We start from the raw sequence: 72,089 nt of genomic DNA on the forward strand, positions 1-72,089 counted from the left end.
ATCTATTATAAAAGAATATTATTTTTAAGCAACACTTTATACATTGTATAACACATTCTGGTTTAATACACTCTTGTTCTATATGTTTTCTTCCTTCTCCACATCAATGTTAGCCTCTTTAAAACCTGCATCCACAAAGATAAAAGATAATCAAGTTTCAAAAATTAAACAATTCAATGCATTCAAATAGAATACAACAATAAAAATTCTTATAGAATAAACTATTCTTGCATAATGGTTTTGAATATTCTATACTTTCTTCATTCTGAAAGAATAATAGTCTTCTTCAAACTAAAGCGCTCTTTATTCTAAAAGAATATTGCCCTCATTCTGAAAGAATTTTTAGGTGAACATTCATTTGGTAAAGCAAACAACTTATATTACTATAGGTGAAAATCAAAAATTATAAAGTTTGAAAACATTTAAAGCTAAAGTTTGCAAACCTTTAAGTATTATTCAATTAACTAAAATATTAAAAAGAGAGAGAGAGAGAGAGAGAGAGAGAGAGAATGTGAATGGGATGGAATGGAAATATGGAATGGAGTCAGTCATCACCTTAAGAAGGTGCAGTAACACATCATTTTGATGCCAACTCAGTTGCTCCTGGAGCTGTAGCTTTCTGGGGACGAAAGGGTAATTATGTGTCAAGATAAACTGAAGGCCACAGGAACTGTGTGTATAAATCCGTAATCTTCACCATCTACAAAGTAGACACTGATTGTAAAACAACAGGAACAAACACAGAGAACACCCATTGACATTGAAACCATAAAAACCTAAACAGCCATTAGGAATATACATAATTAAAACAATACCTTACAACTCCTTACCAAATCCATCTTTATCTAATAAATAGATTGCACCTAATAAATCAGCAGCAATCAAACCGATAAAAACAACTCATCTCCTTCCCCAAAATCTACGACGGATCTAATGGAAAATGTTCAAACAGAAGATGCAATTAAACACCTTTAAAACATATTAGAAACCAAACAATTCCAGAATAACAAAATCAAAAGTGTTCCATTCCACCTAAAATCGGACAGAAATTAGGGCGGCTTACATGAAGAATAAAGTTAGGGAGCGAATTGAAATGATGACTGCATGTTTCTGTCTCGAATCCACTACATCTTCCTTGCTCGACTCCTCTATATTGGTGCAATCAATTGGAATAACAACTCATCAAACATCGATTTGAAGTAATGGAAGCGGTACAAGGTCCACCGATATGGATGGACACTAAGTAATTCTTCTAGAAGGCCAGGAATATAAAGGTTGACTGCAATGGTTGGGATCGATGGATGCAGAAAAAAAAATTGGAACAACATCGATCTTCTGCTTATACACAGAAGAAAGGGAAGAGGCTTCCCTCCTTTGATCGAAACCATATCCGACGGATTTTTGCGGCCTATCGGTTTAATATAAACAGGGAAGAACACGTAGATTTTAGAAAGTTAATGAATTACCATAATTAAATATACAAGATTACTATAATACCCTTATATATTTTATTTACTGATTTATTATATCCTCAATTCTCATTGGTGCATACATGCACACAATACTTGCTAAAAACATTTGAACCTAGCTCTCTCTCTCTCTCTCTCTCTCTCTCTATATATATATATATATATATATATATATATATATATATATATATATAATTATTGTTCTAACTATCTATTGTGTGCATTTAAGATTGATTATGGACCAACCATTTTAATTATTTTAAGAAAGTAATTAATGCATATTAGATGTTAAATATATAATGAGCATTAATTATAAGTTCAGCATTTAATATGCATTAATTACTTTCTTAAAATAACTAAAATGATTGGTCCAGAATCAATCCTCGAAGCACACAATATATAGTAAAAAATTTGAACCTATATATATATATATATATATATATATATATATATATATATATATATATATATATATATATATATATATAGACTAATAAAAGAGTAGTTTTTTTGCTAAGTGTCATAATATTAGAACTCCTAATTAATATGATGTCACTTGTCATTCTATTAATTCTCTATTTTAAATTCATTAAACCTTCTAATTAATGTGATGTTATTTGTCAATCTATTTATTCTTTATTTTAAGTTTTAAATTTTATATTATTGTTTTCATTAGTCCACAAATAAAAAGAGTCTAATATATATGATAAATTAATTCCATATATTTATTTGAATCAATAATTATAATTTTACATAACTAATAAAAAAATCTCTTAATTAATAATGTATTTAAAATTTTATATAAAATAATTGATTAATAATTTTGAATTTTTTACTATGAATATTTAATTAATTTTGTAACCGTGGTTTCCACGGGTTATAAACTAGTATATATATATATATATATATATATATATATATATATATATATATATATATATATATATATAGGGTTAGGTTATATTGTTCTAACTATCTATTGTGTGCATGTAGGATTGATTTTGGACCAATCATTTTAGTTATTTTAAGAAAGTAATTAATGCATATTAGATGTTAAAGATATAATGAGCATTAATTAGAACTTCAGCATTTAATATGCATTAATTACTTTCTTAAAATAACTAAAATGATTGGTCCAGAATTAATTCTAGAAGCACACGATAGATAGTAAAAACATTTGAACCTAACTATATATATATATATATATATATATATATATATATATATATATATATATATATATATATGTCACTCTATAGCTAAAATCGGTTACTACACATATGTTACACCCCTAAACCGAAACGGCGGAAACGTTCGAGGGTGGAGGACGTCATGCATAGTATCACAATAATTGAATCATAGTAATCAAAGTAAACACAACCATTACAATATAATATGAATATTTACATCTATTTGATTCATTGTTTGTGTACATCAAAATTAAAGTATAGCAGAATATAAAAGACGTGTCAATGTATGCTCCGTCTTCTTAAAATGCTGCTGAAGTACCTGTCTACTAATCCCCTGAGAATACAAGCGGTTTTGAAAGAGTATCAGCATAAAGCTGGTGAGTTCATAAGAATGTTTTGTTGTGAAAACCATGTCATCGAGTTCTGAAAATGTATGCCTGCTTCCCAAGAAAATCTAATATTTTCTAACATGTTTGTTCGTTAATGTACGTATAGTATGTTCTTTTTGAAAACCTTGGCTACCGCCAATACGTATAGTAGTTTTATTATTTAAAATAAAACCATGTATTGTATCCCTGGAAACCCTCCAGTGTAATGTGTAGTAGTTCTATTATTTAAAATAAAACTAGAGAAAAATGAAATTTCGTAAACAAAGATTTGTTTATACTATTGTGACTTCGCATAACCATGCTTGATATGACTGATGACCTCATCGACGTTTCTTCAGGCGTCGTATGGTAAGATATTTGTCACCCCACGCATGCCTGCCTAACTGAAGCTATCAGTTTAGGTGTGGGATTGTCAGTCCCGAATAGATCTATTCACAAATCTTATGATCTACCTCCAGGAGACTCTAGTTATACTAAATGTTGAGGATTTTACCAGTACCTCGAAGGGTTGCAAATGAAGAGGTGTCTCACAATCATGTATTAACTAGTTTACGTGTTGTTCTGCATCGTATTCTCATAATTGAAATTGTTTGTATACTTGGTAGAGTATAAATAATTATACGTAAAATAATTACTTAGTGTTGTACTCTTTATATCTGAACGTAGTAATGGATATCATAAATTAAAGTTGTCATGGTTTATATGATTGATCATGTAAGTAGTTTGTATCGGTAAAACTGGTAATGAATTCCCTAAACTATACCTATTATAGTTTAACTGAAAAGTTATGTTCTTGATTCATGATTTGTTCAGAATACTATGCAATTATGATTTGAAAGTGTCCCTTATGCTCCGCATAATACAAAAGGGATAAAATATCTATATATTTTATGAAAATCGATGGACTGTATCAATTGCATAAGTTTTAATCTTGTTGAAATCCTTTTTTTTTGTTTTAGTTCAACAAATCATTTGTGTTTGGCTTGTATTCCCCCCTAAAAACGTTGAAAAACCATGAAAGCGTAGGAGTATGAGCTCACTGATTTGTCGTGTGAAAGCGTTGAACTGAAAGATCCTCAAGTTGTTGTACGTGACACTTAACATAACCTATTATAAAATAAATACATATATGTATCTAAATTAGCGATTTCGTTAGATAAAGTGTTAGAAAAACAATTGCTTTTGGCTAAGGAATGTTACCGGGACTTGATTGAATCGAGGAAACGAGTTTTTCACCGCTTAGGAGGTATGTTCAGCCGTAAAGGGAGTGTACGGCCGTGAACCGTATATGGTCGTAGACTGCCTCTTGAAGGGTGTACAGCCTTTCAAGGTGTACAGTCGTAAACGAGTGTACGGTCAATGCAGATTTGCAGTTTTGAAGGGTATACGGTTGTACACTCAAGAACAAGGATGCTAGATTTTGGTGAAAAACGTGTTCTAGATGCTCCAAATGTAACAGCCAAAAATTTAAGCCAAATTTAAACTTTTCCAAAACACTAAAAACCATTTAACATTACATAGTTTGTTTTCAAAATACTAATTATCAGAGTATCCCAGTATCTAATCATAAAATCATAACAGCAGGAGGAGCGGTACGATCATGCCTTCGCCTTCCTGCGATCACCAGAGGTACCTGAAACAACAACTGCAACTGTAAGCTCGAAAGCTTAGTGAGCTACCTCCAAAATACCAACCTCATAAACATATCATATAATCATATAAGCAAACATCATGCATAATGAGCCTTCATCCTAACCGGACCGCCTCGCAGGCCTTTAGTCAATCTCGACCGCTCTCCGAGCCTTCGGCATGTCTGGACCGCCTCGCACGGCTTACAGCCTATCCGAATCGCTCGTCGGGCCTTCGGTCTGACTAGCATACCCTTCTAGGTTTGTAGTATATCCGGACTGCCCTGGGTATGTTGCCTTTCAGCACAAAGCAGGACCGCCTCAACCCAACCCCCAATCAAACAAACATGTGCACATACATACCATATGCTATCATAATAACAGTCAAACCGATCTAGCAAATCAAATAGCATAGAAACATCCAATAACCAGGACACCGACCTATCCAGGTTACTAACATAGCATAATCCTATAACCAGGATACCGACCAAACCAGGTCACTAAACATAAGTGTAACACTGAAAATTTTAAAATTTATTTTTCACAATTTATAAAAGCATTTCTCTTTTAATTTCATAAAACATCAAATTTCAAATTCCAATATGTATCATACAAATCCCAAGATCACATAATTATATCAAATTCCTCCACGTGTGTACAGATCAAGCCGGCGCCTTCCCACGGTCATCGCTAGTACCTGAAACAACAACACTAACACTGTAAGCACAAAGCTTAGTGAGTTCCCCAAAATACCACACATAAAACACATATCAGCCACTCGAGGCCATAACTCTATGGGTCCGTGCACCCAACTCTGTGAACCCTCAGGTTCTAACTCTGTGAACCTTCCGGTTCCAACTCTATAAACATGCACAGCATAAATCACATAGAAATAATGCAGTACAACACATAACATGCACATAACATACATACACTAACACATAACTCTGATTACCGACTCAAGGTAAGGTATAGTGAGAAGACTCACCTTGCGTGTCTCGATATCTCACGATCCCTGGAAATCCCTCGTGCTCGATCCTCCGAGCTCTAATCCTCCTATAACATCACAAGGCTCTAATTAACACTTTTATCTCTAAGGTTGACTATCCCTAAAAGTCAACACAAGTCAACGGTCAACGGTCAACGGTCAACTTTGACCGGACTCGGCGAGTGCACACGGCAACTCGGCGAGTCTAGACGTTCTCACCAACTCTCTAGGATTCCCTTTCTACACGTCGAGTACTCCCCCCTGACTCGACGAGTTCCACCTGGAAGAATCGCGGGACCACCCCGACTCAACTCGCCGAGTCTCAAGAACGACTCGGCGAGTCCCAGCTCGACTCAGACCACATGACAATCTTCTCTAACTCGCCCTGACTCACTGGGTCAACTCCTGACTCGTCTGGACCACTCACTGGCCGGTCCAAGGCAATCTTCAAGCTACTCGCCGAGTCTGCTCATGGACTCGGCAAGTCCATTCCATGCAATCACTCAAACTTGCTTCTAAGGTCAGATCTACTCCAACAATTCATAGATCTGGCCCTCCTAGACTGATTCATCACGTAAAGTCCCAGTCTTGATGCATGAACAACCTCTATATGACTAATTATGAAGAATCTTCAACAAATCTCACTACACAAGGTCATGACCTCCATTGCTCTTTATAAAGCTTGAAGAATGAGACTCTCTGGACCTCTATGGATCCAGATCCGAAGTCTCATCACTAGCATGGGACTATTTGGCCATCAAATCAACTCAATCAAAGCCACAAGAACCCTAAAATCGATTATACTTCACAAAACAGGAGATGGGTCGAAATTATACCTTTAGATTGAAGGGTCAAGCTTCCAATCCACCAAATAGCAGTCCCCTTTGCCTCCTCTTAGCTAGAGCCTCCTTCTTCTTTGCTAAACAACACACAAATGTCAAGAAATGCCTCCTTTCACTCTCAAATCGCTAAAGCACTTTTAGGGTTCCTCTCTATGGGCTGATGGATGCAAATGACGGCGATAAGGCCATTTAAATAGGTCCCAAACCCGAGAAATTAGGGTTTCATTAAACAGCGTGGACTCGCCGAGTCCATATCCTGGACTCGCCGAGTCCGAACGAATCCCGCGTCCAGAATCGCGACCCTACTCGGCGAGTCTGAGCTCCAACTCGCCGAGTCCCTTCTCAAAACTCAAAATATTAAAAACAAAAAAATACCTGGAGATCCGGGCTGTTACAATTCTCCCCCACTAGGATTAGACTTCGCCCTCGAAGTCTCGCTCTAAAATAGCTCCGGATGCTGGGCCCGCATCTCGCGCTCCGGCTCCCAGGTCATCTCTGATCCCTTCCGGTGTTGCCACTGAACCAACACCAAAGGTACCTCCTTGTTCCTCAGAACCTTGATCTTCCGATCTCTGATGGCTACTGGTCTCTCGGCATAATTCAGGCTCGCATCCACCTGAATATCCTCTAATGGAACTACTGCCGACTCATCGGCAATACATTTCCTCAATTGCGACACATGAAAAGTGTCGTGGATTTGCCCCAACTCTGCTGGCAAGTCCAACCGATAGGCTACCCGGCCTACCCTTGCAATCACACGAAATGGCCCAATATACCGGGGCCCCAACTTGCCCCTCTTCCTGAATCGAATCACTCCTTTCCAAGGAGAGACCTTCAGGAGAACGAAGTCGCCGACCTGAAACTCAAGCTCGGACCGGCGTCTGTCTGCATAACTCTTCTGTCGACTCTGGGCGGTCAATAACCTCTGTCTGACCTGCTGAATCTGCTCTGTCGTCTGAAGCACGATCTCGGTACTGCCCATCACTCTTTGCCCGACCTCTCCCCAGCAAATGGGGGTCCGACACCTCCTACCATACAACAGCTCAAAGGGTGGCATACCAATGCTCGAATGATGGCTGTTGTTGTAGGAAAACTCTGCCAAGGGTAGATACGCATCCCAGCTACCCCCAAAATCCAACACACATGCTCGAAGCATGTCCTCAAGCGTCTGAATCGTCCGCTCACTCTGACCGTCTGTCTGGGGATGATATGCTGTACTAAAATGCAATCTAGTACCCAACTCCTCATGAAATTTCTTCCAGAATCTGGAAGTAAAACGCACATCTCGGTCTGAAACAATCGAGATCGGCACCCCATGCCGAGATACCACTTCTCTCACATATAACTCTGCCAACTTCTCTGCTGAAGAACTCTCACTGATGGCAAGGAAGTGAGCGCTCTTCGTCAACCTATCCACAATCACCCAAATTGCATCAACTCCCCTGGCAGTTCTCGGCAATTTGGTGATGAAATCCATAGTGATCTGTTCCCATTTCCATTCGGGAACCTCCAATGGCTGCAACTTGCCATGCGGTCTCTGGTGCTCGGCCTTAACCCTACGGCAGGTCAAGCACCTCTCCACGAACCATGCGACGTCCCTCTTCATACAGGGTGTCACAACTGTAAATTTTAAGCTATGTAATCTATACATTCAAGTTAATGAGAATCAAAAACTTTAATCAAATGCAAGATACAAGTACTATAAATAGTCATCAAACAATTGGAGATCCTAGAAGTTTTGGTTAAGTCCATTTTGGACTAAGACTTCCATATTGGATCCAAATGGACCAATAAGCTTCCAATTAGACTATCATGGGCTTAGGACCCTAATTGGGCTCTAATTGGACCCACATTCGTTTATTTTAATATTTTGGGCTAGGTAGAACCTAGAAGGAAATAAAACACAAGTTTTGATCCATAATCAAACCTAACCTAGCTTAATAAAGCACAAAAATCACAATTTTATTCTATAAGTTCAATAAATACCCTAATTAACACTAATAGGGCTTAGGAGCAAAAAGCCCAAACACTTTTTTTTTCCTTCCCATTTTCGGCCCAAAAGAAAAGCCCAAGAGGGGGAGTTGACTATTACCATGCCACCTCATTTTTATCTCTTGGATTTCCATGCAACATATCTCATATCTCTATGCATATATCACTTCATGTCTATTCCTCTTTCTTTTCCTTCTTGCTCTCGGCCAAAACCCAACACACACACACACACAAATATCTCACAAACACTCTCTAGATTACTCAAGAAACTATCCTCCCTCTCCACTCAAAATCTCGAAACTTTACTTGTGCATCAAGAGGATTTCAAGGAAATATCATCACTTCTTGGTAAGTCACACATATCTAAGAAATTTATAACTCTTTTCTCATTATTAGATCCTCTCTCTTAAACAATTTTGGTAACCATGTTCCTAGAAAGCTCCTTAAACTCGAGATCTACATCAAGGAAAGCTAGGGCCGAAAATCACATCATTTTCCTTCCATTTTCTTTACAAAACCGAGCCCCCACACCCAAGGTGAGATTCATACCCCTATTTTCTGTTTTTATGAAGTTTTGTGGGGGGGGGGAATACAAGTGAAAGTGTAGATCTATATGTGTTTGTATGCCTTGTATGATTTCCATGCTTATATGTATGCTTTTATGTGTTTTTATGTTAGATCTAGCCTTAAAACCCATCAAAACCGAGATATATCTTGTGTTAAATGATCTTAGCTTCAAATATATTTCTAAACACAAAGTGCTTCAAGAAAAATGGCTAAGTGGTTTAGTAATAATTTTCTTTGGGTCAAAAACACAAATTTTGGGCTTAAAATGTGAAAAATACAAAATAAAGGGCCCAAAATGACATTTTACAGATTCTGATGGTTGAAATGTGCCAAAACAGTTTCAATAAAGCTATTTCTGGAATTTTATTCATTTAGAGGATTAAAAACATAAATTTCAAGCTTATTGGGCTAAAAATGAAAATTTCGGCCCAATAAGGCCCATTATGCGAATTTTTCTGTTTTGGAGGGCCAAAACTGTAACTTTCTGTAAAACAGTGGACTATAAGTGTTCCAAATCCTTTTCAAAGGTTTAAAATGCTTTTTAAATTTAAAAAGGACCAAAGTTGCAAAAATTTTCTATTTTGGGCCAAAATTGTCAAAATTGCGAAAAGATGGGCTAAAACCGAGAAAAACTGCATTTTCAGGGACTTAAACTGTTTCTTTGAAAAATATGCTGGAAAATATTAATTTCAATAATTTTTGGTGTTAAAATGTCAAGAAAAATAGTTTAAGGACCAAACCGGGAAATATTTAAATAAAAGGGTTGAAAATGTAAATTTTACAAATAACGAGGGGCTGAAAACAAAAATATTGCAAGGCTGATTTATTATGTACAATTTGATCAAATAACGATACCTCGACTACCAACGAAATACAACTCATTACAATACCAAAAGTCGTTGCTAAACGAATTGGCTCGGTCTCGAGCCAATGGAAATCTACAACTACTAACTCTTTGATACATACAAATAACGATTGGTAATACACATATATACGAGTGTGCACAGACGTCTACGCACCATCTTCGGGCCCCAAAAGTGTAAAATCTTGTTTGTTGGGCCTAGCTAGCCCAATGACCTGATCTTAAGGCCCGAAGACATTTTTTTTCTACGAAGTGTTGAGTTTTACCGACTTGGCACAACGTAGGGTGACTTTCAATGGCTTGTATCATTGGACCCCAAGGGCCATGGTATTGCTAGAAAAGTCTACACATTTTACGAGGCGGGTCGGGGACCCCTCGCACACATATTTTCCCCAAACCGATTAATGGAGTTACCGGGGTCTTCGTGACCTCCTTCTCTTCGGATGTGGGACTACACCTTGTCCGGGCGGTTGGATAACGTGATTAGTACCGACGACGCCTTCGGGAATCGTTGGTATATCTATAAACCGGGCATTTGTGTAATGCGGGTTTGTAGTAAATAATCAATGCTCGAGAACCTTCCAACGTCGCTTGGGACCGATACTACTATTTTTGTAATGGTTTCAACGCAACTCAATGGATTTCAAAGGAACTAGGGGAACATCGGGTTTCCCTAGGGTTTTTATCACATACAGATTTTAAACGCATACATCTTAAATGAACAATTTTTGCATGTATAGAAACAAACAAGCATACCTATGGATCTTCACAAACGTTTTTGAAAGCTTTTCTTTTCAGAAAATATCGGATTTTCTGGTGGTTTTTCAAACGATATAAACATTCGATTTCAAACACTACTTATGAACTCACCAACATTTCATATGTTGACGTTTTTCAAAATACTTGTATTCTCAGGAAACCAGTGAGTCAAGGGAAATCATGCTCAGTGATGGTTGCAGCTTATTTTTGAATGAACCAAACAATATTAATTTTTGGAAATGTAATATCTCAAACAATGTATGACATGTAAACACTACTGGTTGTATTATGTTGATGAATGGTGACGAATGTTGTTTTGTTTCATATATATTCAATGTTATGGTATTCAATTGAGTCACGACAGCCCCCGGACGTTTCCGCCGTCTGGTTCGGGGGTGTGACAGGTTGGTATCAGAGCTTTGTTTATAGTGAACTAGCATGTCGAGCCATACATTGATATGCAACTATAAACCAAAAAGAGGGACTAACATAACTCTGAACAAAACAAATGAATAAAATACACTTGCTTGTATTAGGAGTGAGGACCTAACGTTGAATCAAACACCATAATGCTGGTATCTCGGTTAATTCGGGACTGTTCTTAGTGATACCAAGGGGCGAATGTAGCCTGATCAACTACATTCTCTCCAAGGTAAAACTAACACACGTCTTGATGAGATCGAAATAGCCAGGGAACCTAAAAATTTTACCCTATATACCTCAAAAAGAGAATATCTGCTTAGTCTGTGTAATAGTCATAGTATCCTAGGAATAATGTAGCATAATTACGTACTCGCGCAGACAGCATGGCTGGTTTTCATCACCCTGGAGACCCCTACTTCCCTAATCAGGGAAACAACGGGTGGCTAGAGGAGGAGGAGGAGCCTGAGGAGGAGCAGCCGGGTATCCAGTTTCATCAGGCCTTAGTAGCTCACGGGATGCTGGTGGATGAACCGGGAGAGCATCCAGGAGAAGCACACGACGTCGCACCCGACGAATATATAGACACCGACTACGAATTCGGAGAGGTCGACGATGACGACGAGGAGGGTCAGGTCGGGGGCCAGGACCCCATTCCACCATGCGAGGACGAGGCACAACCAGATCACCCCGCTCCACCAGTGAACCCCCCGAGGGAGAACCGTTCCCTCGAAGCTGAGATCGCCGCACTGCGACAACAGCTGTATGCTATGGAAGCTCGGGCAGTGAGAGCAGAGCACGAGAGGGATGAAGTTATAGGAGACATGGCAGAGATGGCGCAGCTACTAGCGCAACATTTCGGCATATGACTTCGGCACCACCTCCTGACGCAGCTCATCGCGGTTAGGGATAGACCTATCGTAGTAGGAGATTAGTAACTATGTTATGTACTCCGGCTCTATGTTTAAGTGACTACACTACTCATGGAGCCGTTATGCTGTCGGATTAGTGTTACTTATGTATGCTCCTACGAGCAAATTTTCTTGTACTAAACACGGATAATATTAATGAACTTTTGTGTGTTTTGCTATGATGTTCACAGTTGTTATGTGTTGAGTTGTTATGATTATATGCTTGATGATAGTAATGCTTAGGTTCGTACCCTACACCTAGTTAGTAGGATCATAACCTCACCGAAACCACGTACACTCAACATCTTTCCGTTTCATGACAGAAAAATGCCTCGCCCAGCTACTCGCGGAAATCCCGAACCAACCCCGCCGGAAGTTGACTCCACTGCTTTCCAGGCAGCCGTGTCTGCTGCGGTCACGGCAGCTATGGCACAACTTCACCGAGGAAACAATGGAGGAGGCAATGGTCAGGGCTCCGGAAGTTCGAACAACGGGACGAACCAAGGGCTCACTAAAACATGCACCTACAAGGATTTTGCGAACGCGAAACCCCGAACTTTCAACGGCACTGGGGGAGTGATCGCCCTAAAGCGATGGATCGAGAAGGTAGAGTCGGTATTCGAGATATGCGAGTGCCCCGAGCAGATGAAAGTGAAGTTCGCGGCCTGCACTTTCGTGGACCAAGCACTCACCTGGTGGAATGGTCACATAGAAGCTATGACACTCCCTGTCGCCAACTCTATTCCCTGGGCAGAGATGAAAGAGATGTTGACGGCTGAGTACTGCCCCCGAGGCGAAATACAGAAGATGGAGCAGGAACTATGGAATCTCACGGTGCAGAATGGGAACATCGATGCTTACATATCGAGATTCAGCGAACTATCTCTGTTGTGCCCGGGTATGATCACATCAGAGGGGAAGAAGATTGAACGATTCATTTGGGGACTGACATCCCCCATTCAAGGGAATGTGATAGCTGCGAACCCTGAAACTTTTGACAGTGCGAAGAGATTGGCAAAGAGGCTGTATGATCATAACCACAAAAAGGGCGAGAAACCGGTAGAGACTGAGAAGAAGAAGGAGAGCGATGGTAAGAAAGGATGGAACAACAAGAGGAAGGGGCGTCAAGGTCCCGAGACCTCTAAAAAGCAGCAAACGGTGGCAGTTCACGCTGTCACTGCGCCAGTACTAGTCACATCACATGCTCCAGCCTCAGCTACTTCAAATACTTCAAGACCCTATTCCGGCACTCATCCCAAATGCAATAAGTGCAGTTTCCATCATCATGGAGAATGTAAGGAGTTCCATTGCACCAGTTGCAACCGAAGAGGACACACTGCAAAGTTCTGCAGGACTTATCCTTCTCAGTACCAGAGTCAGGGAAACAACCAGAACAACAACAACAACAACCACCGCAACATCAACAACACCAATGCCGGCGGCAACAACGCAGGGCCTAGCCACACCTGTTTCGGGTGTGGAAGGACGGGACATTTCCGTCGAGATTGCCCTAACAACAACAACAACTCCGGAAACAGAGGAACAGGAAGAATGCTGACTATGGGTCAGAGTGATGCAGTTCAAGATCCCGCAGTTGTGACCGGTACGTTTCTCCTAAACCACACTTATGCATGCATCTTATTTGATACCGGAGCGGAGCGAAGTTTCGTAAGCGAGAAGTTTAAACATTTACTAAAACAACAACCCCAGAAGCTAAATGAAACCTATACGGTGGAAATGGCCAATGGGAAAACCGAATCCACTAGGGAAATCTACACTGGATGTACCCTAACCCTTAACCAACACGTCTTACGAATAGATCTGATGCCAGTGTCAATTAGAAGTTTCGATGTGATTATCGGCATGGATTGGTTAAGCCCCCACCATGCTGAGATTATGTGCCACGAGAAGGCCGTTCGCCTTCGTCTCCCAAATCACGAAACCCTAGTAATTTACGGAGACAAACCCAGTACGAATCTCCGCCTCATCTCGTGCATCAAAGCGCAAAAACACTTGCGAAAGAACAATTTGGCATTCTTGGCCCACATAGTGGACAAGACCAAAGAAGAAACTAACGTCCAAGACATTCCGGTAGCGTGTGAATTTCCGGACGTGTTTCCCGAAGATCTTCCAGGAGTACCCCCAGAGAGACAGGTTGAATTCCGAATCGACCTCGTTCCAGGAGCAACTCCCCTCGCTAAATCACCATATCGACTGGCTCCTGCTGAAATGCAGGAATTGTCCAGCCAACTCAGTGAGCTTCTGGACAAGGGATTTATCCGACCTAGCTACTCGCCATGGGGAGCTCCGGTGCTCTTTGTCAAAAAGAAGGACGGATCTTTCAGAATGTGCATCGATTACAGAGAGTTGAATAAACTCACTGTCAAAAACCGCTACCCACTCCCGCGAATCGATGATTTATTCGATCAGCTCCAAGGAGCTAGCTATTTTTCTAAAATAGATCTACGGTCCGGATACCATCAACTCAAGGTCCGAGAAGAAGATATTCCTAAAACCGCTTTTCGAACCCGCTATGGACATTATGAATTCGTCGTAATGCCCTTCGGTCTAACAAATGCACCTGCCGCATTTATGGACCTAATGAATCGAATCTGTCGACCGTTCCTGGACAACTTCGTCATTGTGTTTATCGATGACATCCTCGTCTATTCTCGAAGCAAAGAGGAGCATGGCCGTCATCTCCGACAAATTTTAGAGACGCTGCGATCGGAGAAGCTTTACGCCAAACTCTCCAAGTGCGAGTTCTGGCTTCGGAGTGTGAATTTCTTAGGCCACGTAGTTAGCCAAGATGGAATTCATGTGGATCCCTCTAAGGTCAAAGCTGTGGAAGGATGGGCAACTCCGACTACTCCCACGGAAATTCGTCAGTTCTTAGGCCTAGCAGGCTACTATAGGAGATTCATCCAAAACTTCTCAAAAATCGCAAAGCCACTTACCTTGCTTACGCAAAAGAGTGTGCCATTCAAGTGGACAGACCGACAAGAGATTGCGTTTCGGACCTTGAAGCAAGCTCTTTGTAGCGCTCCTGTACTATCTCTACCTGAAGGAACGGAAGATTTTGTAGTTTACTGTGACGCGTCAAATCAAGGCTTAGGTTGCGTTCTCATGCAACGTGGAAAAGTGATAGCATATGCGTCCCGTCAACTAAAGGCGCATGAAGTAAATTACACAACCCATGACCTAGAACTGGGAGCTGTGGTCTTCGCTCTAAAAATTTGGAGGCACTACCTGTACGGTACAAAGTGCACCATCTTTACGGACCACAAGAGCCTCCAGCACATCTTGAATCAGAAGGAGCTGAACATGAGACAACGAAGATGGGTGGAATTGTTAAACGACTACGAATGCGAGATCAAGTACCATCCAGGCAAGGCCAACGTGGTAGCTGACGCATTAAGTCGGAAGGAATACACAAATCGACGTACGAAAACGCACTCGATAACCATTCAGTCTCATTTGACCACTCAAATTGCATCAGCCCAGGCAGAGGCTATGAAAACGGAAAACAAAACTAGCGAGGCATTACGCGGAATGGAGAAGAACCTGGAAGGCAAAGAGAATGGGGTATACTACTTCATGAACCGTATTTGGGTTCCAAAAATCGGAGGATTCAGGGATACCGTCATGAAGGAAGCCCACAAGACACGATACTCCATTCATCCTGGTTCGGACAAGATGTATTTGGACATTAAGCAGCACTATTGGTGGCCTAACATGAAGGCGGAAATCGCAACTTATGTTAGTAAGTGCCTTACGTGTGCCAAAGTAAAAGTGGAATACCAGAAACCTTCCGGATTGTTACAGCAACCGGCAATCCCTGAGTGGAAATGGGAAGGGATTTCTATGGACTTCGTGACCAAGCTGCCCAAGACATCGGACGGATTGGACACCATATGGGTAATAATCGACCGACTGACGAAATCTGCCCATTTCCTGCCCATCAAAGAGTCCTACAAGATGGAGAGGCTGACGCGTTTATACCTACGAGAGATTGTAAGACTTCATGGAGTGCCAAAATCCATCATTTCGGATAGGGACAGTAGATTCACGTCACGCTTTTGGCAGTCGCTCCACAAGGCAATGGGAACTCATCTTGATATGAGCACCGCGTATCACCCACAAACGGATGGTCAAAGCGAACGAACCATTCAGACGCTTGAAGACATGCTTCGTGCATGTGTGATAGACTTCGGAAAGTCTTGGGATACCCACCTACCGTTGATCGAGTTTTCATATAACAATAGTTATCATTCGAGCATTAAGGTGGCCCCTTTCGAAGCACTGTACGGGCGTAAATGTAGATCACCGTTATGTTGGGCTGAAGTAGGTGACACCCAGCTAGCAGGAACACATACGTCGGATAGGGCAATGACAGGACCGGAAATCATTCGCGAGACCACAGAAAAGATTGTCCAGATCAAAGCTCGATTACAGGCATCGCGCGACCGGCAGAAGAGCTACGCTGATAAACGGCGAAAGCCCTTAGAGTTCCAGGTCGGTGATCGAGTATTGTTGAAAGTTTCACCCTGGAAAGGAGTTATACGTTTCGGAAAACGAGGAAAGCTAAACCCACGGTACATTGGACCTTTCGAAATCGTCGCCCGAATAGGTCCGGTAGCCTACAGACTACAACTACCCGCAGAGCTAAACGGTGTGCACCCCGTGTTTCATGTTTCTAACCTGAAAAAGTGCCTATCAGATGAAACTCTTATCATTCCTCTTGACGAAATCGAAATCAATGAGAATCTCCTGTTCGTCGAAGAACCAATCGAAATTATGGACAGGGAGGTGAAGCGTACTAAGCAGAGTCGCATCCCGATCGTGAAGGTACGGTGGAACGCAAAGCGCGGGCCAGAATTCACGTGGGAACGCGAAGATCAAATGAAGCAGAAGTACCCTCACCTATTCTAGTTTCCTCAAATCTAGCTTTCAAACAGAATTTCGGGACGAAATTCCCTCTAACGGGGGGATGATGTCACAACTGTAAATTTTAAGCTATGTAATCTATACATTCAAGTTAATGAGAATCAAAAACTTTAATCAAATGCAAGATACAAGTACTATAAATAGTCATCAAACAATTGGAGATCCTAGAAGTTTTGGTTAAGTCCATTTTGGACTAAGACTTCCATATTGGATCCAAATGGACCAATAAGCTTCCAATTAGACTATCATGGGCTTAGGACCCTAATTGGGCTCTAATTGGACCCACATTCGTTTATTTCAATATTTTGGGCTAGGTAGAACCTAGAAGGAAATAAAACACAAGTTTTGATCCATAATCAAACCTAACCTAGCTTAATAAAGCACAAAAATCACAATTTTATTCTATAAGTTCAATAAATACCCTAATTAACACTAATAGGGCTTAGGAGCAAAAAGCCCAAACACTTTTTTTTTCCTTCCCATTTTCGGCCCAAAATAAAAGCCCAAGAGGGGGAGTTGACTATTACCATGCCACCTCATTTTTATCTCTTGGATTTCCATGCAACATATCTCATATCTCTATGCATATATCACTTCATGTCTATTCCTCTTTCTTTTCCTTCTTGCTCTCGGCCAAAACCCAACACACACACACACACAAATATCTCACAAACACTCTCTAGATTACTCAAGAAACTATCCTCCCTCTCCACTCAAAATCTCGAAACTTTACTTGTGCATCAAGAGGATTTCAAGGAAATATCATCACTTCTTGGTAAGTCACACATATCTAAGAAATTTATAACTCTTTTCTCATTATTAGATCCTCTCTCTTAAACAATTTTGGTAACCATGTTCCTAGAAAGCTCCTTAAACTCGAGATCTACATCAAGGAAAGCTAGGGCCGAAAATCACATCATTTTCCTTCCATTTTCTTTACAAAACCGAGCCCCCACACCCAAGGTGAGATTCATACCCCTATTTTCTGTTTTTATGAAGTTTTGTGGGGGGGAATACAAGTGAAAGTGTAGATCTATATGTGTTTGTATGCCTTGTATGATTTCCATGCTTATATGTATGCTTTTATGTGTTTTTATGTTAGATCTAGCCTTAAAACCCATCAAAACCGAGATATATCTTGTGTTAAATGATCTTAGCTTCAAATATATTTCTAAACACAAAGTGCTTCAAGAAAAATGGCTAAGTGGTTTAGTAATAATTTTCTTTGGGTCAAAAACACAAATTTTGGGCTTAAAATGTGAAAAATACAAAATAAAGGGCCCAAAATGACATTTTACAGATTCTGATGGTTGAAATGTGCCAAAACAGTTTCAATAAAGCTATTTCTGGAATTTTATTCATTTAGAGGATTAAAAACATAAATTTCAAGCTTATTGGGCTAAAAATGAAAATTTCGGCCCAATAAGGCCCATTATGCGAATTTTTCTGTTTTGGAGGGCCAAAACTGTAACTTTCTGTAAAACAGTGGACTATAAGTGTTCCAAGTCCTTTTCAAAGGTTTAAAATGCTTTTTAAATTTAAAAAGGACCAAAGTTGCAAAAATTTTCTATTTTGGGCCAAAATTGTCAAAATTGCGAAAAGATGGGCTAAAACCGAGAAAAACTGCATTTTCAGGGACTTAAACTGTTTCTTTGAAAAATATGCTGGAAAATATTAATTTCAATAATTTTTGGTGTTAAAATGTCAAGAAAAATAGTTTAAGGACCAAACCGGGAAATATTTAAATAAAAGGGTTGAAAATGTAAATTTTACAAATAACGAGGGGCTGAAAACAAAAATATTGCAAGGCTGATTTATTATGTACAATTTGATCAAATAACGATACCTCGACTACCAACGAAATACAACTCATTACAATACCAAAAGTCGTTGCTAAACGAATTGGCTCGGTCTCGAGCCAATGGAAATCTACAACTACTAACTCTTTGATACATACAAATAACGATTGGTAATACACATATATACGAGTGTGCACAGACGTCTACGCACCATCTTCGGGCCCCAAAAGTGTAAAATCTTGTTTGTTGGGCCTAGCTAGCCCAATGACCTGATCTTAAGGCCCGAAGACATTTTTTTTCTACGAAGTGTTGAGTTTTACCGACTTGGCACAACGTAGGGTGACTTTCAATGGCTTGTATCATTGGACCCCAAGGGCCATGGTATTGCTAGAAAAGTCTACACATTTTACGAGGCGGGTCGGGGACCCCTCGCACACATATTTTCCCCAAACCGATTAATGGAGTTACCGGGGTCTTCGTGACCTCCTTCTCTTCGGATGTGGGACTACACCTTGTCCGGGCGGTTGGATAACGTGATTAGTACCGACGACGCCTTCGGGAATCGTTGGTATATCTATAAACCGGGCATTTGTGTAATGCGGGTTTGTAGTAAATAATCAATGCTCGAGAACCTTCCAACGTCGCTTGGGACCGATACTACTATTTTTGTAATGGTTTCAACGCAACTCAATGGATTTCAAAGGAACTAGGGGAACATCGGGTTTCCCTAGGGTTTTTATCACATACAGATTTTAAACGCATACATCTTAAATGAACAATTTTTGCATGTATAGAAACAAACAAGCATACCTATGGATCTTCACAAACGTTTTTGAAAGCTTTTCTTTTCAGAAAATATCGGATTTTCTGGTGGTTTTTCAAACGATATAAACATTCGATTTCAAACACTACTTATGAACTCACCAACATTTCATATGTTGACGTTTTTCAAAATACTTGTATTCTCAGGAAACCAGTGAGTCAAGGGAAATCATGCTCAGTGATGGTTGCAGCTTATTTTTGAATGAACCAAACAATATTAATTTTTGGAAATGTAATATCTCAAACAATGTATGACATGTAAACACTACTGGTTGTATTATGTTGATGAATGGTGACGAATGTTGTTTTGTTTCATATATATTCAATGTTATGGTATTCAATTGAGTCACGACAGCCCCCGGACGTTTCCGCCGTCTGGTTCGGGGGTGTGACACAGGGCCACCAATACTCTCTCCTCAAATCCAAATACATCTTCGTAGCCCCCGGATGGATCGAAAATTTCGACCGATGAGCCTCCTCCATCAAGGAAGTGCGCGTACCACCCACGAACGGTACCCAAATCCGACCCTGAAAAGTCATAAGCCCTCGCCTATCCGTAACGAATTCTGAAACCAAACCAACGACCCGTTCCCTCTTCTGCATCTCCGGCTGCACAGCCTCGGCCTGTGCCCCACGAATGGCATCCAATACCGGAGCTATCATGGTCAATCTCAAACATACATCTCGCAATGGAGTGCTCTCCGCCCTGCGGCTCAACGCATCGGCCACCACGTTGGCCTTGCCCGGGTGGTACAGGATCTCACAATCATAATCCTTGACCACATCTAACCACCTCCTCTGACGCATGTTTAGATTGGGTTGATCCATCAAGTACTTCAAACTCTTATGGTCCGTGTATATCGTACATCGAACCCCATATAAGTAGTGGCGCCAGATCTTGAGGGCGAACACTACTGCCCCCAACTCTAAATCATGCGTGGGATATCTCGTCTCATGAGGCTTCAGCTGCCTCGATGCATATGCTATCACATGACCCCTCTGCATCAACACCGCACCCAACCCCAAAATCGATGCATCACAATATACTACAAAATCCTCCATCCCTTCCGGGAGAGCTAATACCGGGGCTTCGCACAACTTCTGGCGAAGTGTCTCAAAGGAGGTCTGCTGCTCGGGACCCCACGAGAATGCAACACCCTTCCGGGTCAACCTGGTGAGCGGCACTGCGATCTTGGAGAAATCCTTGATAAATCTCCGATAATACCCTGCTAATCCAAGGAAGCTCCTGATCTCAGAGGGTGACTTTGGCACCTCCCAACCCATCACCGCCTCAACCTTGGCCGGATCGACCAGAATCCCTTCCTGGTTAACGAGATGTCCTAGGAACTGGACCTCCCGTAACCAGAAATCACACTTGGAGAACTTTGCATAAAGCTTCTCCGATCTCAGTACCCCAAGGACCTCCCTCAAATGTTCCTCATGCTGCTCCCTAGATCTCGAATACACCAAAATATCATCGATAAATACAATCACCGACCGATCCAACATCGGCCTACATACCCTGTTCATGAGATCCATGAACACCGCCGGGGCATTGGTGAGCCCAAAAGGCATCACCACAAACTCATAATGCCCATAACGCGTCCTGAAAGCTGTCTTCTGGACATCCTCATCTCGCACCCTCACTTGATGATATCCCGACCTCAAATCGATCTTGGAAAACCAAGATGCTCCCTGCAACTGATCAAATAAATCGTCGATCCTCGGCAACGGGTAACGATTCTTGACCGTCAGCTTGTTCAACTCCCGGTAATCAATACACATCCGGTGTGAACCATCCTTCTTCTTGACAAACAGAATAGGTGCTCCCCACGGCGAGCTGCTCGGCCGAATAAATCCCTTCCCCAGCAACTCCTGAAGCTGCGAGGATAACTCTTGCATCTCTGGAGGTGCAAGACGATAAGGCACCTTAGCTATAGGCGCAGCCCCCGGAACCAAATCAATACCAAACTCTACTTGCCTCACAGGAGGTACTCCCGGCAGCTCCTCGGGAAAGACATCTGGAAACTCACATACCACCGGTACCTCCCCAACTGAACTCGGTCTCTCAGAAGTCGCTCGCGTATCCATCACATACGCCACAAAACCCTTACAGCCCTGCTGTAGACACTGCCTCGCCCTGGCGGCCGAACAAAAGGCTGATCCCGAACGTGTACCCTCACCGTACACCGAAAGAACTCCCCCACTAGGGTCTCGTATAGTCACCAGCTGACGCTCACAATTGATAATCGCGCCGAAACGGCTCAACCAGTCCATGCCCACAATGACACAAACATCACCCATCGCAATAGGAATCAGATCGATCGGGAACTCAATCCCGAAAATCTCTAACACACATCCCCGGAAAACCTCTGTGGCACAAATCACTCTATCATCAGCTATGGAGACTCTCAGAGGCCGACTCAGTGCCTCACGACTAGCACTGATATGCTGGCTAAAGGCCAAAGATACAAAAGACCGACTCGCACCCGAGTCAAATAACACTAAAGCAGGTACGGAATTCACAAGAAAAGTACCTACACATAACATAATATAAGCATAACATCATATATCAAAATAAATACACGAAAGGAAACATACCAGCCACAACATCGGGCGCGGCGCGGACCTCCTCCGCAGTCAACTGGAAAGCTCTCCCTCGAGCTCTCGGCGTCTCGGCCTTCACATGCCGACTCTCTGTAACTCTGGTGGCGGCAGGAGCAGACCCCTGAGATGCTCCGCGCAACTGCGGACACTCGGCCTTCCGGTGTCCAGTCTGGTTGCAGTGAAAGCACACTGCAAACCCCTTGGGGCAGTCCTTGGCCATGTGCCCCTCCTTGCCACATTTGTAGCAAGACCCTGCTCGGCAGACTCCGTCATGACCCTTGCCGCACTTTCCGCAAGTGCGGCCCTTCTGGCTCCCTGGTCGGGGATCAGCAGGCTTGGCCCGCTTGGCGGCCGGCTGCGACAATGCCGGTCGCCGATCCCTCCCCTGAGACTCCGCCTCCTCCCTGGCCTGAGTCTCAAGCTCAATCTCCCTCTTCCGGGCATTTGCCTGAAGCTCGGCAAATGTCCGGTACGAGGAGTTCGCAGCGAACTCCCGAATATCCCTCCTCAAGATGCTCAAGTAGCAGCTCATACGTGCCTGCTCAGTGGACACGTGCTCAGGGCAGAACATCGCCCTCTCGTGGAACATCCTCGTGATCGCTGTAACAGACTCAGTACCCTGCTTGAGGGTCAGAAACTCCTGTGCTAAACGCTCCCTCTCCACCTGGGGAACGTACTCATCTCGAAACATAGTGGTGAACCTCTCCCAGGTCACCGCAGAAAGCTCAGCAGGCGAATAATGCGCTGTCACAAACTTCCACCAGTCCTTCGCTCCCAAGCGAAGCTGGTTCAGCGCGAACCGTACCTTCAAATGCTCAGGAGACGAGCAAGTGAAGAAACACCCCTCTATATCAGATATCCACCTCATAGCTGCCACCGGATCCTGAGTACCATCAAACTCTGGTGGTTTTGTGTTGCTGAACTCACGGAACAGCAACGCATCCCCACCCTGCGGCCTCGCAGCAGCAATCGCTGCGGTAGCCGCTGCAGCAGCAGCCTCAGAAAGAGCGGCATAGCGCTCATCAAACGTCTCAATCAAGGTGGTCTTTATAGACCCAAACATCTCCGGTATCTCTGCCCTGATGGCCGCAGCCACCTCCTCCTGAATGATCCGGCGGATCTCCTCCTCACTGGTACCACTGCTCTCGGGCATCAAACGTGTCCTCACCATGATCTACCTCTGAAATACAACATACGATAAATTAGAATCCACACGAGTATGCTCACACTCGACAACTCTTTCCTCCTTGATTCTTGGCATTCCAAAGGTTCTGACTTGGGCTGCACACCGCTCCGGTGCTTTCAGTAGTACGGGCCCAATACTACTGTCCGCACCGCACCAGAATACACTCCAAGTCCTTCTCTTTGGATCCCAGGTCTCAAGTACTTTATCATGCATAGACTACTCTCTAATAGATTTCTCATAAATCTCTTGCTGCTACCTACTCACTCTCAAGCATCTCATAGCAGCTCACCTCTCTCTAGGCTAAGGCATCACACATCAGGCCACTCTAGTCCTAATAGCAATACCTAGCCTACTCTAGCATGCAGATACATCATATCAATATCAATATCACATAATATATATAAGGTATTTTGGGAAATCACCGTTCGGGCGCTGACTGATCGTACACACATCTCTTGCTCTGCGTTTTTTGAAAATCTTTTACTTTTTTTTGAAAATACATCTCAAATCCTCAGTTTGAGTTCAAATACGCCCGAAGTTGTACTCGAATCCCTCAAACCAAGGCTCTGATACCAACTTGTAACACTGAAAATTTTAAAATTTATTTTTCACAATTTATAAAAGCATTTCTCTTTTAATTTCATAAAACATCAAATTTCAAATTCCAATATGTATCATACAAATCCCAAGATCACATAATTATATCAAATTCCTCCACGTGTGTACAGATCAAGTCGGCGCCTTCCCACGGTCATCGCTAGTACCTGAAACAACAACACTAACACTGTAAGCACAAAGCTTAGTGAGTTCCCCAAAATACCACACATAAAACACATATCAGCCACTCGAGGCCATAACTCTATGGGTCCGTGCACCCAACTCTGTGAACCCTCAGGTTCTAACTCTGTGAACCTTCCGGTTCCAACTCTATAAACATGCACAGCATAAATCACATAGAAATAATGCAGTACAACACATAACATGCACATAACATACATACACTAACACATAACTCTGATTACCGACTCAAGGTAAGGTATAGTGAGAAGACTCACCTTGCGTGTCTCGATATCTCACGATCCCTGGAAATCCCTCGTGCTCGATCCTCCGAGCTCTAATCCTCCTATAACATCACAAGGCTCTAATTAACACTTTTATCTCTAAGGTTGACTATCCCTAAAAGTCAACACAAGTCAACGGTCAACGGTCAACGGTCAACTTTGACCGGACTCGGCGAGTGCACACGGCAACTCGGCGAGTCTAGACGTTCTCACCAACTCTCTAGGATTCCCTTTCTACACGTCGAGTACTCCCCCCTGACTCGACGAGTTCCACCTGGAAGAATCGCGGGACCACCCCGACTCAACTCGCCGAGTCTCAAGAACGACTCGGCGAGTCCCAGCTCGACTCAGACCACATGACAATCTTCTCTAACTCGCCCTGACTCACTGGGTCAACTCCTGACTCGTCTGGACCACTCACTGGCCGGTCCAAGGAAATCTTCAAGCTACTCGCCGAGTCTGCTCATGGACTCGGCGAGTCCATTCCATGCAATCACTCAAACTTGCTTCTAAGGTCAGATCTACTCCAACAATTCATAGATCTGGCCCTCCTAGACTGATTCATCACGTAAAGTCCCAGTCTTGATGCATGAACAACCTCTATATGACTAATTATGAAGAATCTTCAACAAATCTCACTACACAAGGTCATGACCTCCATTGCTCTTTATAAAGCTTGAAGAATGAGACTCTCTGGACCTCTATGGATCCAGATCCGAAGTCTCATCACTAGCATGGGACTATTTGGCCATCAAATCAACTCAATCAAAGCCACAAGAACCCTAAAATCGATTATACTTCACAAAACAGGAGATGGGTCGAAATTATACCTTTAGATTGAAGGGTCAAGCTTCCAATCCACCAAATAGCAGTCCCCTTTGCCTCCTCTTAGCTAGAGCCTCCTTCTTCTTTGCTAAACAACACACAAATGTCAAGAAATGCCTCCTTTCACTCTCAAATCGCTAAAGCACTTTTAGGGTTCCTCTCTATGGGCTGATGGATGCAAATGACGGCCATAAGGCCATTTAAATAGGTCCCAAACCCGAGAAATTAGGGTTTCATTAAACAGCGTGGACTCGCCGAGTCCATATCCTGGACTCGCCGAGTCCGAACGAATCCCGCGTCCAGAATCGCGACCCTACTCGGCGAGTCTGAGCTCCAACTCGCCGAGTCCCTTCTCAAAACTCAAAATATTAAAAACAAAAAAAATACCTGGAGATCCGGGCTGTTACAATAAGCATATCACCATCCTAACTACCCGGATGCAAAACAATAAACATATCATGTAATAATCCGGATACAAATCCATAAAGGGTCGGCCTTGGTACCTTAGACCTTGTTGATTTAGTGAGGATAACTCACCTGGCACTGTTGAAGTCCCGCGGATAAAACTCCAACTGTTGGTTGACAGGTTCCCGAACTGTCAACATCAAACAACACCCAATTAATAATTAGGTTCCAAGCCCAAGGTCCAACTCACACACCAAAAGCCCAAAAGTCAAGTAATAAGAGAAAGCCCAACATATGGCCTAATTTTCAAAATTGGGCCCAGACCTCTACATGGTCTTTCCTTAAGGCCCATCAAATTATTCCAATCCAACTCCTATGGTTCAATATCACATAATCATAAAGGTTCAATTATGGCCTAATTTTTCAAATTGGGCCCAAGTCCTTCACATGGGCCTTATCCTAAGGCACATTCAATTATTTTAGTTTATTTACTTATTTTTAGAAAGCCCATTAATAGTCTAATCACCAAAGCCCAATAGAAAAGGCCTAACTCAAGGCCCAAGTGAAATTAGGGTTTTCACATGAAATTAAGGACCGTTTTGGGTGTATCGGGTCCGGCTTCAATCATATCCTGTTCCGGGTACTAAATTGGGTTTTGGGTTTTGAACCGAATTAGACTTTGGCGGTGTCTTTTACGATTTCGGTCCACTCCTGTTTCGAGTACCAAAGTGGGTTTCGTATCTTTATTTATTACGGTTTCAGGTTTTGTTTGTCATTTATTCTCTAGTCTTGAACGTACTATTTCAAATTATAATCAACACGACCGTATTAGAGAGCATAGTTTTTTTTGTTTTTTTTTTGTAATTATCGTTATAGGCTATAGGGATGACTGATGAGTCAATTCCTAAAAAAAGCTATTTCACAAATGATGTCACAGTAAATAAATTACAAATGTTTAGGTTTTTTTTTATTTTCATATTTTATCCAATCATGATTGAGATTTTATGTTAATTTCAGCGAGATTATCACATTATCTAATATATTAATTAACTAGTTTATAACTTGGGGGAACCACCGTTATAAAATTAATTAAACCTTCATACTAAAAATTCAAAATTATTAATCAGTTATTTTAAATATGTTATAAATTAAGAGATATTTTTTAGTTAAATAAAACTAGTTTATAACCCGTGAGAACCACGGTTATAAAATTAATTAAACTTTCGTATTAAAAAATCAAAATTATTAATCAATTACTTTAAATAAATTATTATTTAAGAGATATTTTTTTAGTTATATAAAATTATAATCATTGATTTAAATAAATACGTGAAGTTGTATCACCTTATAATTTGTATTAATTTAATTTTATTTATTAATCTAATATTATTAATTTAATACAATTAAAGTGGAAAAAAAAATTTGAAATTTAAATTTAATGTAATTAGGGTAGAAATTTTAAATTTTGAAATTTGAAATAAATAATTAATATGTTGACAACTGGTATTATATGGGACATATAATATTAATGTAGATTTCTAATATAATGACACTAGTCAATAAGAGAATAAACATATTCATTTATTAGAATATAGGGATAATTCAATAAACTTTTATTTTTAGATTTTTTATTTTTTATTTTTTCTTGTAACATTAATATATAATTCAATAAAAGCTCCATAACATTAATTAAAATAATTTAATATCATTATCTATATATTTTATATTTTTAAACTTATGTTGATATCTACAAAAGATTTTAAGGTCGAAATGTTTTCCGGATCAGTCCAAGTTAAATCTCGTATTTTAGGTACAGTCCGGTCCAAATCCAAACCCGATTAGTGGTAAAAATAAAACTCGAAAACCGATCCATTAATATGATTATCCGATCCAGTCCGGGTTGTGTCCCAATTTGATTCGGTCCAATAGGTCATATGTTCATCCTAGACCTAACAAGAGGCTTTTTTCCCCAAATTTTCAAATAATTTTACTCGTGATAAACAAAATCATCAAATAATAAATAAATTCTCGAAAAACAATTCAATCATTTATCTTATTCCGCAATATTGAACAAATAAAAATAAAAAAAATTCAATCCTTTTAATTCAAATTGATTGTATTAACAACTTATGATCAAATCAAATATTAACCCACAATCCTTAATTGATGGCCGTACAAACCCTACGAATTTGTCCTTGTCTCCCAGTTTTCAGCTCAATATTACCCATCTTCACCATTGCTCTTCCAAACTCAGCGTTGAATCGCGATCCAGGTTGGCCTCTAACACCCAAGAACCCTTGTACATACCTCTGAGTCCTCCTGTCACTCCATAGCTTTGCATCGGATTCAATAACTCCACGTCCATTCCTCAAGTTTTCATAGAAGGAATTGCCAAAGCTATTAACACTGCCGGTATCCATTGCCACACGCCTAAACGCATTACCACCATTGGGGCATAGTGCCCGGAGCTGTGGTAGGAAGGCTTGGTTTATATCCGGGTCGGGTCCATTGGTATTGTTGAAGTTGTATAGTCTATAGCTGAATAGCAGACAAGCTGCTGTTCCAATTGTGTGTCCTCCTGATCGATCATAAAGAAAAAAAAACATCTTTAATTGATTTATGAGTTAATGCATGCATGGTGATGCATTATTCCGTGCATGCTCTGTGGTAGATATTAATATTTTGGTGCACTTACCAACAAGAGTTACAAGATCTTGAGTGTTAAGACCTTTATCAGCAAACTTTCTAATTTGAACAGTAATAGGATCGGTAGCCCCAGGCAAGTTGGCAGTATCCGATGCTTGCGAAACCAATCCATCTCTGCGCCCTAATGGCACCTGCCACCTACGTCCACCCGTCTGCAAGATATTGAAAAAAGGTTAATAAAGAACACGTACAGTTTGACATTTAACTATAAGTTCTTAACAAACACCTTGATGGATATCAATGTAAAATTTAATTACCAGTACAACAGAATCACGGGCAGCTAGGGCAACAATATCAGCACAAGAGACCACACCAGGGCATGCAGATTCGAGCTGGGCCTTTGCAGCATCAATAACTTCAAAGCCTGTCAATAGGGAGTTGGGTCCGGAAGCCTTTTCAGTCGACGGGCCTTCAATTAGTATAGATGCATCACAGCCGTTGACGAAGCAGTCATGGAAGAACATCCGAAGTAAACCAGGTGCAATAGTGGCGTTGGATTGGACAGCAGACCGAACCGCTGATTGGACTATTGATTCGACCCTTGGACAGGTGGCCCTGTAGAAGCCCACCCGGGTGCCCTGGCCTCTACCCCGATTGCCTTGACCTCGCGCCAAGGTGGCTAACAGGAGAATCAGCAGGATAAGTGTTTTGTTCAGAGAAGAAACCTCCATTACTATGGAAGAGTACTGGATGTTATTTATGTGTCAAAGAATTGTGTATGAGCGATGTTGAATACTGTTTTTAGTGTATGAGGTGATGAAGACATAGCAGGGAGGGAAGGTATTTATAACCGTTAGGGGTGATCTTAAAAGGTCAACTATACGTGGTTTTAAAAAGTCAGCGAACTCGTTATGGAGGTTAATTCAAGGAAGCAAGGTGAAGGAGAAACCTTCAGAGTACTGGGAACATGTGGGATACTGGGATCCAGCTCATTGTCACAAACAGGAGAGGGTAGATGATCATAGGTCATTTGATTTGACGATTTCCAAATTAATAACAATAAAAATTTTATGAGGTTTTAAAATATGTGTTGGTAATAACAAGCCAAGTCAAAAGCAACCAAATGAAAGTACTCTCGATCGAATTAGTTTAATTATGCATGCTGGGTTAAGTTTTCAGACTTTATCAAAGAAACAATTAATTAACAAGTAATTATATTCATGGATATAATATAATTTTGTATTATATATAAACAAATACTCCGTAATAGAAAGCATATGGTTATTTCTTGTAAGCTGGAAGCAGAAACTATTCAAACAAGGTTTCCGAATAGACACTATACGTCCCAGAAAAAAAAATCCATTTAAAATTAACCGAAGAAATTATAGCAGTCAATAATGATGGTGCTTAATAACTTATCTAATTCACAGAATTTGATAAAGAAAATAAGAATTATACTTATGATAACTGCGTAGATCTATTGTATTTTTAGTCTAAAGTTAATGAAAGTGAAAATACGTACAAAATGAATTATGTGTGATCGATAAGAATATAAATTAAAAAACAATACATTATTTGAAGAGTTCGATGACTGTGTTTATCGTATATAAATGAAAAACAATACATTATTTGAAGAGTTCGATGACTGTGCTTATTGTATATAAATGAAAAACAATAAATTATTTGAAGAGTTCTGAACCTAAAACAATTCACGGGAATAGTATCTCAAAAAGACAACAACTCAAATGTGACGTGAATATGTTATTGGTGATTTTTAAATAATTTAACTGACAAATCAATATTTTATTTTGCTGTTGTTAAAGACCATCTTATTCGTAGGAAGCCTAATGAGAGCTTCATTTTGGGATTTCATTTAAAAATAATTATTGATTTATTTGTTTTTTGAAAAAGTTAATAAATCAGAAAAGAAAAAATTAACAATATGAAGAAAAAAAACTTTTAAAATAACTTCTTACCAATCTTTCAAAAAAAAGATTTCAATAAGTTATGATTTGAATTTTATTAAAAAAATTTATAATTTTTTAAGTTGTAAAAGACAAATACTTTTTAAAATATATATAAGCAAAATAAACATTTTTTTAGAAAAAATTAGTTTATTGATTTTTCCAACCACAAAATTTAATCCAAATATTTTTTAAAAAACTAATTTTCTCATCACCATAAATCGATAAATCTTTTTGAAAAAAATCTTTTGAAATTCAAAATAAAATCTTTTGCAAAAATCTTGTAGCTATGAGTATGTTAATTACTCCATTATCATGAAAACTAAATCATTGATAATAACTAAAACACCAAGAAAATTTGCATTATCAAAAAAAAAACTTTTTAAATAATTTTTCATCAACCTTTCAAAAATAAGATTTCAATAAGTTAGAATTTAAATTTGTTCAAAACTACTTATAATTTTTTGGATTGTAAAAAACAAATACTCCTTAAAACAAATATAAGTAAGACAAACACTTTTAAATGAAAAACAATTTATTGACTTATTGATTTTCTCTTATCACAAAAAACTAATTTAAACATTTTTTTTAAAACTCATTTTTTCACCATATAAATCAATAAATATTTTTATGTAAAAGTTAATTTGAAATTCAAAATGAAATCTGAAAGACACTAATAGTTAAGAGTATGTTACTATATCATCATGAAAAGTAAATCATGGATAATAACTAAAACGCAAAACTAATTTTGCTATAATAATATTTTCGATTTTTTTTTTTGACGTTTTTTCAAGATCTTTAACAAATTAAAACTATATTTATGATAATTCGAAAAAAAAAATAATCACTAATACCAATCTTTTGGAATATGCTACTAGTTTTCTTGAGCTATCAGGTTGTAAAATATTAATTTAACTAAAACTTTAAAAAAATAAATAAATAAATAAATAAAAATACAAAATACAAAATAGCATAATAGTTATTCATAACGAATAAATATACGTTAGGTCTTTTTAAGATTTTTCCAAAAGTATTTTAATTATACACACAATTCAAAAGTAACTAATTATGTTTTTCATACTCTATATTTCAAATCAAGTCCTATCCAAAAGCTCATGTTATGTAACTTCTAATTATCTTAGGTATCTTTACATGTCATTAAACATAAAAAGAAATATGTAAGATTTTCTGTCTTATAAGATACATAAATAAGCTCTAGATACAAAAGCATTTATAACGAGTTTTCAAACATGTTCTAAAATTATTGGTCTGATGCAAGGAATTTGTAACTAATACGAAAACAAAGCATAGTTTGGAAATCATTATTTTAGATATATGTGAAAATTGACATTTCAAATACCATTCTGTAATACCAATTAATTTGAAACAAACGATTCCAATATAAAAGATCCAAAATATTCTTTGGAAACCAACGTTTAAAATACCAATCTATAACACCATTTTGAACCCAATAATATCAATATACAATCCAAAGTACTTTTTGAAAGCAATGTCTCAAAGACCAATCTATAATACATTTTGAAACTAATGATCCTAATACAAAATCCAAAATATTTTTTTGGAAATAAATGTTTAAATACCAAACTTTAATAACATTTGAAACCAGTAATCTCAATATACAATCGAAAATTCCCTTTGGAAATAAATGTTTCAAATACCAAATTAACATAGTTCATATCCAAACGATAAGTGCATGACATTACGCAATACAATGCATAATTTCATGCACATTGTCATGTGAAATGGCTTATCCAATTCACTTTAATTTCTTTTCTGTCTAATGATAATATTAGATCAAATCGATCGGTTCAGACATGAGCGCATTATGTTTAGTGTATCTATCCCGATTAAGTTGTGAACTATTGGTCTTATCTCATATTGAACACATTATCCTAATAGGTTTTCCTTGGCCCTTAAGATACTCTAATTGGCATATCGCAAATGGAGGTTAGAGAATACTCCTTTACAATGGGAGGTACCATCACATTAATTATAACGTTCGATTTCTTGTATGTATTTTCACTTCTTAAATTTGAGATTTATGGTTGGCCACGACATGGTGAAGAGGTTACCACGATGTGGAAACCTTGCATGAAATGTGTGTTCACTTAGGATCCCATGACATGGTAGGATGTTTGCCACGACGTGGGGGCAGCAGACATGCAAAACCCTAATTTTCAAGCTTAAGGTCCTATTTAAGGAAAGTGATAGCTAGGGTTTCCACTACCCTCAACCTCCATTAACTCCCAAAGCACTCTTGCTATAACCTAGCCTCCCTTTGGAAGTTTTGGCTCATTTTAGTGTTCTTGGTACACTTTGAAGGAAGAAGAAGAAGGTTTTGGTGCAAGAATCAAGCAGGAAACTCCTCTCCATCTTTGGAATCATTCTTTGTACCATTTGTAAGGCTTCAAGTTTTTATCTTGATGAATCCTTCTTTGTAGATCTAGTTTTCTTTGAATGTTTTTGTCCATGACTAGAGTTTGTATGATGGGATGAGATAAATTTTGCAACTTTATGGCTCACCTAGGTCCCTTGAGCCTTATACCTTTTTAGATCTAGGATTTGGTTGAGATTTATGAGCTTTGCATAAGCCTTAGGTCATTTTTCTTAAATTTCAACCTAATTTGAGTGGAGGAAATACATGAGTCATGCATTCCATAAAATTTAGAATTTTACAAGACTTTGGAGTCCCTATTAGCTTATTGGAAAGTAAGAGTTGAGGGCTTAATGGATTAAGGACTCAATCCATTAAGTTGTCCACAGACAGTTACCATGGCGTGGTAAGTTGGCTACCACGATGTGGGGAATGAAGGAATCCATGCTTGTTCTGTCTTGATATTGCCACGATGTGGCCATAGGTAAGGCACGACGTACGGGTCAAGTGACATTGACTTTTTGACCTGGTTGACTTTTGGTCCAATTGCTAGTCTTAGAGTGTGGACTAAAGTTTGACCTTAGATATTTTGATAGGTAGATAGTAGCACTGATTTCTGAACTTTTCGAGCTGAGATTTTTGTACTGCAAGTGTGAGGCGAGTCTTCTCATTATATTGTGTGGGATGCTAGATTGTCTTTGTGACTCTTGCATGAAAGACTATAGTTGGATCACAACACTTTTATGAATGATTGTGGTTGGATCATAGTACTTGTATGGAAGGCCATGGTTGGATCATGGCAGGAAAGACTATAGTTGGGCTGTAGCAACCGAAGTGAATGTAAGATTATGGTTGGATCATAGTATTCACATGGGTTAAAATACACCCCTAGGGTTGGGCCCACTGATATGTATGTTATGTGGTATTTTGGGGGACTCACTAACCTTTGTGTTTACTGTTTATGTTTTAAATGTTTTCAGGTACTTCTGGTTCCAAAAGGAAGGGATCGGCTTGATCGCACTACATCCCTTGGAGATCCATTCCACATTGACTATTTATGATTTGACTTTGATGTTTGGAGAATACTTTTATTGTAACACCCATTCTCCATATTGGATTAGTGTAGGGCATAAATGATCAATGACATGATTTTTGGGCAAAATCATGTGTCACGACATGACCATAGGGAGGTCACGACATGACAAGCCAAAATGAGAACGCATATCCGGAAAATTTTCACGATGTGGCAAGTACGACGCCACGATGTGGCTACCATCTTGTAACATCCCGACTCCCATGTATAATATTTATATAATTTTCATGATTTGGTTTGAGCAACTCGACGAGTTGGAGGCCCCAACTCGTCAAGTAGAGACGGATTTGGCCACGTGGGTTTTTCGACTAACTCGACGAGTTGGCGATGTGAGAGGAAACCCTAATTTTTTGGGTTTGTGTCCTATTTAAAGGACCGTAAGCCCTCATTTCCGCCACCCTTGTCACCTTAGAGCTCTGTGAGAAACCCTAGACCATTTCCACTCATTGTGAGAGAGAGAGAGAGAGAGAGAGAGAGAGAGAGAGAGAGTGTGTGTGTGTGTGTGTGTGACAACCCGAAATTTTCGTTCGTTTTAACGCCGTAATTAAGCACGTCAAAAATTAGCCAAATTTATCCCAAAATATTTTTGACCGGATTTAAGCCCGTTGGAATATTTTAAATAATATTCGTCAAACAAACCAAAAATAAGACGGTATAATTTAAAATTTGCCGTTTTAACGGAAGTCGTGAAAAACCCCGTATGCGGTTGGTGTTGGGTGGACCCCCACCCAGGTCGTGAACTCAACCCTATATAAGGGTTGAGTGGGTTTCATTTCAACCCTTTTCACACCTTAGGAGTCTCTCTCTCTCTCTCTCTCTCTCTACTTTCTCTCTCTACAAATCGGGTTTTGGTCAAAAATCGCCCCATCGAGCTTCAAAACGGTAACTTAACCTTCCTAGCTTGTTGTTTAGCTTATCACACTTGCAAATTTGTGGCTTAATCATCCAAAAACCCCAAGAACAAGAGTTTACGGTTTGGGAATATCCCAAAACTGTAAACACCTTGAAAGTGGGTTTTGATGCCCAAAACCTTTCCAATGCATAACTAATGGCCTAAGGGATTGCATGAATGATCTAAGAACCCTAAAACATGAATTTAAGAGGGTAAACATGATTTTACGGTTTGAGGATCTCCCACAACCGTAAACGCCTTCTAAAGGAGTTTTCAGTGCCCTTAACACCTTCCAATGCTTGTTTAAGTGACTAAAACCTTGCCTACATATCCTAGAACCACTAAAGCACAAAAGAAATGGACTAACATGAGTTTACGACCGTAAACTCATGTGTTTATGGCCGAAAACTCCCCAAGGAGTGGTTCAGAAACCATAAACTCCCTAAAGTGTCCATTTTTGAGCCTTAATCACTTCCCTAGCCCTTGAATCAACTCTAGAACCTTTATTTGTGAAGCATGAAGCCTTAAAGCACACAAATGCACCATTCCCATGAGTTTACGGCCGTAAACTCATGGGGGATATGGTTCCAAAATCGTAAACACCCCTAGACACTACCATTTGAGGAGTAAACTCCAAAGTGAGACTATACTTTCCTTATATGCAACCCTTAGTACTCCTAGCACTTGTAGCAAAGTGTTTTCATGTAGTTGGACATCCTTACTTGCTTAATTAGTTATTAATTGACTAATTAGATACTTAAATTTATCATTACATGTTAAATAGGATCCGAGTGTGTGTTCAAGTCCTCACTTGACACCTAGCGTCCTATATCGTCCATTCATTTGAATCGTCCACGCCAAGTGAGTTCATACCCCTGAATCAACCTTTCAAATGATTTAAATGCTTTTAGGGGGGGGGGGGGAATACAAGTTGAAACATGCTAGTTATCATATCAATCATATGTGATTAATAACCCACATGCAAAAGGATTTACTACACTTTCATCTGTTTTACCAAGTAAATTACTTCAAATGGTTTTCCCAAAACGTTGTTACTTGTTTAGATCTTTCTCAAACTATTTTTTGTGATGTATGTTTTCCTTCAAAACCTATTACAACAGTGTTTTAATCAAAGGTTTTCTTCATTTAAACCGTTTTATCAAATTATTTTCAAAGCGTGTGTATGAAAGGTTTTTCAAAGATTTTCCAAAGGTTTTACCAAGGTTTTCTTCTATGCTTTTATTTCGTTAAATGCATGTCTATATTTGTATAGTTATATAAATAACGTTTAAAGGACTTAGAACGGCTAGTTCGCCCTATTTCCTTTTCCTTGTTGGAATGTAGTCTGGTGGGTATCGGTTATCCGTTCGAAGGTCGTTTAAATATTAGTTATATATTATGTATACATGTGTAGACATAAAGGTTTCCATCGACCAGTTCATTTCCCTTGGGTAGCAAGGGCATCCTTCCATTCACCAATCATATACCTGAAACATTAGTAACTATTATAGGAATAGTTAGGAGATTTCTATTCACTCTTTCCAGTACGGAGAATTCCAAAGGAGTCAGTTCATTCGTGAGTCTATATCATTATTCCAGTACTTATAACAGAATTCGAAATACGAGATACATCCTTGGGACACGGATTTCACCGTTGTCGAGTTGGTAACCAGAGTCTCCTGGAGGGAGAGCGGGTATTGTGTGTATAGATCTATACAGGACAGACACTCCCACACCCTGACTGCTAGCTACAGTCCCCGGCCGACCAAGCCAAGGGGTGACAAATGTCACATTCATTCCGACACCTGCAGGGCGTCAAGTATTCGATTGTCAATCAGTATGGTTACGAGTATCTCTATGTTTACCTTATAATTCATGGATTTAAGGTAACAAGAATTATCACGGTATTTTTGAAACCATCTTAACCTATTTTCCCTAGTTATATACTAGGTCATGTTATAAACCTTTAAACCAACCCACTTAGGATTACCAGATATTTTAGACCTTGCTAGCTGTATCGTTCATTTGATACTGTTTGGGGTCTGTGTTTCTTTGTTTTAGACCTTGCTAGCTGTATCGTTCATTTGATACTGTCTGGGGTCTGTGTTTCCTTGTTTTAGACCTTGCTAGTTGTATCGTTCATTTGATACTGTCTGGGGTCTGTGTTTCCTTGTTTCAGACTGAGCCAGACATATTATTCATTCGATACCTTCCTGGAGTCTATGTTTTACTTATTTTTACACTTTGCAAGGCGTCCCGCCTGAAGTCCATGATTTATTTACCTTTAAGCTTTGTGAGGCGTTCCGCCCGGAGCCTAGATTTTATATACTTTTAGACAGTAGTGTTTTCTGCTGAGGAAAAATAAGATTTCCCTTTTTATTTTACTTGAGGCTTTTCTCATAACTCCTTTAAAGTAAAAACTATATTTTGATAATGATAGTTCTTTTGGGAAATTACTCTTTGAACATAAAACAATTGGGCCTTGGTAGAAGGCTGCTTTTATTTAGAAAATATAGGATTTTCTGGAAAGGACGCTAATACACCGTAGATTCTAAACTACTATCTTTCATAAAGTTATTTTGAACAAAAATGCATAATTATACAAATGACACTAAATACTTATGGACTCACCAGCATTATAAAATGTTGATACTCGCTTTCAAAATAACTTGTATTCTCGGGTCAGCGATAGATAGGTACATCCCGGGAGCTTTTGTGAAGACAGCCTAATACCGAGCTGTGTCTACATTATTCTTTGTATTATGCTACGAAATGTAAACTATGTAAAATTATTACTATTAATGCAATGGTTGTTGCACTTTGATTACTATACGACATACGTTTTGATACTTGACATGACGTCATCCACCTCATAATGTTTCCGCCGTTCCGATTTTGGGGTGTGACAGAAAGAGAGAGAGAGGCTAAATTGAGTGTTCTTGTGCATCTTTGTAAGGAGATTTGGAGAGCATTGTGTATTGGATCGATGAGGGGCTGTAGATCCAGTATTCTTCGGTGATTAGCTTCTGTGTGGAGGTATAAAGCTACTATCTTGATCATTTCTTTGTGAAATCTAATTTTAGGGAGTTTTTAGGGTTTTCTCTCATCCATCTTTTGTTATTGAGTCACTTGAGCATATCATGAGGTTGAGGAGGTCTTGTGAGCCCAAAGATCCGATCTTTATTGAGCTAGAGGCAAGCTTTTGTGCATCCAACCCAAAATGAAACTTGTTTTGGCATTTCAAGCCCTAAGTGCCATGCATGGACGTAAAGCTTGTAGCTTTACGTGGTATCTCTGCCTTGGGAGGCTAGATCTAGAGTTTGGGGTTGTAACTCTGCCTTAAAACATATGAACGAGAAAATACACTTAAGGGACTTGCCGAGTTGATGAGCCAACTCGACGAGTCGGCTAGGGTTTTCCTCGACGAGTCTGGACATGTGTAACTCGGCGAGTTGATGATACAACTCGATGAGTTAAGTTGGATTTTCGCGACATTGCTGAAGAAACGAGGGAACTCGTCGAGTCACATAGATGCACTCGACGAGTTGGGTCAACACATGTAGATTTAATTCAGTCGAGATTTAATTTTGGTATGCAAGTTATATACGTGATACTTGCTAGGAAGACCATGGGGGAGCCCGTGGTGCTTGGATGTAAGACCATGTGGGGGAGCCCATGGCTTTCCAGCTAAAGACTATAGGGGGAGCCCATGGCACTTGGATGTAAGACCATGTGGGGGAGCCCATGGCTTTCCAGCTAAAGACTATAGGGGGAGCCCATGGCACTTGGATGTAAGACCATGTGGGGGAGCCCATGGCTTTCCAGCTAAAGACTATAGGGGGAGCCCATGGCACTTAGGTGTAAGACCATGTGGGGGATCCCATGGCATCCTGGAGTAAGACCTTGGGAGGAGCCCACGACATCCTTATATGTTTGTATGCATGGCTTATGTGGTATATATAGCTTTTATAGCTAATATGGATTATGTGAGTACTCGGATTGTGTGGGGTATGCTCTGGGGAACTCACTAAGCATTAGCTTACAGTCTGTTGATTTGTTTCAGGTACTTATGAGCCTAAAGGCAATGGCAAGGCTTGATGGCGCGACATGCACTCTCTCAGGCGTTTTTATGGGGACACTCTAATATTTGAAATAAATGTTGGTGTTATGAAATTGAAAAAAAAAATGTACATGAGATTTTATGGTTTATTGGAAATATTTTGATTATTTAAAAGTGAAAATTTTCTTTGGAAAAATTGGGTTGTTACAAAAAATTCATTACATCATATCATGTCCAAATATCAGAGTATCAATATCAATAATTACGGAAAATGGTGGAGAATGTATGTTTCACCATCAAGTCGGACTCTTCCCCTTAGTAAAGAAAGTACCTGAAAACACCCAAATAAACTGTAAGCAAAAACTTAGTGAGATCCCAAAATATCACATAACATACAACCACAAAATGCCATGTGACATACATATAGTTGCCATGGGCTACCCCATGGTCTTTACGTGGAATGCCATGGTCTACCCCTATGGTCTGATATCCAAGTGTCATTGGCTACCCCCATTGTGTTTACCTGGAATGCCATGGGTTACCCCCATGGTCTAATATCCAAATATCATAGGCTACCCCCATGGTCTTCCGTGCCATAGGTTACCCTTATGGTCTTCATACAAGTAAATACATAAACAACTATCATTCCACATGTCAAGTAATGGGTCGGCATTGGTGCCTTCGACCCATTGATATAGTGAAAAGACTCACCTCATACCGCTGATAAATAATAATTGCTCAGCTACCGGTTCGGAAATTTCACATTGTAAATATATAATTTACCCTAATTAGAATTACGATACAAACCCACTCATGGGCCCAAAATCCCTAAGTCCAAACTCTTCAAATAAGATCCAAAGGCCTTTCTCCTTTAATGGGCCCAACTACCCTTGGTCCAAAATCAATAAAGGGCCATAAGGCTCAAATGGCCCAACAATGACACCTGAGGCCCAGTCCATGACATACAAGGCCCACGAAGGAAAACCGAGCCCACCTATCCTAAACGGGCCATGACCCAATACTAGATAAGGCCCAAGAGTCCCCAAAAGCCCAAAGCTCGCCCCATCAGCCCAGAGGACGTACGTGCAAGTGCGCAACGTGCACCATCAGTACGCTTAGCGTACATAGTCTTAAGGCAGTACGCACAACATACAAGGCTGTTATGCATAACCAACTGTAACACCGTAAATTTTCAAACAAAATTTTTTTCATTTAAAAACCCAATTAACTCATTTCAAAATCACAAAATTCCACAAACATCAAGTTATCAAAACACATGTTCAAAAACTGTTTATAACACAAATCCAGGATCCTCCAGAAACATATCTCCAACTCAGGTGTGTGTACAATCAAGTCGGTGCCTTCTCGTGATCCTAAGAGGTACCTGAAACACATAACACATAACACGGTAAGCACGAAACTTAGTGAGTTCCCCAAAATACCACACACATCACATTAGCTACTCGAGGCTAACTCAATACGACCCTCCGGTTAATGTGTCTCAGTGGAGACCCTCCGGTCCCACAACTCGGGTGGACTCTACGGTCCTAACTCAATAAGATCATAATAATAATACTCAGCATAAATCATAAAGACATAATGCAGAATATCACAATACATAGGTAAGCACATAAGACATCTCGGTCACACAAAGATACCACTTATGGTAAGTATAGTGAGAAGACTCACCTCGCAAGAAATCGGATAATCTCGAACTCAAAACACCGGTCTAGCCTCCGCCTAACACATACGCCAATTATCCCTAATTATTCACGGCTCTCAAGAAGTTAAACTAACCCTTCTACAAACTCACAGAAGGGTAAAATACCATTTTACCCCTCAATGGCATTAATAGTCCACAAATTGACCAAACCCTAAAAGTCAACGCCAGCGAGTACATTGCGCGTACAAGATCTCTACGATGGGCGTACGCTGATGCTACGCATGCATCAGGGCTTCTCAAACCTACGATGCGCGTACTGGAATTACACTCGGCGTACACCCCAATTTTGCTTTTTCTACTCTTTTGGTCTTAATCAGTTAAGACCTTGGCTCATATCACATATTTGGACTCGCGAAAAGCTCTTACTCCATAAAGTCGGTGACTTTATGCCTTTGCATGGCTGATAAAGTCACAAACACCCAAAACTCTCATTCTCTTATCTCAAAATGCTCATATCTCATGCATGGGCTGATTCAAACATCCAAGTCTCGATTTTTATGACACTATACTCCTAAAGACACTCAAAGGAGCTGATCATAATCTTTGGAGCTCATTTTCTCATAAAGCATGCAACTTTGGGACCAAAACCCTAAAATTTTCTAACGTGATGCACAAAAAAAAAAGAGTGAGAAAGCTTTGAGCTTTATACCTCCAAATGAAGCTCCTAACACAGATATGCTCAAATCTATAGCCTGGACTCCCACTCCTTCTTCTTCAAAGCTCATTCTTCACTTTAAGAACACACAAAATCACTTAAATGCTCTCAAATGGACACACACAAGCTCAAGAACGAGGATTAGGGTTTGAGAGGGTTGCTTGTCTGAGAATGGTTGCCAGGAATGAGGCCATCATATCCTTTATATAGGGACACACCCCAAATTATGGTTTCCACTTTGGGCCTAGTATGCCCAGTGTACTAGATGGCTTCCACGTCACAAACATGCATATGAGAACACTGAGTGTACACTTGCGTACGCCCCGCGTACTCATTTACCACCTTTTCTCAATAAGGGCTAAACTTGACAATTTACCAAAAGAACAAGGGCTTATAAGGTATACCTAGACTTGGGATGTTACATCAACCATTAAGATCTTAATCCATGCAGCCACTTCGTCAAATTCCAGATCTTGGTCATTTTAAAGGTCCTAGGGCATAAAGTTGGCAACTTTATGCCTTTGCATGCTTATAGTAGACCAACATCCCATTTTGTCAATTAAGACTCGCTTTAAGAACTCAAACCCATGCATGGTGCCATAACAACCATCAAGATAGCATTTTATGCTTCTAACATGCCAAAGGGACTCAGATCTAATCATCTCTAACCTCTGGAGTTGCTCAAACTCACAAAAGAGGATCCATGGACCAAAATGAACTCACTACCAAACCTTAACTCAAACTAGAACAAGGATTAGCAAGGTCTGAACTTTTTACCTCTAAAAGCTCTCCAAGATGATGTAGATGCAGGATCTAGAAGCTCAACCGCGTCCAAGGCTTTCACACCAAGCTCTTCTTCTTGCAAAGTCCCTAAAATGGCCACTAAAGACACTTTAAATCTCAAGTATCACACTAACTAGCAAACTAGGGTTTAACGGACGAAAACAAGCAGTGGAGGCTGATAAGGGTGAGTTCCAAATGTCATAAGTAAGCTTAAACAGGGATCATGCCCAAAGATTAAGGTTTTTGTCTCTGGCCATGTACACCTTGTGTACACCTTAGTATGCCCAGCGTACGTGGTTGAAGTTTGCATCCATAACTCCTATGTACGCTAAGTGTACACATATGTACACCCAACGTACGGAGGGGCCTCTCATGCAAAATAAAATTTAATCCAAGGGCTAAAAGGTAACATACCGAATTCCGGGTGTTACAAAACTTCAACACTTTATGTCTCACTTAATAACTGAAACAAAGTAAAGGTACATATAAAATAACAAAATTTGTTATAAAAAAGGACATTTGGCCACCGTTTTCGGTCATCTCACTACTTGTCATTTTTATGTAAATCTGACGTTAATGTGTGAAGTCTGATTTGCAATGGTGACTCGTGTTCGGTAATCTGTCATGGAAACAATCATGTTAATTAGTTTATAACCTTTTATGACGAGAAAAATGAAAATTGACACCAATCGGTTTTCAAAAACGGATGCCATGTGTTGGTTTGTTACTAGTGTACATTATAGGACAATAAATGGATCAAGTAAAGGCCTTAGGCTTCAGGGGAATATGGTTTAGACCCTATTATATGTTGATAATATTGGTTATGTGATCTAAGCCTTTGGTCTGTGTCTTGGAGTGAAAGGGTAAAATAGGAAAAGTGATGTTTCAAACTTCTTTCATGAATTAAGGATTTTCGTTTAGTGTGTTTTAAGTCAAATGTAATTAGATAGAGTTGCGGGGCTCCTCAATACATTTTCATGCATATAAAGAACACCTAAAAAGGAGTTGAAACGAAGAAGTTTTGATTGTTTGAAGTTGGAATGGAATTTGGTAAAAACTCGCTCTCATGAGGTGGGAAGTAATTCTCACGACGTGAGGAGCCTGTTCTTACGAGGTGAGAAGTAATTCTCATGACGTGAGAACTGTACAACCCACGCCCACAAATTTTTAGGGTTTCCAAGGTACTTAAAGGTAAGGATTCATGTTTTAGGGTATTTTCTTAGCCTCCTTCATATATAGAACCCCGTGGGAAAACCTTAGCCTCCATTTTCAAGATTTGAGCCTCCCCTTACATCTTTCATCCATTTTTGGTGGTTTTGGAGCAATGTTTTCATGCAATATTGATCCTTGAAACTTGGTAATTGAAGATCTCAACTTTCATTTACCTTCTAGACCTTTTAAGTTATAAAGTCCCAAGCTTTATTGCATTTCATCTTGGATCTAAGTGTGTTTTGGTGTTTTGGTCCATTATAATGAGTTTTGAGTGAGAGTTGGGAAAAAAGTGTTTGCAACTTTATTACTCTCCTACTCCTAGGTCGTAAGAACATTGTATGTTTCAAATTTGGACTCCAACACTTTTAGATCAGTTTAGAATGTTTTCTTGGACCTCACGGACTAGGAACATTTTGATCTTTTGTCTTCCCTTTCATCCATGCAAGTTATTTTGGTCATTTAGGCCATTTTGATGTATTAAAGTTTAGATCTTGAAAGTTTGAGACATTATTATGGATAAAGTTGGAAACTTTATCCATCTAAACATCATGTTGATTCAAATTTGAAGGTTGAAGACTTGGACTTAATGGATTTAGTTGAGAAAGATGCATTTTTGGTACTTTGAGACTTAAAGACTAGATCGTGGTTGTTTCGACCATCCTAGTGGATCAAGTTGGAAACGTTATAATGCATTTTGGTGCGATTGTTTTGTCGTTGCAATTTCACGATGTGACCAAGGAATGGTCACGACAGGGCCGGTCCAAGCCGAATTGAGGCCCGGGGCAAAAAAAATTGAGGGGCCCTTGATAACCTCACAACTTTAGTAAAAATTATCAATTTTTATCTGAGTCTTTTTGGCTGATTTGGCAACAAGAAAACATGTTTTTTCAATCCTGTGCAGCAAACACCATTCCATTCTTTTTCAAATTATGTCATACCAGATACCAAACACTAACACTCACTACTCCAATGACAAACTTTATGTAGAGAGGATAAAAACTGGATAATTAACAAAATATATGCATTCCTATGAAACTTCATACATATACATTTTCAACTAAATGAAGATTTCATATTCATTTTCTTATAATGATATGTAATAGGTAAAAGCACACATCTGATTAGATATTACAACAAAAAGAAGCTCTAAAGTCGTATTTGGCAAATTTGGAATCTTAGTTGCCTATGAGCTAAAGCATAAGGAACAAATATAAATAAAATATAAATCTTGACAAAACTAACATAAGGATAGAAGTTCCAACATTCTTCTCTTAATATACTGCCATGACAAGCACAAATGTTTCAAATGTAATCTGTTTTTTCCTCATCGTCTTCAGCCCTTGATAAGCAACATTTATCAAGAAAATTGGAAATTACCGTCACAAAAAATACATAAATCAGTTCTGAAATCAAGAGAAAAAAAGCTAGAAATCGATAATTTCATAAATCAAGAAAAAAAACTAGAAGTGAAGATATATATATAAACTAAAACTTCATAAATCAAAAAAAAAAAAAAAAACAAAAAACAAAAAAAACAAAAAAAAAAAACACAAAAACAAAAACAAAAACAAAAAAACAAAAAAACTAGAACTTTAATACCAAAATCGAGAAATCAGTGAAATCCAAAATCAAACTTAAGACCAATTTAGAAATCATTAAAACTTACTCAAATATTGATCAATGAACTTCAACATTATCAACAACATTAATCATAATTCCACCAGATTAAAGTCTAGCCATGGAAAATTGAAAAATTAGAAATCGATTAGTAAGACTTTACAATCAACAATCAAGCTTTAGGAAATGAGTATAAGAAAGAAATCAGATTATCATAGGCGTTTAAGAGGAGAAGATGAGTTTAATCAATAAAAAGAGAAAGAAATCACATTATCGTTTCTTTTAATCGAGAAATTAGAAATCTTAAGTCTTGAGAAAATCAACAATCGATGGCGTTTAAGAGACCGATGAGTCTTGAAATCTTAGTCAATTCTTGGAAATCTTAATCAACGTTTTATTAGGTTTTGAATTCTCGTTCCCTCTTTGGCGCTTGGTGATTGGATTTGGGTCTTTTTCAACAGATCGATGCTAAAAATATATGAGTTTTCAACTCTTAACCCAATATAATAACTCAAGAATGTGGGCCCTTAGACATTTGGAGGCCTGGGGCGGTCACCCAGCTTGCCCAGGCCCATGGGCCGACCCTGGGTCACGATGTGACGTTGACTTTGTATAAGTCGGCCGTTGACTTTTTGATCAGTTTGAATTTTGGTCAAACTTGGGTAGAACTGAGTATTTGGCTAAGGATTGATCTCGATTTGGTTTTAGGAAGTTTGGGTTGGCTGTTCTGATGTTGAGGTAGTTGTTGAGCTTCTATTAAGTAGTTCAGGTGAGTATTCTCACCACACTTGTGGGTCAAATGCATCAATGCCGGACCACTGATTTGCATATGTAGGATATGGTGGTGAACTCATTTAAATAAATTTGATTTTTGAAGAAAAAACATAGTGTCAACCAATCACAACCCACCATTCCATTTCTCTCTTCTCTCTCTTCTCGTTGTCCGACTAACAAAGCTTGCTTAGCGTTTCCCTTCACGTGCACCAGGGGTGGTGATTTGCGAACTTACACCCCGTTTCCGAGTTCAACTTAATGAGAGAAAAGAAAGGAAATGAGTGGAAATGAGAAGAAAATAAAAGAAATTGGTGTTCCTAAGTTTTATTAAATGAAGGAAACGGAGAGAAATTGGAGGATCACTTTCTTCTCCTAATTTTCCTTCCAATTTGGAAAGAAAGAATAAAACAATTAATTTTCCTTCCACTTCTTTCAAACTTGGAAACACAAAAGAAAATTTTCTTTTATCTCTGGACTTTCTTTTCTTTTCTTAAACTCGTGAACTAGGCATTAGTGTCTTCGGGCGAGGAACTTGGCACACTACACTCCCCGAAGCCTTGGGATTATTGAATTTGCATGAAATGTAACAAGGTGAAAGTAAAAGAATAACTAAAAACGGATGCTGGTAATAAGGTGACATATGGGTTAGGAGATTCTAGATTAGGAAATAAGCTCCAAGATTTGCACTTTCTTCAAATTGAAACCAGTTTTTATTGACGAATCTACGTCCAAAACCAAACCCAGGCTCGAACCCAACCCAACGAAAAGGAGCCTTCTCTGAGGGGGTGTTTGACTTAGCTTTTGTGGGGCAAAAGTCCTTTTTGTAAAAGGACTTCTTGTAAAAGAACTTTTTATAAAATTTATTTTTTAAAATGTGTTTGGATTAGCTTTTGAAGGGAAAAAGTCAAAAATTAAAGTGTTTGGTTTAATTTTTACATGTAAAATGACAAAAAAGGACATGTTTAGGGTATATGAGGGGTATATTGGTAATTTAATATTTTTAGCTGGTGAAAAGTTGGAAAAAATCAGGTAATCGTGACTTTTCAAAAAGACTGAAATTACTCTATGGGAAAAGTCATTTATAAAAGTCTTCTTCCCTTTGCCAAACATCTTTATGGACTTTTTCTAAAAATAAAGAAAAAGTTATTTAAAAAGCTATGGACTTTTTCTAAAAATAAAGAAAAAGTTATTTAAAAAGCTAACCCAAACGCCCGTCACCAAACGAAGAATGCAAAACATGTTTCCTCTGACCTCTCTGTCTCTCACTCTCTGCGACTTGCCGGCACCCCGCCTCCATTCCTGCTGACGCCCTGCTACGCCTATGACCGACCTGATAAAGCAAAACCACATATTCAACCCACCGATTTCCGTCGCAGCGCCACCTTCTGAACCTTACTCTTGACTCTATGTCAATCAAACTCTTTCGCCGCCATATTTCCAATTTCATACATAGCACATCCGTTCTCCACCATATCTGGTATGATTTCGTCAATTAGCTATCTAATTCATGCATTTCCGTTTCTAGGGTTTTTACTGTTTAGAGCCATACTGTAAGATTAAGAGCAAAAAGGCGCCATTGCAAATTCTATAAGAACTAAACACTGTTTCTAAAACTTGAATGGAGAATAAAATCATGTGAATTTCAGATATGCAAACCGACATATTAGATTGCAATTGTTAAATTGTATCTCTAGTTGCTGTGATGATCGTATATGTTAGTCAAACATCGTTAGCCATTATTATACATTTTAAGATTTGCGATATTAAACACTTTGTTGACAGTATTGTTGTTAAATGCAGGGATCCAATAAACAAAAACCATTGCCTGAACATAAGATATAGAAATCCAAATGCCAATCTACTTACTCGTTCTCTTACATCCTTCCCATTGGCAAAACAGATAACCCAAAAATCAATATATGTTCTTGATAGTATTCTTCCATTAAAGTTACATGTTCGATCAGCAAGCAATTCAGCAGTTGAGATGACAATGGATAAAGATGTTGTCAGGTTTTGTATCAGTAAACAGCTTGAAAGATCTTCTGATGGTTTTACCCAAAGAGAAACAAAACAAAAACGTGTCAAAATGTCGAAAAAGGCCAAACTCAATGAGCTAAGATTTTATCGCTTGAAAGCAAAGAAAAAGATGAGATCCCCAAATCCAGAAATAAGGATCTTATACAGGCTTGGAAAGGCGAAAAGAAAGGAGGAATGGTTGATTGAGAAATTAAGGAAATTTGATGTAAGAAAAGCTGCAGCTGAAGTATATGATCCTGAAATTTTAACAGAGGAAGAGAAGTTTTATTTGAAAAGAACTGGTGAGAAAAAGAAACATTATGTTCCAGTTGGGAGACGAGGTGTATTTGGGGGAGTAGTTCTTAATATGCATCTTCATTGGAAGAATCACGAAACTGTTAAGGTTGTTTGTAAGCCTTGTAAGCCTGGACAAATTCAAGAATATGCTGATGAGCTTACCAGATTAAGTAAAGGGATTGTGATTGACATAAAACCTAATAATGTTATTATATTCTTTCGTGGAAAAAATTATGTGCAACCAGAGATTATGTCACCTCCTGACACCCTTTCGAAAGCAAAGGTACAACAAAATGTTTTACAGGGTTAAATGTGAGAAATAGCAATATGTTTTCAATTTTTCATTGATTTGTTTATTATTGCATCTTATTTCTATTCCATTGCAGGCATTGGAAAAATACAAGTATGAACAGTCTCTTGAGCATACAAGTGAGTTCATTGAGAAACTGGAGAATGAGCTTGAAGAGTACTATAAGCATAAAGCACGATTCTCTAAAGATAAGGGAAGTTCACCCAAGGATTAAGTTGTTGATGTTACATGGTTCGATATGGGGAATGGATACAAGATAGGATGTGGATGTTTATGGACAAACTTTTTAGGGCTATTTTTACGATGAAGATTAGAAGGGTATTCACGTCTTTTGTGTCGAGCTCACTTTCTTTCCCTACCTTGTGATAGGATCTTAAGGGTTGAGAGATGTGAATTATTAAATGAATGACAGGGTCAAAAATGTCATTGGTGTTCTATGATTTACCCCCATTTGATGGACCTTGACAAAGCTGAACATATTATCTATGTAACGTTTGGTAAAACTTAGGACAAATCAGAACAAAATTGTTAAATAAACTAAGTTTGGTGACAAGATGCTCAAGTTATTATATTGCCCTTGAGGGTTATCACATTGTTTACAATGTTATTTTACCAAAAAGTGCACCATAGACTCTAATATGTTTCATTTCATTATAATTGATTAAACACCACAACTAAGTGGGTGTTTGGGATAGCTTTTAAAAAAAGCTTATTAGCTTATTAGCATTTTAAAAAACTAATAAGTTAAAAAAAATGTTTCCTTATTTAAAAAGCGTTTTTAAAATAGCTTTTTGGATGGGAAAAAGTAAAGCTTTCAAAAAGCTGGAAAATCTTAGCTTTTTAGCTTTTTAACCATTTTACTCCTAAAAAACGCAGCTTTTCGCATCCAAACACTTTTTAAAACCAGCTTTTCCTAAAAGCTATAAGTTAATAAGCACTTTTCTTAAAAATTACTTTTGACATAAAAAAGCTAACCCAAACATACCCTAAAAAGTAATTCAATCAGGAAAAGTTCTCATGTAAGGTAGCCTCCGAGAGTGGGGATTTTAATTTCAGTATGATTTTTTATGTTAAAAATAATTATCTACTTTAATAGTAAAAGAGTACACTAAGACACGTGGCTTCTTTTTGCGCCCTTCTCTCAAAGTGGATTTCTTAAAATGCCCTTTGATGCATAAAATGTCTAAGAGCACCCGGTATGGGTCTCGTTGAGCCTCAACGAGGCTGAGGTGGACGCTTAAAACGGCGTTGCATCTCGTTGCACACCGCCCCTGCTTCTCGTTTTGGTGTTGTTCGTTGCTGGCATAACGTCCCATAACGCCAGTTTCTTTCTTTCTTCCTCTTTCTTTTCTTTGTTTTTTTTTTCTTCACCTCAACGAGGTTAAGACCGGGAATACCATCCCCTCAAGAAGTCATAAAGAGTTGTAGGTGATGTGGCAGCGTTGTGGATGGAAATGGGTGTGACCCATACCCAATGCTCTAATCCCTGATGGAATTTGAATTCTTCTTTTTGATTAGTTTCTGCTTGATATAAGTGACTAAGAGAATATAATACATGTATTAGTAAAATGACGTATGCATCTTTTTTTTATATAAACACATGTATGTATTAGAGGAAATATATCAATATTTATCTTTTAATTGTCTTTTTTTCAAATAAGAATTATCCCGTTTCCATTATTTTAATTTGTCTTTTGTGAAGGCCCATAAAGGAGGCCCATTTATGACGGGAACCTCGGCGAGCTGTCGAGTTTCAAACCCTCGTTCTCTCTCTCTCTCACACAAACGCAGCTATGAGCTTGTCACTTTTACAGGGCTATTCATCCCCCGAGGAGGAAGAAGATGAACAAAGATATCTCAATTCCTCCGACGACGACGAAGAAGATGAACGCCGGAACCAGGATATTTCCGGTGACCGTACAAACAGCAACAATTTTAAAAAGGCCTTGTTCGATCCACCGAATCCCTCAGCCTCTTCTTCTCTTCCTTCGGCATTGGTTGCTTTTTCTGAAGTAATCCCACAAACTCTCTCTCTCTCTCTCTCTCTCTCTATTAATCGTTTATTTATTGAATCATGTTTCTCTCTCACATTACTGTATATAAGAATATTTTCATTTTGGAAGATTAATTAACTTAATTTGAAAGTTAATTTGGTTAGCAAGCGTACAAATTGATGAATGTTGGCGGAATTAAGGCCAAGCAGTTGGATTGATGTCAAAATATGTATGTGGTTATGTATTTATGTTCTATATCCTTGTCATGAAGTCCCTTTTAGGTAGCAAACAAATTGCATGAGTGATGGCTTGAACTTGAAAACGAACATGTCCAGGATCTTAAATCTGAATGTTGACTATTGGCATGGCTCGTGTAATTAACCTGTGTGGCTTTGAAATTGTTGGTGGTAGATTAGCAACAAATCTTTATTAATTTCTTCTTCTGTGCTTAGTAGTAGGTTTTATATGAGTAAGTTAAATTCAGCACTTCCATAATTGTATTGTTTTACTAGATCTATGTCACCTAAAAGCTTATTACATGTATTTTCCTGTAATTATTGGAGATTTCAGGACCTCCACAGTTTTTGAACAACACAGTTGGTGACTCAGCAGAAAAAGATACTGATGTGCAGCTGTGGCGGCATGGTCGCCGGAGAAACCGCAGAGACAAAAATGATATGCCTGAAGGTTGTTCTGTTTTCTGATAATATCCTAACTACATGGTCACTTTAAAATTTAAATTTGTGGTCACTGTATCATATTTTATCAAAATCATACATATTGAATTAATGTTTTTTTTTAATAGGTGCTGTAATGCAGGCTAAAGCTCAATTAGTTGGAATCCATGAGAGAGTAAGCAGTGATGCTGGAAACAATACTCAATCCAAGGTTTCTTCAACAAAACGTGTGGCAACTGCCACTAATCCAACTGCACAAGATGCTGCCGACCTTTTAAGGTACTGTTTTTTTAACCCAAAATAGCAAACATACTTTACATATTTCACTAAAATATGGGCATTGCGTTTTGGACATAGGATGTGTGTGAAGTGTGGGATACCCAAGACATTTTCTAATGCACGGGGGATGGTATGCCCTGTGTGTGGTGATCGTCCTGTTGCAGACACAAACACGGATGAAACATCCAAGAAGAAAGGGTCTATGATTAAAGATAAGGAAAAGAATAAGCGTATGAAAGGCCAATCATCACATGCCACATGGAAAAGTGAAACGGAGATGCACCTTCGACAGCAGTTTGATTGATTAACAACACATTACTCTATAAAGGAACCATGTATTTTTTTTATCAGATTATAACTTGTTTAACCTTTTTATATAAGGAGTTTGTTGCATGTACTATTTTCAAGACATAAAATTACTATCAGATTATAAAGGAACCATGGTAATTTTCAAGTCATTTTTGTTTTTACTATCAAGAGTTGTGGGTTAAAAATCAAGACATAAAATTACTATCAAGACACAAGAATATACACCAAGAAACAGTAAAAGCCCGAGTCGTTTATAACTTAATACATGACGATGGGCCACCTTTTGGATCATTTTATACATTATCATTATGTATTCCACAACAACTACATACACAACTCTCTCCTAATTTCACTTGTCGTCTGCTACACCTTCCTCACAAACAGCTTTCTTCTCCCCATTCATCGACCCATGCTTCTGTTCAACATGGACATGAAAAAAGTTTTAGAAATCTTTTTCTATTACAAACATTAATAATGTCAACCACAAAAACTTACCAGATTAGGTGATTCTGAAGGCCTATGAAATAATAAATGTGCTACAGACCGATCGATAGGATTTGTATCAGTTTCCATATCCATCAATCCACTGCCATAAATAAAGTAGATAACCCCATTTTTTAATTTTATTTAGAGAATAATAAAATTAAAACATAAAGAGAAAGAAAAAAAAAAAATCTTACTTATTACTATCATTAATATCTGTAGCACTGCTACTTAGGGTTGGATTATTATGTCGTTGCTCAGCACTTCTGGCCAAACGGTATAGACTATCCCTTATGCATAACTTTGTCCTCAAATCCAACTGAAAACCAATAAATAACTTTACAAGATCAACAATAGATGAAAAGGTGAAAATTTTCAGGAAGAAAAAGCAAAATAATGATATACCTGTTCCATAACGTGTTGTAGCTGGCGAAAACTAGTTGCTTCAAGTGAGATTTCATCCAGCTCAGAACTAATGGAAGAGATTTCAGGAACATTTAATGAACCCATCTCTAATGAAATCCCTTTCTGATGAACTCCTACACCATTTTCACTTCCTAGTTCCTTTTTTGATAGATGAGCAGCTTGTTTTTCAGCACAATCCAAACCACTGTCTGAAGACTGAAACATTGTATTCATCTGTATTGGGCTTCCAACAAATAATGGTTGAAATCCTTGTTTTTGTTCATCAACTCCAGTAGCATTCCCTTCAAATGAAATATCACCACAACTCTCCATTACATGACTCTTGTTAGATGCATTGTTTAAATTTAAAGCACTTGGTTCAGGACATGGAAATTTGAAATCCATCTTTAATGCTTCTTCAGTATCACCCCCAATTTCGTCTGATGCAAACCACCCAAGTTCTTCATCATTGTTTAGTCCAAATGATGAATCGCAATTTCTGCATATGAAAGACATAGAATATGTAATGTAAGTTTTTTGCTTTATTTCCAACAAAAGTGTAGAAAGGAAAAACAAGAGTTTACAAACCTTAACATGTTGTCAACATCCTCAAAGTTTCCTATATCAGGCCACCCATAATATAAAAGATCACCTGATTCCTTATCCTCACAGTTATAAAGATCCTCTGGTTGGGAAATGTGTGTTAGTGGGTAACTATATGAGTTATCATCACCTGCAGCTGATGTGACATAGCAATTTTTGAAGCATTTATCTGACATTCGAGTGTCATCAGATGTGTCTTTTACTATCTCAACATCACATGAAGCATTGAATGATGATTCCTTCTCCATCATGTTCTTTTTCTTATCTAACAGCTTCGTGTCCCTTTCTGACTTTTCTTGACAAATAGTGGTGGAAGCATCAAGGTTTCCAAAATTGCTCAAAACAGAAGTTGCTTCACGCCTAGGCTTCTTACAGATGTCTCCCTCAAATGAATTTCTACTAGTTCGAGCATTAGTAGGGTCTGGTACTATATGATCGTCACCTTGATCAAAGTCATCCCAAATAATATCTTCCAGCTGAAAGTGCAACACCAAATAGAATAAGAATAGATGTGGCTTTCTATGTAATATAGAACATCTTAAAGTTGATCAATGAGAAATGGAAAACTAATGACAACTAACTTCAAGAAATTTGATTGCTGATACCCTTACAATTATATCAACACAAAGAGATTGATGAAACTGAAGAACCTACCTCATACATAGACAAGTCTGACATTCCTTTAAATCTTCTATCCAGCACAGATTATGCAGGCAAAGTCAATCTCCAACCTCATAATTAGCTGAAGATGATTATATAGAAAAGAAGGCCTCCCTTTATCCCAATTAAACAAATCAACAAAAAGGAAATATTAGACCTCAATTACAAGATCCATATTGTTTTACATATACTTTCAAGAAAAATGAATTAAAACTCTACAAGGCTATCATCCTATGCTCTGTAGATTATTAAAGAACAATGGATAAGACTAATCTTTGTATCAAAATGAAACGAAACAGATAATTTGTCAACTTCACTGGAAAACATCATTTTCTACCTTTTTTTACTGGAAATTAAGCCGTAAGTTATTAAAAAGATATCCGAAAAGCAGCTTGACAACTAAGAACCTAATTTCAAAGTCCCAATCCACAGAGATAACTACCAATCACCAATCAAATCAGACATAAACCTCGAAAAACTTCACACAAGTTTTCTTCTCAGCAACCAAACAACACAGAGAATCAAAAGAAGATTTCAAACAACACAAAATTATTACTCATACAGAATAAAAAAAAAACAAATAAACATCAATTAACGATGATAAATCACCAGTTCAAGTAAGATCTACCTGAAAGACTTGCAGGAAAAGCCAAATTCAAAAAAACATCCGCAATCTCCACCAATACCGCCGCAAAACTCAACACTTACAGCCAGAAAACCCTAATTTCCGAATGATGCGTATACACAAAGACAAATCTCGTAGATAGCTACAGAGAGAAAGTGTGGGTGAGTGTGTGAGAGAGAGAGAGACAGAGAGAGAGGGAGAGAGTCTTTGTGAGTTTTGATTAAAAAAATAAAAAAAAAAAATTAGGGGAAAAGTTAGGGGTAACGAACGCATGACACGTGGTATGGAGATCAAAAGGAGGGCGCGAGAGGAGAGAGAGTTTGTTGGGTATCTTGCAATTCGTGGACGAGAGAGGGGGAGACAGACAATCTGTTACTTACACCTTATTGGTCCACATAAGCATTTTGCACGTGCCACGCACAGGCATGGGCCGACACGTCAGTCGTTAATTTCGGTTTATTTAAAATCCATAAATAATTAGACAAATACACTAATTATGTGGGTCTACTTCAACCCGTGATCATTAACTATACCATTTTTATATCCTCAATTGGGAAGTGGCTGCCGACTTCTCTTTCCCTAATTGATTCTTTATCTTTTGATTGATATATTTTTGTTATTTTATAATATGATTAATGCATACTTGTGAAATAATTATTTTATAAAATAGCATTTAACTGAACTTAAGCAAACATATTATAATTTTCTAATAGGAAATTATATGAGAAAAATACAAATTATACTAATTTTTATTATCCATTTTTTAGATACAAGCTAAAATTAGTTATGCGACCAAAATAGTTATAATTTTTGCGGATATCATTTGTAAAAATCTAGCCATCTTCAAAAAAATTCTGAAACATCGCTTTGAGAATTTCAACGAATGACATTTATGAAAAAGCAATCTCAAAGCTGAATTTGAAAAAAAAAAAAAAAAAAAAAAGAATACACATGCCCTTCTATAAAAATCCAGGTATTATCTATAAAAATCAAAGTTTACCCGTGTAAAATTTAAAAATCATTATTTTTGAAGTTTTTCGTGTTAACAGGCTTAAAAAAACCATTCACAAAGTAAAAAAAAAAAGTTTAGGATTGTAGCTTACCTTAGAAAATAACAAAAGAAAATTCTTATTTTTGTAAAATCCTAAAATATATCTTAGAAATCCTTTGGAAAATTGTAAGAATTCTTTTCTTTTGTTATTTTTATATGTCAAAACTAAGGATGAGCATTTGGACTGAAACTCGAACCGAATCAGGTCCGAATAAGTAATCTGGTTCGAGTTTTGGGTATCTATATTAGGCTTATTCGGTTCTCAGGTTTTTCGGTTCAAATTACCCAAATAAGAGCTTATTCGATTCTAAATACCCGACCTGAAATTGAAAAGTCATTTATTTTTAATCCTAATTACCTAGCTACACCGAAATTCAGTTGTGTAACGACCCAATTTTCACGTCCAAAAATTTCGTTTTAAAACATTACTTTAGAAAAACATTAATAATTAAAAACATTGTTTGATCAAACCATAACACAACGTAAACCATGTCTAAAAGCCAAACCATACAACCCATCAAAATATCAGAGTATAAATCCCAGAGAATCTCGTAAATGCGGAAACCAGTGTGTGTGCATGATGTGCCGCTACCGCGCCGGCTCCTTTCCCTTTAATGAAGAGGTACTTGAAACCAAAACTGTAAACTGTAAGCACAAAGCTTAGTGAGTTCCCCCACTGTACCACATACCATATAATCACATAACATACACATATTGTCAGGCATATCTGGGTGCCCGACCTACCCCTTTGGCCCTCTCGACCGGACATTGCCTAGCATATCTGGGTGTTGGCCTCCCCTTCGGTCCTCTCGACCGGATACTGCCTAGCATATCTGGGTGCTGGCCTCTCCTTCGGTCCTCTCGATCGGATACTGCCTAGCATATCTGGGTGCTGGCCTCCCCTTCGGTCGTCTCGACCGGATACTGGGGAACTACTTCTCCCCTCTACTACTACTTCCTAACATGTATCGCAATATCAGTATCTATCTAGCATGGCTGGGTATGACTACCCCTTCGGCCCTTCCGACCAGATATCTCGGGGACTATCTCTCCTACTGTCACTAGCACATAGCATCGTATCATACTAGCACATAAACACAACACAGGTAGTAGTAATCCCTAGATGAATATCACAGAGACAATCATCTACATACAACTCCTATTGGTGGGCCGGCATTGTGGCCGTAGACCCACCGCTACCGGAAGGTAACTCACCTCGAAGTAGCTGCTGATCTGATCGGGAACTGACTGTCTACTGCTGCTGCTGCTGCTCTGGAAATCCTCCGGCTGCAATTCCCACAACATACTCAATCAAACACTGCTAACTGTCCTTTGGGTAAAATGACCATTTTACCCCTGATCATGCCCTAAGTCAAAGTCAGAGTCAACTTTCAGTTGACCCGACTCGCCAAGTTGGCTTTCCAACTTGTCGAGTCCCTACCCAAACGATTGCCCTGAATCCCGTTTCTACTCGTCGAGTTAGGCAATGACTCGACGAGTTCTCCTTCTAAACTGATATTCAAGTCCTTCATCCTACTCGCCGAGTTGTATGAACAACTTGTCGAGTTCATCTTCATCCGATGAACACTTATGCTAAGACTCGCCGAGTTGTATGAACAGCTCGCCGAGTTTGTTCTTGATCTAACGAGATTGCCTTGAACTCGCCGAGTCAGGGCATTAACTCGCCGAGTTCCTCCATAGATGAGTTCAGCTTTCGACTCACTGAGTCACACCCCGTGACTCACTGCTCACTCGACACTACGAAAAGGGGACAAACTCGGAGACTCGCGAACAGACTCGCCGAGTCACATGAACGACTCGCCGAGTCGCTGCCATGCACCCACTAAATACACAAATTTGCTCGATTCCAATCCATGCCATTCACAGATCTGGACTCCTAGAATACGAATCACACGTAAAGTTTCCAACTTTACGTGTAGATATTCACCAATACGGATTTTAGGGTTCAAAATGTACTTAAAATGGTAGATCCAAGGTTTTCAAGCAATGAGGGTCCATAAAGGCTATAGATCCGAGCCCTTAGAGCCCAAACATGCCTAGATCCGAAGTCCCTCAACACTATAAGCTCACTACACAAAGGTCAAGACTAGAAGAAGCCTTGAAATGGCTAACACAAGCTCTCAACAAGATAATAATGAAGGGACAGAGAGGGTTTCGAGTCCAATACCTCTAGAAGTCCTGAAATGGCACAAAGATTCTGGATCTTCTTCCTCTCCTCTTGATCTACCTTCTGCTTCTCTCCAAAACTTCAAAGAAATGCACCAAAATCACCCAAAATACCAAAAGAGGGGTTAGAGCTTCGAGAGGGAATGTTCTGGACGCAATGGGGGCTGATATGAGGCACAAAACGTCGTTTAAATAGGGTGCAACCCCTGAAAATTAGGGTTTCATCCAACAGCGGTGACTCGCCGAGTCCGGAATACGGACTCGCCGAGTCGCCAACTTAAACATGTCCCGGTTCCCGTCCTTACTCGGCGAGTCGGACCTATGACTCGCCGAGTCCAAGGCTAGAAAGAAGGAAAATTCTCAATAAGATTTACATACCGGGAACCAGGTGCTACAAGTTGATTACTCCTTATCCCTCCTTTTGCTTCGATATGTTTTTTGTTTGCGTCTTGGGTGTGATCATAGAAGATGAACTCTCCTTTGGGTTCTCTAGACCAATCTCTTGGCTCGACAAAAGAAGAACAAACTAAGAAATCAAAGGTATATTTCTATCTATAGAGTTCTAATAAGTTGCATAGATTAGTGAGTTTAGATCCATGAACTTCAAGTTGTAACGACAAGAAATTTGAAACCTAATTTTTCATTTTTAATATTTATAAAACATATGTGTCAACATTAAATCTCAAAAAACCAATCAACAAGTTTTCAAAACAATTGTTCAATTCCATGATCCACAAATACAGTTCCAAATCAAAAGTGTGTGTACAATCACGCCGGTGCCTTCCTGTGATCCTCTGAGGTACCTGGAACATATAACACATAACATGGTAAGCACGAATGCTTAGTAAGTTCCCCAAAATACCACATACAACAAATTGCCACTCGAGGCTATACTCAGTACAACCCTCTGGTCAATGTGTCTCAGCGGGACCCTCCAGTCCCATAGCTCGTTGGACCCTCTGGTCCGGTCTAGCTCGGTGGACCCTTCGGTCCGGTCTGGTTGAGGACCCTCTGGCCTCGTAAATCGTTGGACCCTCCGGTCCGGTCAGAATAACACATAACATACATAATCACAAAACACATAATCTTAAGCAAACACGCATGACCTTCTGGTCCACACATAGATACCACCCTACGTAATGTATTGTGAGAAGACTCGCCTCGGGTAAACTCGGATGATCTCGAACTCGAAACACTGATCTAGCCTCCGCCTAACACATACAGAATTCATTCTTAATTAATAACAACTCTCAAGGCTAGACTAGTCCCTTCCTATCTTCACTCAGAAGGGTAAAAGACCATTCTACCCCTCCAATGGTCCAAAGGTCCACTCGTTGACTAAACCCTAAAAGTCAACGAAAGTCAACCCTAAGGAGTACGCGACGCGTACAAGCTCTCTACGCTGGGCGTACTCAGATGCTATACAGAATCGGGGTCACTTGACCCCTACGCTACGTGTATTGGGATTACGCCCATCGTACGCCCCAGTTTCACTAACTTCATGATTTTTCTCTTAATCGGTTAAGACATGAGCTCAAATCCCAGATCTGGTCACTCTAAAACATCTCAATCCATAAAGTCGGTGATTTTAAGCCTTTGCATGGCTGTAAAGGTCACCAACACCCAAATCACACCACTTCCTTCCTTAAGAAGCTCATAACTCATGCATGGTTCACTCTTAACGTCCAAGATTGGATTTTTATGGATCTAAAACACAATATACACTGAAAAGGGCAGATCAAGGTCTATGGAGCTCCTTTACTCATAACGCCTCCACCTTTGGGACAAAAACCCTAAAAATGGTCTATAATGCACAAATCCAAAAAGGTTAAGAAAGCTGTGAGCTTTTTACCTCCAATTGATGCTCCAACCTCTGAAAAGCTCAGATCCAAAGCTTGCACTGCAACTCTAGCTTCTTCAATGGCACCTTCTTCTCTTCAAAGGCACACAAGAACACTTATCAAGCTCAAACACACACACACACACAAGCTCTAGAACAAGGGTTTGGCACTCTTAGGGTTTCACTCTCTAGAAATGGTGGCTAAAAGTGAGGCCAATATGTTCCTCTTATAGGGCTCACCCTCACAATTAGGGTTTTAATCTGAACCTAGTACGCACAACGTACAATATGGTATGCCCAGCGTACTGGGTAGCCTTCGCGTCAAGAACACGCTCATGAGTACGTGCAGCGTACCCTCCAGTACGCCCAGCGTACTCAATTGCTATAAAATATTTTCAAGGACTAAATTTGATAACTTAAGGAAAGAAAGGATCAAAGAGATAAATCTGAATTCCAGGATGTTACACAAGTGCTCCATGTTTATTTATGATGCTTTGTTGCAACTACAAGTGCTCCATGTTGGACAACTTCATATCCCAACACCCGCAACTTTTTCAAGACTATGAACAAGTTTTGACATGGTTTGTCCTCAATTAGACCAGCCCATGTGCTTCCCGTTGATCGAAGGTATCTAGTATTGATTCACAATCCAGACTCATTTGGTTCATGTTAGGTTAAAAACTTTTGGACTTTTTGTCACCTTTTTATCCTTTTGTTTTCTTCAATCATACTTGACACATTTATCATGTATTATCCTTTCTAGGTAATCTTACCATCCTCCTATTGGGCATGTAGGTTCACAACCTATCAATGTTGAAAGATCTAGTATGTTCAAGAGTCATATTAAAATGATATTGCTAAATAACATATGATCATAAGGGTCACACTAACAAAAACTTGATACAAATGATTATTTATTAGAAATTGATTTTAATAAATATTCATAAACTCTTATAATAATTGGGAAAATATTTATTTCAAGGAAATATTTATTTTACAATCCAAGTAACAAATTATTTCATATGTTATTAATATAATATGTCATGTACATCTTTTTGGACCTAATAAACCTTTTGTCTTTTAGCAAAAAGACAAAGTTTATATCTTATAAACTTTGAGTTTATAAAATATAAACTCTTGACTTGTCTTTTCTTCTTGGAAACATGAGATGAAAAGAAAAGACATTTGCATTGGTATAGTGCAAAAGAATCAAACCTAGGAAGATGTGTTCATGACATAGGGGACAAAGTTGTCTAATGGTTAATAACTCTTAGACCATAATTCCATTATAAATAAGAGGTAAGTGCTCTCATTTTTCTTCACTCCACTCTCCTTGGCCGAGAGCTCTTTCTTCTTCCCCATCTTCTCTCCAAAGTCATGAAATTTGAAAAATTTTGCTACTTGTAATCTCTCTTTAAGTCATAATCTTGTTTTGGCTTAAAAGCTTAAGAGTTGTAACTAGCATTACATCAAGTTGGAACATTGTTGGTGTCTTAAGGGTTCATCCTCTCTCTATCAACTTCCAAGTCTCCCCTAGAGGACTCAAAGTGCTCCAAAGGTTGTTACCACTTCTTCCTTATATGGTTGTGTTTTAAATCTTTCCTTTACTTGCAAGATGATCCTTGGTGGGTGATAAAATGTTTATGTTACTTTATAAAACTCATGTATTCTATTTTCCATTATTTGTAGTTTTTGAAACTAGTTTTTAAATAAAACCCAACAACTGTTCTGCCATCATCCCATAAGACATGTAGGCTCTCAGCCATCATCTTTTACGAATGCATATTATATCAACAAATGACCATCTAACTGTAAAAAAAAAGACTAATCTAGTTTACCAACCACACAGACCCTAATTATATATTTGTTCTACAATAATACTGTAACACCCGTGTTTCTGGGCTAAGCATTAAAGACAATGTAATAGTCTATGCCAACTACTGTAACGTGTTTTAAAGTAATAAGAATGAATTAGGTGAATTTATGTGCCTTATATTTAATTATGATAATATAATAAAACAATGATAAAATAAGCGTTGAAAGTGAAATGTTAGATAAAGTTGATATCTATGAAGAAAGTTGTAGTCGTCGAAACAAGGATTCCGGAGATATAAAGATTACTGAAATCTGAGTTATAACGAATAAGTTATGACATGTCGAAGTTTGAGGGACAGAACCGGCACGACGTTGTGTGACGTAAAAAGTGAATTTACAATAAAGTGCTTTTTAACATTAGTAATCTAAATGAATTTCGCAGTGTTCGTTAAACCAAGAGTTTCCATAAAAAGAACGCTCAAATCTGACTTCGTATGAGGAAGTTATGATTTTCTAAGTTTCAGCTTAGTTGTATGCAACCCGAAACTCGAATTTTAGATCGAGTGATTTTTAGCCGACACAGCCTAAATGAGAATCTAAGGTCTCGTCAATAGTAGTACAACGGTAAAAAGACAAACGAAATGGACATCAGATTAAGAAGTTATGAATTTTTAACGGATTTTCCTGTCCCGGTCTATTAAAAATAAAGTCAAAATTAGCCGACGGAGTCTAAAAGAAAGTTGTATAGTATAATCTCACCTACACGTGGATATAAAGAACGTAAAAACGGAGCTTGTATGCAAACGATATGAATTTTTGAAGTTTGTGGCACACATTTCGAAGCTTATCCAAAGGGAACGAGTTGTGTCCGAGGGAACGCCTCGCGTTCGCATGCAGTGGACACGTATCTCGAATCTTGACACACCCGAAGCCACACACCAACCGGAATGCGCTGAGTTCGGGAACAAGCTGCGTTCCTCCAAGGAACTCGCTGCGTAGACCAGGTCAGCCTCCTATAAATAGCAAGCGAAGCCAACCGGGTTTATGTTACAAAATTCTTATCTCTTTCAATTTCTACTCTATTTTAGCCTATCCTAAACCGACGGAAGCCTAGGGTACCATCCTAGCACCCGAAGAAAACCTGGAGCCCCGAAGTCTCCGAGAAAAAGAGTTTTTCGAGCCGAAACTCTACATGCGTGAAGCCCGGTTTTTTAGAAAACATCCCAGTTTCATAAAAAAAGATTGTCTTAAGGGACGAAGTGTTGTCCAACCGCCGTCTTATCAAGTGAGTGTATAGTCACTTTCATCTTACACATAGATATGAAGTATTTTATATAAAATACATGCTGTGTGTGTGTGTGTATATATATATATATATATACACACATATATATTGTTTGTATATTTGAGATGGATGTTGAATGAATATTGTATACATGTTTTAAATGATTTAAACTGTATATGTATTTTATATCTACGAATATGTTGGGTAGAACATGGGTAGATAAATAATGAGGGATGAAAGATGATATAAATGAATATTGGCAGCCGAGCCATAACCCTTAGGTGTTTTTAATTTAAGTGTTCACCAGTTGTAATCTAAATATCTTGGCAGCTGCGCCTAATGGATAATATTTGCAGCTATGCCTAATAGATACAACATAATCCTAGCAGTTGCGCCTAAAGGATAATATCGACAGTTGCGTCTAATAGAGAACGTCATAATCCCGACAGTTGCACCTAGATGATAATATTGGCAGCCGTGCCTAAAAGATAACATTGGCAGCTGCGCCTAATAGATGATATTGGCAGTTGCGCCTGGTTGAGAACAACACAATCCTGGCAGCTGTGCCTAAAGGATAATATTGGCAGTTGTGCCTAATAGAGAACATTGGTAGCTGTGCTATTGGCAACGATGGACTTTGTGCCTATACCTTAGGACAATCCTTTGGAATGCATGAGTGAATGATAGAGGATTCTTAAGGTGGAACCTTAAGAAACTGCAGAAGTATCCCTTAAGCAGTGTTGTTAGTCTGATGATGATCCTTAAGCTAGGTCCCTTTTATTAGATGTTTAGGGACATACAATGAGGATAACCGGAACGAGGAATCAGGGTTATTGTTGATTGATGAAATTAATAAATTTATTGTTAGTTGATGAAATTAATAAATTTATTGTTGGTTGATGGAAATGAATAAATTTATTTATTGTGGGTTGAAAACCCTATATGCTCACCAGACTCCCAAGCCTAACCCACTCAGCTTTTATATTACAGGTAGTGGAACAAGAACATAGTTGGATGATGACGAGAGATTTTTGGATTATAGGCCAGTAGATGTAAATAACTATTGTAAGGCTTATAATGTACTGTTTATGCTTTTGGTCTGTATCAGAACATGACATCCCGATGTTTTGTTATATAATGAAAATACATTTCTCTAAGAAATGTTTTGATAAATTTTTTTATCAAATTTTCTTTTGGGGACAAATTCCACAACATCTTTTGGAAGATTAATCTGATTTTATTTTAAAAAAAACATAAACTAAATTGGTCTTTTCTGGCTGAGAAATTTGGGGATGTCACAGTTGGTATCAGAGCATTAGTTTAAATGAACTAGGAATTTGTAGGATTTCTAGACTTAAACTTAGAATGTTAGGTGATGATTGTGAGATGAGTGTCTACTATATTTTAGACACGAGCACTGTTATATTTTAGGAAAGATGCCTAAGATGCTTTTATGTGCTAAAAGTTATATGTTTACCATCTATGACATTATTTGTTCGGATCTATGGTCTGTTGCCGATCGGATCTGGAAACCTTAGGATTCTAAGCGTATGACTACGATATTAGAACTAGCATGTAAACGTTTCAGAGTGATAAGGAGAATTTAGGTATCTATTGTGAATAAAGATCTAAATTCGCCTAATTTGGTGTATAGATCATAATGGCAAAAACCAGAAGTGGAGCTGGAAACGTGAATAAAAATCAGCAACTCAACCCCAAGTGATTGAGCAGGTGCCGATAGTAGGAGTTGCACCAGAACCAATGACAATGGCTAGAGTACAAGCCATGATTCAGACTATGATGGTTGAACAAAGGGAAGAAATGAGACAATTTTTGTTGAACAACATGAATGAACCTTCAATGCCTTTTGAACAACCTGAACTAAATGACGATTAGTCAGAGGAAGGAAATTATAGTAGATATGTTGGTCAAACTGAACCACTTGTGGTTAGGAGGAATAACCAAGAGGACGGAGTTGAGAGAAACGAATGCAAGTACAAAGAATTTATGACTTGCAAGCCGTCAACTTTCACTAGAAAGGAAGATCCCGTCGGAGTAATGGATTGGATCTCGGAGATGGAATTAGCCTTCATGACATGTGGTTGCCAAGGCAAGTTACAAACCATATTTGCAGTCCGTCAGTTCAGAGGTGGCGTTGTTCGCTGGTGGAACACTCTGGGGAAGACCATAAACCCTAATGAGCCACTGCAACTGAATTAGGCAGAGTTCTTGTTGCATTTCAAGCGCAAGTACTACTCGGCCCAAAATCTACTTAAGCTAGAGAACCAATTTCTGACATTGAAGAAAGGAAGTGTTTCCATCGATGAATACACCAATAACTTCACAGAAAAAATGGATATTGCTTTGCGTATTGTCCCAGACGAGCTGACAAAAATCGACAGGTACGCAAAGGGACTTCCATGGAAGTATGCGGTGCCAGTGCATCATGCACTTACTCTGGAGGCAACTATCTGGGCTGCCAATTCTGTTGAAGATATGATTAAGGGAATGGTCGCCAACAAGGTTGAAGTTTGCGAGAAAAGAAAGCTTGAAGGAACTTCAGGTTCCAACGAGAAGAGAAAATTCCCGAAGTTTGGAGGAGGAGGAAGTGAAGCAAGGTGGTGCGATAAGTGCAAGAAGAAACACGTAGGAAAATGTGGCGGTGATGTGACATGTTTTAAATGTGGAAAGTATGGGCATTACGCCAATGAATGTACATTCAATAACAGGGTGTGTTATGAATGTAATGAAGAATGGCACTACAAACAAGACTGCACAAAGAGGAAAGGAGCTACAAAGCTAAACTTACCTCTGAACCCAAAGGCAAAAGCATTCCTGATGATCCTTAATAAAGCAGGAAAAGATGCAAAGGATCAGGAGTAAGAACTATATGTTCCAAAAATCAAGATATAAAGCAGCCATGCAGATAGTATCTGGTAGTGTATCCTATAAGTGGCATAGTGTAGGTTAAACTAGAACATCTTTGTAATTGTTTCAAGAAATAATATAAACCTTCGTTTTGTTACCTGATGTGTCAAATAAATGATTATGTGAAATTTTTAAATGGTGACTTGGAAAATTGCGAGACAATACTTGGGACAAGTATGAGTAGGTGTGAATAGTAGTAGAGGCCTATACTACTGGAAGCACATGACTCACACTTGGATCAGGGAAAGTCACAAGGTTACCAAGAAGCTAGTAATTGATTTCGTTTTTGTTCAAGTATGTCGTTACCATCATTTCGGTAAGGACTAAGAAGATGATTGATATTCCAAATCTGGAGGTCATATCGAATCGAGTCCGACTAAGATGAGTATGTTACGTGGTTTGGGGAAAGTTGAGTCCAAGGTTTATTTGACCATTTAAAGTTCTTCAAAGGATTGGGAACCAAGCTTATAAGCTACCAGAAGAACTAGATGGTATTCATAACACTTTCCACATGTGTTATTTGAGAAAGTTCACGAGAGAAGTTCCTAACATAATTCCAATTTTTGAATTAAGGTTGGATGAAAGCAAGAGGTTAATTGAAGAACCCGAGGCAATTGTTGACCGTAAGACTAAGAAGTTGCGACGCAAGATGTTCGAATTAGTGTTTATGCGATGGAAACATACAGATGGGCCAAATCTCACCTGGGAAATGGAGAGTGACATGATGAGTCGCTATTCGCATTTGTTTACTGATGTATGATTCCGAGGATGGAATCATCCTAAGGGGGAGAGAATTGTAACGCCCGTGTTTCTCGGCTAAGCACTAAAGACGATGTAATAGTCTAGGCCAACTATTGTAACGTGTTTTGAAGTAATAAGAATGATTTAGGTGAATTTATGTGCCTTATATTTAATTATGATAATATAATAAATTAAGGATAAAATAAGTGATGTGTATATAAATGCACTAGTTTTAGTCCTACTTTTAAGATATAATGACACACAAAGGCAGTGGACCTGTCAATTGGTGGTATAGTTGAATAAATAGGGTACCGAACACAAGAAACGGTAATTAAACTAATGACTAGAATTAACTAAAACAAGTAATAAAAGTAAAAGGTTTTCTCTAGTTTTGCAAGACTAGAAACTTAAACAATTAACTAATATGCTAATTAAGTAACTAACAGACCAAGCAAGTAAAAACCAACTAAATTAAATGATAAGAAGACTTCTATTTAGGTTCGATTCATCTACTCCTATGGTTGATTTTATGGCAAGTGCAATGGAATAATTGTTATTGGCTACCGATTAAAGTGATTAGGTTCACATTCGCTATTACCAATCCTTAGAAAACAGATTAATTTAAGTAGTGATCAAGTGATTAAACTAATGAGTTTCCTAGTTTATTTGTTCGGGTTAAATAAGACTTGTAGTTAGCTAATCAAATTACTAATTCAATTAACCTCTTGTTTATGGTTTATCACACAAGCTCAAACATTAATTTATCCATTTTCTAGTTAACCCTAGTTTCACATTCGCTATTCCTAGGCACATAACAATGTTTTTACATAAATCATATGAGATAAGCAATTAAGAGATGTTCATACAGCTTAATTACTTGTTAATTAACAGAAAATAGTTATAGTTAATGCATAAGGTTCTTTAACAAGCGTAATAAAACAAAAGTAACCGATAAACAACTAATCCAACCACAAATCAAGCCATAGTTGTAAATTTATCTACCCTAAACAAAAGATATAAGGTTTAGCTCATAATTACAGTAGAAAGTAACTCAAAAACAAGATCTAGTAGTTCACACATGGTTCAAACAAGAGATAAAGAAAAGAGTATACTAAATTTGCCTTTAATCTCCTTAAAATTGAAGGTTAGGGTTTTCTCCACGAACTCCAAATCTCCAGCAGCACCTTTAGTCGCAAAATAATCCCCAAGGATTCCATAGAGGGCTTTTGTTTCGGCATTTGGCATCTATTTATAGACTTCAGAAAATAGGGGCTACTCGTCGAGTAGATAAACGACTCGCCGAGTCCCCTTTAAGAATCTGTATACGACAAGGAATTTCTATTTGCTTCGCGAACATTTGTGTGGACTCGTCGAGTAGATGTCCAACTCGTCAAGTCCTTCAGGATTTTGACTCTTTTCTTCTTTTTTTACTTCTTTCTTAAATTCCCATGTTACCGTTCGCATTTCCTGCTTCCTTTTGCTTCTAAGCTCATCTTTTAGACTGAAAATACAATTTAAACATAATTAAGTACCTTTTGTCCATAAATTGCAATAAATTAGCTAAAAAGTAATAAAATTCTAATCGAAATATATAGCTAAATATGCACATATCAAAATACCTCACACTTGACTTTTGCTTGCCCCCAGCAAAACTGAATTTTAAACATACTAGCATCACATACCATAATCCCAATCCAACTCAGCCATTATGCCAAGACCGCAACGCATGCATTTGTGTCTAAAATTTTTCCTAAGGACCCCCTCAGTTCTAAATACTAACAATCCTCATAAACACTCGTCCACTTCTTTTGAACAATGCTCATTTTATGCATCCCTCTGAATCCATCCGCAGAAAACTTCCTAAGCTCAAGGTATTTTTGGTTGAGCATCCCAAACATACATAATCTAGACAATTACAACTTTTTGATACCACTATAAAGCTCTTTAGAATTCTTCATTTCTTTGATAATTTGATCTTTGATTTCTTTGAATTCACCACCTTATTGTTTGATTTTTGGTATCTTCAACTTTTGAACTTTGATCTTTTGATCTTTACTTTGATTGCTCCAAAATTCTTACAATTTTTTATTGTAATTCTCTCTTTTTTTTCTTTTTTTTTTTCTCACATGTAACTCACTTTTTTTTCACTCAATACCTACAATCTTAAGCAGAGGCGCTCAACTTCAACCTTTATTGGTTAAAGTATTAGTTTTCCTAGATACATTTCAAGTAGATGATGCTAAACATATTGCATCCCTCAAACTAAGTGAGGTTGTGTTTTTGTCCCATGATTTCACTAGAATAAAGGGGGCCACAAATGCATTATAACGTATATAGGCTCAACTAAACATTTGGGTCTTCATGCAATCATTAAACATAATACTAGCAAGGAATCCTAATTGTTTTACCAAAATTTTCTAAATTAAACCTAGCAATTTTAATGCAAAATTTTCAAAAGTATACCTAAATTAGGATTCCAATGTAACTAATATGATCAACCCCCAACCCCACACTTAATTTATGCAATGCTCTCATCGCATATTATGCATTATATAGAAAATAAAAAAGTAAAGAGGGAATTGGAACAAACTCCCCTAGGATAGTAGTCGCGAGGTTGATGTTCTTCCTCTGAAGCTCCATCTTCAATTGACTTTAGACATGGGAACAACTCATCCATGCCTTGGGTGTCATTCGTCTTGTGTGGTATAGCTCTAATTATGCAGGAAAAGTCTCGAAAAATGCTCGGAAAATGATCTTTAAATAATATAACCAATTGCGGTGTCAAATGTCATCAAATCATCAACTTGATTGTAGAAGAATGAGCAACTCGTCGAGTAGGTATGGGAACTCGCCAAGTTGTAGCATAATTGGCAGAAAAGTCGTGGATTTTAACTTGGACTCGTCGTGTCCATAAAGTGTACTCGGCGAGTAGACCGTTGAGGGGAAAAATACGAATTCTGCCTAGGTCCATTTCTAATGTATGTGGGGAATATTAGACTAATATTTTCCCTCATTTTGCTTTAGTAAATAATCACTTAGTATCTTTTCTCTCAATCGGACTCATATTACGACTCTAAACTTCGATTTCTCTCTCGCCTAAACTTAATTTCTTACTTGGTTAGGTTTGACTCTAGACTCTTGCATACATCCCTTAACCTCAACTCAAAGATCAAAAACAAAACAAAAATGACAGGAAAGGAAAACAATAAAAATTCCTACTTAATCCTAACTACTTAAAGTTTAAACATCAACCAAACACACAAAAACAAATAAAAACAATTGTCTTTAACAAAACTAAATAAATAAAATCAAAAGATATCAATCTTCATCTTCATCTTCATCCCCTCCAACTTTGCTTCCTTTGACTTCTCCTTTGACTCGCCCTCTCTTCCCAACTTTGCACATAAGGATATTCGGGCCCGGGTCTTGGTGCAAGATTCAATTGTTCAAACAATTGGACAAATGACCCATGATGGTAGTTCATGCTATGACCAAGATCATACTGGTACCTCCTCAACTCCACATTGTATGAGTCATTAGGCAGCTCGTCATCCACCGGAATTACCGGTGGGTCTTCTCGTACCGGCCTGTGCCTTGGTCGGACTCGCCGACCCGGTTCCTCGGGTGCTAATATTGCATCATCATTGGGGATAGCTATGTGGCCACCACCATAATCGTCGATAATCCTCGCCCTCCTATACAATGTAATGCTAAAAGGAGGTGTAGGAATCATTTTCAACACATTCGCGGCCCTTTGTTCCAAGATCCCATATGTCCTAGCCAATTTGGTCACGAACATCCCACCATTAATTTTAGAGGTGATCCTCTCTTTAACTGCCCCTTCCGCCAAGTATTTTACCAAACAATAAGGCAAATTGCAAAACGTGTCGGGAGTAATGATACTCCACAAGTAGAAAATGTCGAGGGTCGGGACTTTGTCATCGTCCTTACTCATATTGATGGTGCTCGTGACAGGACGGTGGATCAAACGGTGAATGGGAGAACGGATGCTTCCCTCTTGAGCAGAAGCAGGAATATAAACCCGGTTGACGATAGTGTTCCACCAAGTAGCAGCAACCACTTCCTCAGGCAGGTCTTTGTGGCAGTGTCCAAGGAAGGAATCAAAGTTTTCATACATGATTATGTGTTGGTCATAAATCCCTAACCTCCATGCGAGCTCGGCTATACTGCACTGGCGTAATTCCCCTCCAAGACAAAAAGTAATGATACCCGGATTGTAGTAATCACTACCACCTTGAAAGGAGATGGTAGAGAAAAATTCCCAGCACAATTCTTGATAAACTGGTTCTTGGATTCTAAACAACCGACCCCACCCATCACAAGTGATTGTCACCCCATTATGCACAAAAGTTTTGACCAAGTATGGGGTCAATTCCTCCACCAATCCTACCTGGCCAATCCAATGCCAATTGATCTCATTAGGCACATATATTTCCTTTCCCCTAAGTGTGTCCAGCTTGTTCTTAGCACGGGCTAATGAGGATTTTGAAGTAATTTGTGGGAAGTTTAACCATAGGATGTCCCCATGACCGCTTCCTCTTGAACTCTAGCCTGTCCTTGACATTTCTCTGCACAACAACACAAAACAGAACAAACCAAGATACCACAGAACATTAAAATATAAGAAATCTGGTAACTACATCATGGACTCGTCGAGTCCAAGAACAGATTCGGCGAGTCGCATGAACTGTGCGAGTCGATCCTCTAAATCGGGCAAAATCAGCCATCCAAATCTATAAATTAGTCCATGGGTTTGTGTAGGTATGTTTATTAAGCATAAATCCATAAAAAATTTCGTTTATAACAACTTAATTTGACCAAAAATCAAAACCCTAGAATTGAAGTAAACTCCAAAATCCGATTTTTCACAGATTATGGTCATTAATCTACCAAAGGTTGAAACTTTAACAAGATTAAACAGAAAATTGTTACCTTTTTGGTGGAAATTGAAAGAAATCACAGTAAATTGGAGATGAAAGCTTGAGAGAGAACTTGCTCGTCGAGCGGTTGTGGCTGATGAATGAGAATGTGTTTTTACTATTAGGGTTAAAACCCTAATTTACAGGATGTAAAAATTATTTATATTTTTTTTGGGTTAATACGTGGACTTGCCGAGTAGATATGTGAATCTGCGAAATATCCCAATTTTTCAAATGTACTCGCCGAGTAGGTAAATGGACTCGACGAGTTTTTCATTCTGTTTGAAAAAATTTTGAGTTCTTAAATTTTATGCCACCATACCCCACACTTGAGCTTTGCTTGCCCTCAAGCAATTATTTTATGCAAAGAAGAAGATTGAAAAAGACAAATCCTAAAAAAAAAAATGAAAAGGAAAGGTAAAAAGAAAGCAAACTCTAAAATCGGGCTGCCTCCTGGAAGCGCTTCTTTTTGAGGAGTCGTTAACAGGACTCCTTTCCGTGCTACGTTTCAGTATTTTCTTCCAAATCTAACCCTTCTTCAAGTCCTTCATCTTTTGGGATTGCTTCTTCATATATCTTCACCCAATTCCCATTAACCTTGAAAGGGGTTCCATCTTTTGATATAAGCCCGATGGCTCCATATGGGAAAACTTGTTTAACCACAAAAGTCCCATCCCACCTTGTTTTTAGCTTGCCCGGGAAAAGCTTTAACCTTGAATTGAAGAGTAGCACCTTTTGTCCTTCATGAAAGTCCTTATTACCCTTTAGTCTCATGTCATGTCATTTCTTAGTCTTCTCTTTGTATATTAATGAATTTGAGTATGCTTCATTTCTAAGTTCTTCAAGGGCATTCATTTGCATCAACTGGTTGGTATGAAGTTCAACCAACTCAAAATTACACATCTTTAAAGCCTAAAATGCTTTATGCTCTATTTCAACCGACAAGTGACAATTTTTTCCATAAACTAACCTATATGGTGTAGTACCAATAGGTGTTTTGAAAGCTGTTTGAAAAGCCCAAAGTGCATAATCAAGCTTATTCGACCACTCCTTTCTATTTCCTCCAACCGATCTCTCCAAAATTCTTTTTAATGCCCGATTTGTCACTTCAATTTGTCCACTCGTTTGTAGATGATAGGATGTCGAAAACCTATGGTGTAC

General features: G+C 38.6%; 4 protein-coding genes across 4 annotated transcripts; 2 read left to right on the forward strand and 2 right to left on the reverse strand.

The window, feature by feature from the left end:
- Positions 1–27,683: 27,683 nt before the first annotated feature.
- On the reverse strand, positions 27,684–29,155 carry LOC111899521 (peroxidase N1). Its single transcript, XM_023895362.3, has 3 exons — positions 28,633–29,155; positions 28,365–28,527; positions 27,684–28,247 (listed from the first exon to the last, which is right to left on the reverse strand). The coding sequence occupies exons 1-3, from the start codon at positions 29,044–29,046 to the stop codon at positions 27,829–27,831; spliced, it is 996 nt and encodes a 331-aa protein (XP_023751130.1). The 5' UTR covers positions 29,047–29,155; the 3' UTR covers positions 27,684–27,828.
- Positions 29,156–46,685: 17,530 nt separating this feature from the next.
- Positions 46,686–48,682, forward strand: LOC111899523 (uncharacterized CRM domain-containing protein At3g25440, chloroplastic). The gene is made up of 3 exons (XM_023895363.3): positions 46,686–46,960; positions 47,284–48,079; positions 48,183–48,682. Exons 1-3 carry the CDS (start codon positions 46,890–46,892, stop codon positions 48,318–48,320), a joined length of 1,005 nt encoding a protein of 334 aa, XP_023751131.1. The 5' UTR covers positions 46,686–46,889; the 3' UTR covers positions 48,321–48,682.
- Positions 48,683–49,836: 1,154 nt separating this feature from the next.
- Positions 49,837–51,514, forward strand: LOC111899525 (uncharacterized). The gene is made up of 4 exons (XM_023895367.3): positions 49,837–50,118; positions 50,664–50,787; positions 50,906–51,056; positions 51,135–51,514. The coding sequence occupies exons 1-4, from the start codon at positions 49,900–49,902 to the stop codon at positions 51,358–51,360; spliced, it is 720 nt and encodes a 239-aa protein (XP_023751135.1). The 5' UTR covers positions 49,837–49,899; the 3' UTR covers positions 51,361–51,514.
- A 22-nt stretch (positions 51,515–51,536) lies between these two features.
- On the reverse strand, positions 51,537–54,363 carry LOC111899524 (protein LNK1). The gene is made up of 7 exons (XM_023895364.2): positions 54,145–54,363; positions 53,511–53,630; positions 52,842–53,332; positions 52,254–52,752; positions 52,046–52,167; positions 51,861–51,951; positions 51,537–51,780 (listed from the first exon to the last, which is right to left on the reverse strand). The coding sequence occupies exons 2-7, from the start codon at positions 53,532–53,534 to the stop codon at positions 51,715–51,717; spliced, it is 1,293 nt and encodes a 430-aa protein (XP_023751132.1). The 5' UTR covers positions 53,535–53,630; positions 54,145–54,363; the 3' UTR covers positions 51,537–51,714.
- Between the last annotated feature and the right edge of the window lie 17,726 nt (positions 54,364–72,089).

The sequence above is a fragment of the Lactuca sativa genome, chromosome 5 (assembly GCF_002870075.4).
Source record: "Lactuca sativa cultivar Salinas chromosome 5, Lsat_Salinas_v11, whole genome shotgun sequence".
NCBI lineage: Eukaryota > Viridiplantae > Streptophyta > Magnoliopsida > Asterales > Asteraceae > Lactuca > Lactuca sativa.

Coding starts and splice junctions, on each gene's coding strand:
- LOC111899524 (XM_023895364.2), bottom strand. CDS start 53,534: ATGTCAGACTTGTCTATGTATGAG. Junction 52,753..52,841: donor GATGTTGACAACATGTTAAG/GTTTGTAAACTC, acceptor TTTCATATGCAG/AAATTGCGATTCATCATTTG. Junction 52,168..52,253: donor TACAACACGTTATGGAACAG/GTATATCATTAT, acceptor ATTGGTTTTCAG/TTGGATTTGAGGACAAAGTT.
- LOC111899523 (XM_023895363.3), top strand. CDS start 46,890: ATGTCAATCAAACTCTTTCGCCGCCATATTTCCAATTTCATACATAGC. Junction 46,961..47,283: donor TCCGTTCTCCACCATATCTG/GTATGATTTCGT, acceptor TGTTAAATGCAG/GGATCCAATAAACAAAAACC. Junction 48,080..48,182: donor ACACCCTTTCGAAAGCAAAG/GTACAACAAAAT, acceptor ATTCCATTGCAG/GCATTGGAAAAATACAAGTA.
- LOC111899521 (XM_023895362.3), bottom strand. CDS start 29,046: ATGGAGGTTTCTTCTCTGAACAAAACACTTATCCTGCTGATTCTCCTG. Junction 28,528..28,632: donor CCCGTGATTCTGTTGTACTG/GTAATTAAATTT, acceptor AATATCTTGCAG/ACGGGTGGACGTAGGTGGCA. Junction 28,248..28,364: donor AGATCTTGTAACTCTTGTTG/GTAAGTGCACCA, acceptor ATGATCGATCAG/GAGGACACACAATTGGAACA.
- LOC111899525 (XM_023895367.3), top strand. CDS start 49,900: ATGAGCTTGTCACTTTTACAGGGCTATTCATCCCCCGAGGAGGAAGAA. Junction 50,119..50,663: donor CATTGGTTGCTTTTTCTGAA/GTAATCCCACAA, acceptor TAATTATTGGAG/ATTTCAGGACCTCCACAGTT. Junction 51,057..51,134: donor GATGCTGCCGACCTTTTAAG/GTACTGTTTTTT, acceptor TTTTGGACATAG/GATGTGTGTGAAGTGTGGGA.